General features: G+C 39.9%; 1 protein-coding gene across 3 annotated transcripts; it reads left to right on the top strand.

Moving 5' to 3' along the window:
• Positions 1 to 25,781: 25,781 nt before the first annotated feature.
• RNASEH2B (ribonuclease H2 subunit B) lies at positions 25,782 to 69,055 on the top strand. 3 transcript variants are annotated; one of them, XM_066571185.1, is made up of 11 exons: positions 25,782 to 25,888; positions 36,844 to 36,915; positions 39,837 to 39,944; positions 42,209 to 42,285; positions 44,847 to 44,964; positions 51,331 to 51,395; positions 52,619 to 52,724; positions 55,825 to 55,903; positions 56,698 to 56,740; positions 61,755 to 61,835; positions 63,770 to 64,513. In XM_066571185.1, the coding sequence occupies exons 1-11, from the start codon at positions 25,828 to 25,830 to the stop codon at positions 63,875 to 63,877; spliced, it is 918 nt and encodes a 305-aa protein (XP_066427282.1). In that variant the 5' UTR covers positions 25,782 to 25,827; the 3' UTR covers positions 63,878 to 64,513. The 3 variants fall into 3 exon arrangements, with proteins under 3 accessions (XP_066427282.1, XP_066427277.1, XP_066427290.1); XM_066571180.1 differs by having other exon boundaries at positions 44,844 to 44,964; XM_066571193.1 differs by lacking the exons at positions 61,755 to 61,835; positions 63,770 to 64,513 and adding an exon at positions 67,118 to 69,055 and having other exon boundaries at positions 44,844 to 44,964.
• The last annotated feature ends 3,034 nt before the right edge of the window (positions 69,056 to 72,089 follow it).

Genomic DNA, 72,089 nt, shown 5'->3' with positions numbered 1-72,089 from the left:
AATGGAGTCCTGTATATTTTCCCTTTTGTCAATGGAAAAAGAGGCAATCTCACATGGGGACATATTCTGTTGTCAAACTCTCACAGAACTACCTATAAAGGATGCATATATGTGGGTGGCTCAGAGTAGGTGCCTCTTTTCTAGATGGCTGAGTTAGGTAGATGAATCCCAACCACAGAAAGTGTTTTTCTTCAGAGTCATTGTGGAGTTTTCAAAATGTAAAATTAATGCTTGAGAAGCTGAATGTAGCTTGCAGTCACTAATATTGATCTGTAAGTACATTTCCATCTCCCCAAACTTATTTATTTCTGCATCTACCCATCTTCCATATTTATGATGGCAGCTCCCACTAGATTTGACCAAAGAGGTATTGCTTTGCTGTTGATGCTCCCACGATACATGAGTTCATCCGAGTCTCCTGTTTGAAACAAGCATGCAAGGGGCCAATTCATTGAGCACAATTTATTCCAGATCTTTGCAGAAATATACAATGCTCTTGAGCCTGTACAGATGTGTAGCCAATAGGGAGTTGTTTGGCTATGCAAGTTTTTTATATACTTTTCAACTAAATCAGAAATCCAAATGCAAAAGTCAGCACTCAGATGTCTACATGGATTTGTGACTCTCCTGCCTGAGTTGTAAGGTTATAAACCAACTGAGGGATTAAATTCATATGTACATTCTTTTTCTTTATCTGACAGACCTAAGAAGAATAATACTGCTCATTTACAGAATTACAGAACATTTAAATGAGAAAGGTTTCTTTAAGCCACTGAGGTAAAACCATGGATCTTTTGAAAGGGTTTTGAGAACCCTCAGTGTCACCATTTTCCACAGGAAGACATCGCTTCTGCTAACTCTGATGATTTCTCGTGTGTATTTTTCAGACCCTTGCCCACTCCAGCTTAAAAATACTCAGAAAGGGGACATATGCTGGCAATCCTACTAACATAAACCAAAGTAATTTAATAAAACTGTAAAACTGTAGTAGAAAAGAGATGCCATTGGCAGTGAATACACAAACACTCAGGTTGCTTCAAACCACAGAAATGGGTTCAAGGATTATCATAGCTCAGGATGTACACATCAAGTTCCTGAAATCCTGCCACACCCATCCCTCTGACCTTAGTGCTGTCCTCATCACAAGCCCACCAACAGCTGGTCAGGTGGCCAGCCAAGTACATAAGAGCTGTGTCACACTTGCTGCCAAGCCCTCATGCCAGAAAGGGGGGTCTGGACTCGCCACAGACAGCTCAGGGCATAAAACCTGACCTCACGGTCTTGCTTTAAAAACATCATTTGCAGGCTTGGGCTGTACTTTTTTGGAAAGGTTCAGCTGAAAATATTACACAGGATAATGCTGACACCTGAGGGCAAGATGTGTTATATGGGGCCTGCAGGAAATCCTGAGCCAAGGTGGCATGGATGCAGTTTGCCTGGGACAAGGCTTGTCCCTTGCAGTGTAGATTAAAGCCAGTTGGTGCCTGCTAGAAGGACACTCTTAATCCAGTTAGACCTTTTTTCAGGGTCCAGATTAACAGAAACCTGAGATTATATTTGTTCTAACTTTCAGATGATGCCCTGACTACCCTTCAGCTTAGGATGCTTTTAAAATGAGCCCCAGTTTCTCTCGGAATAGTGATTGATGTCACTGCCAGGAAGATATCACAGACCCTACAGCTGGGGCTGGGCTGGTACCTACATTTAGGGTATGGAGGTCAGCAGCCCATGTTGGTGAAGCTTCAGAAGAGACAGTCCCTAAACCCCCAGGCCTCACTATTGCTTAATCAGAGAAGAAGGAAGACTGTACCTTTTACTAAAGGCTGGAAGAATCCACGATGAAGTGGCAAGGCAAAAATAGGGTCAGTCTGGAAGAAAAGTCTTATACGTGCAGTTAGCTTTTCAGTACAGGAGAAGTGATGACAGCCTGTTTGCTTCCATCCAAATCCCTCTATCATCCAGTCTTGGAGAGGACCAGGGTCTCTACATGGGACACACTATATTTTTAATCCAATTATATTATGGCTCAGTCCCTCTCCTGTGGCTCAAGCTAAAGCACTAATACAATTAGACAGCAACTGGGTTTAACAGCCATAGCCATAAACTTGATGGTTTGCATAATTTAGCTGGGAGTTTCCTTAGAGATTTGCTGAAAATACTGAACTTTGGGGTTTGTTTTTGTTTTTCTTCCAAATGTAGAAATAGAGACTATTACAAAGGCTATAAATACAAACCTGATTTCTCTAGAAAGAGAGGCCTATGCAGTGTGTGTTCTTATTTTGCAAACATGGTCATGAACTGCTATTAAATTCAGTGTGGCTTTGCATCTTAGGGAAGAGCCTGCAGGATTGGGCTTCGATCTATGGAATTGCATGCCAGCCCTTCCACAAATACAGCATTATCAGTTTTCACATTGTATTTTTCAATCAGAGGTGTGGCAATCAAATGTGCAAATTCTATAGACAAATGGAAGAATGTGAATAGAAAAGAAAAAAAGAAAAGGGGAAAAAAGCCCCCCCAAACCACAACTGTCCAACTGATGTCAGAAGTCAGGGATGGTGAAAATGACATGGCTGTCCTGTTAACATTATCACCAGCCAGAGGAGCAGCATGACATGAAAGCATTTGAGTATCTCCTTTGCAGGCCCCCTCCTAGATCAGAGCTATATCTGGCCCTGAAAGTACCTCACAATATAGTCCTTGCAATAGGAAAAAATCCACCTCAATTAAAAACAACTTCGTGGTGTTTGCTGTAGGTGATTTGCTTTTTAATGTCATTATAAATTAACATCCCACTACTATAATATGAAAATTAACCCAGATTTAATTTCTTTTTTTTGCTGCTCTGTTAATTTAATGTAATCCCACTACTATAATACGAAAATTAACCCAGATTTAATTTCTTTTTTTTGCTGCTCTGTTAATTTAATGTAATATGGTTTGGACAGGTAAGCATTTAAAATCATAATTCAATTAAATTACCATACCTGCTAAGGTATGTCCCTGACCAAAGAGCACTGAGTTCCTTAGAGTAGAAATTTAGACAAAACACAATGTCTCATTTTTATTCTATGGTTCTATTAAGGCACTGTGCCTAAAAGGAATCAGATTATATCAGATGTGTTAACAGGATTGTAAACCACATATGCATGTTTTGGTCCTGTTAATATAAGGCAAGATGCTGTCATTTTCTTGAATAGTTGAAGAAGTGTTTAATTTTCTTGTGTAGATCTTCATTCATGCATGTTTGAAGTTCTAATGGGCTATTGGACATTTTACAATGAATCCTCTGTATCTTCACTCACCTGAATTGCCCACGGTCATACTGAAAGTTAATTGGGAGATGTGAAAAGTCCAGGGGTATAATTTTTTATTTTCCATTACAGGCCAACAAAAGGGAGGGGAGAAAAAAAAAAAAAGAAAAAGAAGGAAACTTTTGGTTCTAGAAGAATTCATTTGAACCATTTCTAATTTTACTTACCTATAGATTCATACCATGTGGTTGGTTATTTAGAGTTTATATTATGGATGGTTATAGTTACTCAATGAAGGAACATTTGTAAAGACGTGCACTGGATACAATGCATACTCTATCTCTTCACAAGTAGAAAAAACTTGCTGAAATCTTCTCCCTCACCCCCCCCCCCCCCAAAGACCTGGGACTCTCTCCAGGTTTCTGTCTGATTTTGCTCTGAATTTTCCACCCAGAGTTGGTGAAATATATGTAAAGATAATTCTGTAGGTCATGCTCATGACAGAGCTAGAACCAGTTAAACAGGGCTCCCAAACCAGACGTAGCAATGTGCTCAGCAGGTGAGTGGGGAGCCAGACAGAAGGGCCAGATGGATGTCAGATCTCTGTGACTTCATCGTTGGCCTCTGCAGAACATGCACTGGTGAATGAGTTTCAGTTTTGGGCCCGAGAAAAGGCGGCAAGGAAGAAATGGTCTGGGTCAGCTGCAGCCTCTGAGGAGAGTGGGGTGCTGTAAAGGATCCAAAGACATTCCCAGAGGGCTTAAAGATGAGACACAGGGCTGTAGCAGACCAGCACCTGTCTAGGGCAGCAGCTGGAACACAGGAGAGCTACAGCAACACATCACAGTCACCATTGCATGGTTTACATTTAAGCAAGAATGTGCATTCGTTAATGTTTTCTTACAGTGCCTTGCACTTCGATTTTTCAAGTGATTTTAAATAACTTTTAACTAGCTAAATAGATAACCTCAAATGAAATATTTAATTAGACTTTTCCAAACAAAGCCTTTTCTTCTTGTTGTTGTTGTTTGCTTTTTTGTTGTTTGGGTTTTTTCTCTTCAGCAAAAGCAGTGTTTTCCACTGCAGGTTTTTTCAGAGAGTACTGTTTCTTGTCTGGAAGGTCAGCCCAAGCAAAAAATTTCCAACAAGCTCTATGTTGAAAAAGTGGTGGGGTTTTTTCAACCTCTGAGACCCTGAAAAGTACAGTTAGGGCTGCTGTGGCTTTTCACAGCATTTCATACTGGCTTATTTGTCTCACTGTTTATGTAGATAGGGGGCTGCTAAGAAGTCTTTTCTGGACCTTCCCATCTCAGATGTCTAGGACACTTCTTACTCCTTCATTTTGAAATCAGAGTGAAAGGATCTTTTCTCCTCTCTTTTCACTTTCTTTTCATCATGCCAAAAGCTGTCTTGAATTATGCAGCTTTTGTAAAACTCCTTGAAATTTGTTTATATAAGAACAAACCGTAAAAATTGAAGTGAAAGGACCAAATCCAGTGCTGCACTTACTCTCCATTGATGAAGTACTCAGGGAAAGCCTGAATGGCAGCATGTGAATAAGAGCAGAAGTGAGATTAAATAATACTTTAGAGAGTTGAGGCACCATGGGCAGGCAGTGCAGATTCTGAACATACCCCCTATGGATCCCATATGTAAAGGTGGACAGTTCATTCACGACACTGGCACAAAATAAAGATTGAGTTTCTCACCCACTTTGCATGGCAAACTCATGGTGTAACTGGCAGCTGTTGCTATGACAACCATACTTGGGAAATTCATACAGTGCCAAAGAAAACAGTGCTCCTCCTCTCTTTATAACTGGTTTCCTCATGGCTGGTGCACTGGTGCTGCCCAGCCTGGCATGTGTGCTGGGCCATGGCTGGGGCAGGCACTGTGCCACAGAATGGGGCCCTGAGCTCTATGGCACCCAACATAGGAAGGACATGGACCTGTTGGAGTGGGTGAGAGGAGGGCCACAAAGACAATCAGAGAGCTGAAGCACCTCTCTGACAAGCACAGGCTGAGAGGGGTGGGAATGTTCAGCCGGAGAAATCTCTGGGAGACCTTATACCTGCCTTCCAATACCTAAAAGGGGGCCCAGGAGACCTGGAAAACAGGCATGTTGTGCTAGGACAAGGGAGAATGGCCTCAAATTGAAACAGGGTAGGTTTAGATTAGACATTAGGAAGAAACTCTGTACTGTGAGGGTGGTGTGGCCCTGGCACAGAGAAGCTGTGGATGCCTGTCACAATCCGTCCTAATGAACGGATGACGTGATGGTTCATAGGAGTGATCTCAGGGTGCAAAAAACTGACACGGTACAAGGGGGTTTGCAGAATAATCAAAACAAATATACCTTTATTAAATGACCACAGCAAAATGTGATAGAGATTAAGGGAGAGAAAAAGATAGAGAAAGAGAGAGAAAAGAGAGATAAAGAGGGGGGTATAGCTACCAAATGTTGAGACGAAGTCCTTTGGTCCAGGCCAGTTGAGGATCTGCCTGTTACGCTGGGGAGATCTCAAAATCTCTAGCTAACTCAGAGGTTTTATTATGATAATTCTATTGAAAATTATAAGGGGGGAGAACAGATACAATAAGGAATAGATGTAACAGGTAGTCCATATTCTCAGCAGTAAACAAGAGCCATTGTTTTCATGTTCCGGTGGTCACAACCTGCAGGCAAACATCTTGCTTTGGTCAGTTTGCCTTCCTCACACACCTCCCCCAGGTTGGGGGTTTCAGTACCAGTCCTTGGAAGAAGGAGAGGGGCCTTTTCACATAGGAGTTTCATGTCTCAGTCCTTGACAGAGAGGACTGAGACCTTCTTACATCTCAGTCTGTCTGTCACAGTGGTTGTAAAACAGGTGAGGGTCTTCTGTGGGAGACCACCTGAAACTCAGGAGAAGTCCAGCCAGGCCAAGAGGTGGGACAGTTTCCAAAAGCTATTATTGCAAAAAAGGGCATGGTGCCCCCTTCTTAGCATACAGCAAACAACACCTGTGAAAACAATAATTTAGCAATGCTCTCAGGTCTCAGGGCCTTTGGCGTGTGACTTTCTCCTTCAGAGTCAGAGATTTTCAGACAGGGGGGGGTCTTCTCTTCAGTGGTCCCCCAATGACAATCGTGAGGCAGATGAAGGAAAATTCAGACAGACTCTCACAATGCCCCATCCCAGGAAGTTTTCAAGGCCAGGCTTCATAGGGCTTTGAGCAACCTGACCCTAGTGGAAGGTGTCCTTGCCCATGGCACAGGAGCTGGAACTAGATGATAATTTCCAACCAAACCATTCTATGACTCTATGATTCTTTATCATCCTGGGAGAGAATCTTGTAGGCTTACAAATGCCCTCCACAACTATGCCTTGAAGGCCACCAGAGTCCTTTTCTTTAACGCCCTCCTTCACTGTCATTGCCAACCAAGTTATAATCATATTTTAATGGTTTTTTGTTTGTTTGTTTGTTTGTTTGTTTTTTTAACTAAGGTGAAATTACTGGAATTTACTTATTACAAACACTGCTTTCTGACCAGCCACTGAGCCCCCTCTTTTGCCAGTGTATGGATACAGAGTTTCTAGGCTTTGAAAACATGTAAACCCCAGAGACTTAGAGTGAAGCTGAAATAGCCCATCCTCTGATTGACAGCTCAGTCATACTATTTAACAGTATTCCCAGTGTCCAGGCATTTTAAAGCAAGACACAACTCTGTCTCTTACTCAAATTTACTGCCCAAAAGTAAATCCCATTGGCCAAATTCCCACCTTCCCACTCCACGAGGCAGCTGACCTGTTGGGGAGACCAAAGGACTAGCTGGCTCCAAGAGCCTTCCTTGTAGCAACCATGAAGAGTCCCTGGAAGATACCTGACTTGTCCGAATCACTCCCACCCCAAAACGATACTATGGGGACTGTAAGGGAGCTCAGCCTTCTTCTGGGGAGCAGACTGGAGCAGGAAAGGGTTTCATGACTTTCTTGCCCTCCCACGATCTGCTCACCCCCCCCTATGTCACCACAACACCTTAGCAGCACAGGAATGACTCTCCCTGGAACCTCCCCCCTCCTGCCAGGGCTGCTCTGTGCAGTGATAAGAAGCTTCCCTACTCTTTACTGACTTATAAACAGAGGATAATGCTTGGCTTTATGAATGCAATTTTGCCTGATTTTTGAGATACTGACACAATGCATATTTGCAAAGGCTGTTCCTTCCTCTGGCCATCTGAGTACAGTGTTTGAGAGAGTATTTATGTTTGGATATGTGAGATCAAAGACTTAGACAAACAAAGGCTTCAACAGAAAAATAACAAATAGAAGACACTTATAAGAGCTGAACACAGTTGAAAGCACAATGAATATGAGGATAAATACAGGTTCCTGTCAGCTGTATGCTTGAAGGAAGAGATCAGCCACAGACACAAGAGTCAGGCACAGAGTGCTACTGTGTTTACAGAATCATGTTTGCCAGGGAGTGCCTGAAGGATCTGAGCAAGGTACTGGGAAAATCTGTGCATAGACGCTCTCAGCCAGCACCAGAAAAGGCAATGAACATTCCTTCTGAGATCTGGAAGGACCTAGAACAAGCCCCAGAGATTGTGTTTTCCCAACCTGTCAGAGCACAGAGTTAGCAGCTGTGTTTTGCCAGTGTGCTGGCCAGCACAGCCTTTCCCCTCTGGTACCAGGGGACTGTTACTTTTCAACCTGTTTCTGGCTGACAGGCAAGAGATTTCAAAGGACCACTTTTCTGCAAGACAAAAGGGCACGTGGAGTTACTGAGGGATGATGTCAGTGGATTTGCAGCTAATATTTGCATGCTGTCTTTTCCCCATGGTAGCTTACCTCTATCCCAGCAGAGTCTAGTTGCAAGGCAAAGCTGCAATACAATTAAATCACTTAAGGGAGAAATCTCCCCCAGATCCCTACACAGGTTACACTGGCCCTCAGCTACCTTTCAACACAGACTCTATTGTTTCATTCTTTCTGAAAAAAAATAGCATCACAGTTTGATTCTTACCTTTTTTTTTCCTGCCAAACCTTCCAATTCATTTGCCCAGAAAGGAAAACAAACAAACAAACCCACAAACAAACAAACAAAAACCACTAAAAAAACTTCTTTCCTTTAGCTCTAAATAAATATTTTGGAAGTACATGCACCCTAAACCTGTTCTCTGAGAGCTCTGCTGGCATAATACTGGTAAGTTCTAGAGGATGGCATAATTTGGTAACAAATTAGAAAGACACGTAAATAAATGCCTGACTTAATGCACTTTTAAGGTCATAAAGATCAGAGATGGACAATACTACCAGAACTCATGTTGCAAACAGCAGTAACTGTCCACAGAACAAAATAGTGGAAATAAAGGGACAAGACACACACACACATGCTGAGAAATCATTGCTGAAATAAATGCCCAAACACAGCAAATTAGGCATCCTGAAGACACATAGAAAAGTTAAAATGAGCAGAAAACAGAGGAACTGATATATTGCAGGAATTGTATATTTTTCTCATGCAGGTCACATACCTAGGAGCTATGTGCTCTACAGGAATCTGTCAGTTTAGTGCCTTGATACTGATGGTTCTTATCTCCACGCTGCCTGAATGCCTGGTGGTTCTGGTTTGCAGTTCATAAAAGCAGTTATTCTGAGAGCAACAATTTATTTGTGACCCATTGTGGTTCCAATTTCTATTGTTTTTCCCACTGAAAACCTCTAAAAATACATGATGTCATTTTTTGAGGGTGAAACTGTAATAGCTCATCTTTTGTTATGCATGTTCACTATCTTTTCTTGTTGTTTTTCTCAGGGATCTTCTGTTAAATGAAAAATAACATAATACAATAGAACAGATACTATTACATGCTTATTACTAAATACTGAAATTTTAAAATGATTGTACAGTTAAGTGTTAGACAGCAGAGAAACCCTGTAGAATATATGAAGAAGTGAGGCTGGTTTAGTGCATACACTTATACAGCATGGCCTCCTCAATATTTCATTTGGAACAACAGGGACATGGGATATGCACCTCCACAATAAAGGTGGGTGATGAACATATTGTTCTTCAAAACAGGGTTCAAAACTCTTCTTCCAGAAACCTCCTCCTTTACCACTCCAGGTAGGATCTGGATCCTAAAGGTGTCTGTATGCAGGTATTTATCTGGGGGCATGTTGTGTAAGCTCTTGTTGCAGTCAGCTGAAATCTATTTACTCTCAATGGGGCTCCTAAAAATAGGTGTCTAGTTGAGACTCCCTGGCTCCATAAAGAGGCATCCATACAGGCTGGCAGGTGTGACAGAGAGTTAGAATAGGACTTATGGCAAACCAGAACCCTGCAGTAGCAGCAGGATGCTACACAGATGCCCTTTACTATATGACTCCTGTGTTCAACAACTCAGTGAAGCCCAGTGACTTCTGGGTTTGCCTTTATTGTGACCATAATAATTGCACTTTTTAAGATATTGTGCCTTTATTGAGCAATCTGGTCCTGATCCTGACATGCAGGATAATTCTGAAGAAGCTGTACATGACACTTTTAAAGGATAATTATAAACTGTGATGCACAGAAATGAAAAAAAAAAATCACAATGTTCTTTCAGACTAAGGGCTGCTCTAGCTATGGTGGCAATCCTGCTTTGGGAGGAAGGTTTCACTGCATGACCAGGAAATCTCTAGGCATCTCTTCCAACTGACATTTCTATGATGCTACAGGCCTGGCTTACTCATTCCTACATAACAGAACACTTTCATAATCTCTTCATGAGAACTCCATTCTTGACTGGAACCTGAAGTCAGTATTTACATTTTTTATGACTTTATTTTGAGTCTGAGTTGCTTCAACAATTCCCCTGGCCACGGCTGTGTCTCTACATTTGTAAAGGGTCCAGCACACCTTCTGTGCCACGCAAATAACAGTGTCTCAGCATACTGTAACTATTCTTCAACTGGATCTAATTATATGGAGGCCTTACGAGGAGAAATAGCTCATCAACTTTAAGAAAGGCTAATTATGAACTTAAAGCTGATTATTTATGTAAGTGGTTTTCAAAACACAGGTAATCAAGAAAATAGCAAATATTGATTTTAACCGGACCAAGACTCTTGTTCCATGAGCAGCAAATTCTTCCTGACTGTGACAATTCATTATATTTTTATAATCTCTCGACAAGTTTGAGCTGTTAGGAGGTGTGAAGGTATGCTGCTACAAATGGAAGGAGATAAGGCTGAACTTGAGCACAAAGTCTAGGTGTCCCCACTTCTTTACTGTTAGCTCCTTTTCTGCCTTAGCTCCAAATAGTTCTCCCCAAAGCAAACATGAGAGAGAGGAGCTGTAAGCAGGGTAAATGGGGGCACTGATTGCTTCTAATTCTCTTCTATTTTGTAGTAGAAACAACAGCACTGGTGAGACAAGCCTAGAGCAGCTTGGGCTCAGAGATTCCACAGATTTACCCAGAAACTGCAGGGGAAAGGGGGGAAAGAAGGGTGGATACTATCAGTGCAGTAGGTGTGTTAGTTAGAAAGCACCTCAGGGCTGTCCAGCTTTGGGGGGCTCTATTGCACGGTGTTATGGTGAGTACTTGTACAGTCAGAACAGCTGCATCAGCACTAATGCAACAAAAAGGCCCAGAATAGAACCTTTATATGTCATTTTTCCTTTTCACCTAAGAAATTAATTTCAGAACAGAACGAAATAACTGGATGTAATTGAACAGACATCCAGCTTAATACTTGTGTTTGTAACATTTGATAATTTTTTTTTTTTGAGAACATGGTGCTGGATTCTCAGTTGACTCATTCATTGTGTAAGTATCCACTAGATTTCCAACCACTGAGATTTATTTCTTTTCATTAAAAGACCACATTATTATTTATATGGTCAAGAACATAAGTAATGTTGGAAAAAAATAAGTATTAAAGTCTAAGAAAAAATATTCAAATCAATAAAAACAGAAGAAAAGAAAAATATGTAGTACATATTAAAAATGAAAACAATTGTTATAAATATAATGGCCTTAAATGTTTGCTTTTATGTGACAGATGTTTTTAACAAAATGTCTATGTTGGCAGTTTGAGCACACTTATGATTTTAATTTGTGTAATATTCCCTTTTAGTATTGATGTCTATTTACAACATCTGTGAAGGGTCTGTAACCTGAATGTGACAGGGAAAAACTAACAGACTGCTATTGGAATCTTTCCACTGGGCCCATGTAACAGACTATTAACAAAAATCTTAAATAGCTATTCTAATCATCAACAGCAATCTTACACAAATTATATCAGACCCAAAGGACCCGATTAACTTTAAAATGCCTTACAGACCTGAAACATAAATTTTGCTCCTCCTACCTTCCTCTGTAGAGTCAAAATCAGATCATATCACAGGCACTGGTTTTAGCTAGGCACACACAAAATCAGTATGCAGGGCAGGCTGCAGACACACAGGCAGGGTTCCACTTTCATGACAGGGAAAGCACATTTCTGAGTATTAAAATTAAATGTAATCCTCCTTTTTTTTTCCCTGTTGCTGTTCTATAAATCTCCAACTGGAATTCCCATTCTGTAACAACTCTTTCAAACAGCTGGAACTTGGACAACATCCTGGCATGGAGAGGCATTAATATGTCATTGAAGAGATACCACTGATAGAGGCAGATACAGGATTTCTGCTGGAGGAAAGCCAAGTCTTACCAGGATGGTTTCACATAATAGAAAAGTGTAAATGAGAGAACATGAGTTGGGGTTTTTTTGCTATTAATTTCTTAATATTTGCACCAAAATTTGAAATGCTAACTGTTATTGTTATGTCCCAGAGGTCTTTTCCACAGAGTTCTTGCTTCACGCCTTCTAAGTCAGGAGCCAAGATTCCCCCACCTTTTGCCACTTAGGCCCTCTCTTTCCCTCCCCTCCCACACATACCCTTTGTTTGACCCCATCTATACTACAATAACTATTTAATTAACAACAGTTGTTAAATTTGTTTATGGCCTGACCTTGTAAGTTTGGCTGGCCAGTTAAGATGGAGCCAAACTGTTTTATATCTCGGTTACAAAAAAAAGCCTAGGTAGAGACCTCAGCTAAAGAGCTTTTTTTAATGAAAACTGAAAACCAAAATGCAACAAAAAAAGGTCATTCCATTTGTATCCCCTGTTGGCCTCATCCACCATGGCTGCTCAAGATACATTATAACCAAGTCTGTGACAACAGAGCCCGACAGCCATTGACTACTAAAGTTTTCTATTTCTCATGCAGCAAAGAAGTAGGACAGTCCTTGGAAAGTTTTTTATTTAAGGCAGAGCTTTTCATTTAAGGTAAAAAGATTTCTTCATCTCTAACCCTGTTTTGCTTGGCATTTGGAAGCTGGGTCTTGTTTCTGTCAAGACAGCCCTAGGGTCTCTGACAATCTGGGTCTCTGCTGGGCACAGCTGCTTCTGTCTGAGCTGCTGATATTGTCCCATGGGTAGGAAATTTCTGGTGTTCCCTGCAGTTACTCCTTCTCTCTCTCCCACTAGATATATTTCACTTCTTTGTTTCTATCTTTTTATCCTCCTTTGCCAAAATCGTCCTTATTTCTTGTGAGTTTATTTACAGTTGCTCTTTCCTTTTTCTGCTTTTTGTCTGTCAGAATTTCCACATTAAATCACTTAAGAGTTGAGCACAGAAGTCTTAATTTAACAAAAAAAAAAAAAGGTGCTAGCTTTGGTTTATGTCTCTACTCCTAAGTGCATTAAATGTGGAAATCCTGCGAGGCTGAGCTAAGATAGCCTCCCCAAGGACTGATAGTGTCCTAGATGTGTTCTGTGTAATTCACAAATTCTATATTGCACAAATAAACCCAGCTGGTTTTTCCATATTTCTTAGGTTTTCTTCTTTTTTAGAAATATTCAGATAATAGTTTTAGCACTTTAGTATTTTTGATACCTCAGTGGAAGTACCTCTCCCTGAGTCCAGGATGGTTCCCCAAACATTCTGCTGCTTAAGCAAAACTGACTTGTAAAATTTTATTTCAACTCTGTGAAGAAAAACGTGATGGCAGATGGGCCTAGAGCCAGACCATAGAAGGCTTAGAGAGTATTTGCATGGTGGAAAAAAAAAGAAGCAAAGCCTGGCTGCAAGTGAAGGAACTCCCCCTTTTGCCCTCTGAAGGCAGGTTGGCTGTTGGTGGAAAGGAGAACTGCTCTTCCTTGTGTCAATGTCACTGCTCACAGAAGAGGACACAGCACTCCTGTGGGAGCTGTCTGTGAAACAAAGTCAGCCCAGGTGATCAGAGATTTATTTCATGAATGCATACCTTGGCCTAACTGGCATTTAAGTAAAAAAATAAAAAAAAAGAAGCATGGGTGGACAAATAGACAGGCATTCCATACTGTGAATGTCAAGGTCTTATAGGAAAGTCTTCAGACATTCACTGAAGAAAAATAGGTATTCTTACTCCTAAACAGCTTGATTCTTCTGTTGTGCAACTGAGCTGGAAACAGATTTCCTGTAAGTACTCATTGACTTCCTAGTCACACTTGTGGTTGAGCTAGCACAGTGGAACTGCCATCAGAGTATCTCCTCACTCTGATTTCAGCCCAAGAGGATGAGAAGGTGCAAATCTTCATTTTATAGCGTGTTCTTTGTTATCCAAATATGCAAAAATCAGTCAGATTTTTTGACTACAGGCTCTGCTGGTTTCTTCTTTTATTCAAACAGACTTATTCCAAATTCTGTTACTATCCCTTTGAACCAGCAGTTCTCCTGCTCTTTTTGTGTAATGAGCTGTACATGTTCCAAAACAGTTGAAGATAATTAAAATCATAAAGCAGTAGATCTCTTATCCACCTGAGTGTCAAGAAAAAATTAAAAACATATTTTGGAGAAAGATTAAGGAATCACATCAGCCACTAGTCTGGGTACTTTCAGAAGACACAGGTATATTAGAGAAGCTGAGTTCAATAGGAGAAGCACAGCATTTCTACAGAAGTTTGTGTTCAAGAAGTTTTTTTCTTCTGTTCAACTCACTACCAATGTACATAGCAGAATCAATTGCATTACCTGAAATGAAATTTTGGACTGAACCCTTCTATATTTTTGAATTAAATTGTTCCAGACAGACACAAGATTTGGACTTGTGTTCAACAATTCAAAAGAACTTTTAATGAAACTAACTGAAAATTTATTCCATTTTTGCAGTATTTTTCTGCAGTATCTAGAGCAATATTAAAGGACATAAACCACTATATCAAATACACTTGCCTCCTAATTGATATTACTTTTAGCATAGTTTCCCATAATTCCCACAATGGGAAAATCTGTCTGTCTTCCTCTCCTGACCTCCATGGCCAGTTTCAACCAAATTAGAAAGAACAAGACTCAAATTGGAGTCTTACTGTAGGCTTTCAACTTGACCAAACATTTCAGAAAACTGAAGAATAAACTCTCCTAAAGCAAAGTTTTTCTCTAAGGCCAGCGGAGACAGGTGAGTACCTCTGGATCTCTCTGAAGGCAGACCTTGTCTGCAAAAATTACATGCCCAGTCTCAGGAAGGCAGCAATGATCTATTGTTGCTTTGTAGGGCAGAAACACTGAAATAAGGCTGGCTCTCTGGCTTTCTTGAATTTAAGCTCAAGTTAGGTCCCTCAGGCAGGCTTGAACCCCTCTCAGGCATCTATGAAACAATGAACTTTTTCTGGAGGACAGAGGTGCTCAGACAACTTGCCCTCACTGAGACAGAGACATGGTGAGCTCAGCTATGGCAGGGCCTGGGGGCCAGCAGCACATCCCAGCTCTGAGTAAGCTGCAGCATATGATGAGTCTCAGCTGGCTCAAAAAGTGCAGAGGACCTGGGCAGGGGAGCTGGGGTTATGATGAGGGAGGCTGAAGAACAAAGACAGAATTCCATAAGGAACAATTTGTTCCTTTTAGAATTTGTTTGCATTCGTTAGTTCTGCTGCGCACAAAACAACTTATTCAAGTGTGTCAGTTGCTTTTGTTTACTCTTATAAATGCCAAATGCATTCCAAATTCAACTGTTGGAGTAATGGGTAAGCCTGTCCTTACCGTACCAATTTTCCAGGACCTCAAATGAAAATCCTCTGTTGTAGGAATATATCTTTTGTGGGTGGATTTGCTGATATTGCAGTCCAAATGCCTAACTCTTACAGGAACAACCATTGCACTGACTCTTGCTTACATTTTTAATCTTTCTTTGGCCCCTGGCCATATTCTAAATAAATGAAACATGCCTGTATTGTTCCATCCAGCAGACAGATGATAAAAGGTCTGTTTCAGACTATGGGCAAGTCAGTCTTCAGCCAGTCACTTCTAAAGATATGGAACAAGTACAGCAGTCTTAAAGTTTAATACAACCCTTTCACATTTTAAATCAATTTACAATCTTTCTTTGTAATCAGTTTGGTTACTTCCCAAATCCAGTACAGGGGATGTTTTTTTGCCAATTCTTTATTTCTGATATGATGTTCTTGATAAGGGTTATGTAAAAGACAACAATTCTTGATCTGTAGAGAATCTTTGAAACAGCATCGCACACAGGTCCTTTGTTTCAATAAAGCTATGGATGGTACATAAACCTCAACAAGTTGTTATTGTAATTATCTGCCTTGAAGGTCACAAAATACTATTAATGATGTTCCAACTAACAAGGACCCTTTTCCTCCTAGAATTTCCCTTGAGAACATACTTGGCTGAAACCAAATTTTATATACATTAACAATATAATCTTTTTGCAGTGCTCACAAAATAAGACTTAATTGCATTAGTGAAGATGCAACACTTCATAAGCCAATACATAATTCAACTGAGAATACTGATTTTCAGTCTGAATTAAAAGTAACCTGAGAGTATAGCTAGTTTCAATATGATTAACACATGCAGCAAGCTAAGAATTCACCAATATCTAATTTCCAGTAAGGTTTCTTTTGCCCATGAATTCAGGAGACTCTTAAAAGAGAAATGAAAAACTGTTGTGAAGTGAAAAGTTTTATATGGTAAAGGAGCTGAAACCATTAACTCAGAAACAACTGAAAATTCCAAATTCTTAAGTATATCTTCACATCCCACAGAAAAGACTTTTTTTTTTCCCTGAAAATTTCTACTGTCAGAAAAAAAACATGGTCAAGGATCCCCACATGACTGGCTGTCTGTTTGGAGCCATGGCAATCACTTTGCCTGGGCTGGTAGTTCTGGGTAAATGGACACGGTGCATGCACCAGTATCTGCACACATCTGCAGTTGTTACACAGTCTATTTCACAGAGATGCAGATCTACAGTAATATTTCTTCATGTGCAGTAAGTCTTACACTTCCAGAAATGTCAAGCTCACAGTGCATGAACTGGCCATGCCAACCAAATCTTCACCCACAAGTCCTAGAAATAGGTGAGCCTTGCAAGATTTATTAGACACAACAGACCTGTTGTGTCTGCTTGCAGTCGTCCTATTTGGCAAAAATTCTCACTGGACATGTTATGAGCCATAGTGAAGCATGGCTGCATCTAAACTAGCAAATAAGTCAACCCAGAGTGCCTTCCATGGGCCCAAGGGAAGAAGCATGATGCTGACACTGTACTCTTCCCCCAAGGGTGGCCCTGTGTGGTGGGTTGACCCTGAGTGCCAGATGTCCACCAAAGCCACTATGTCACTCTCCTCATCAGCTGGACATGGGAAAGAAAATATAAGGAAAGGCTTTTGGATACAGATATGGGCTGGGAAAAATCACTCAACAATTACTGTCATGGGCAAAACAGATTCAACTTGAGGAAATTAATTTATTGCAAATCAAAGCAGAGCAGGGTAATGAGAAATAAACCCAAATCTTAAAACACACTCTCCTCACCCTCACCTCCCTTCTTCCAGGCAGGGCTCAGCTTCACTCACAATTTCTCTACCTCTGCCCTGCCAGTGGTGCAGGGGGATGGTGAATGGGGGCGGCGGTCAGTTCATCACACACTGTCATCACACATCCTCAGCAGGATGACTCACTCTTTGCCTTCTCCAGCAGTGTCCCTCCCACAGGAAACAGTCCTTCACAAACTTCTCCTACATGAATCCTTTCCACAGGCTGCAGTTCTTCACAAATTGCTCCTGTGTGGGTACTTTCCATGGGGTGCAGTCCTTCACCCTGCTCCAGTGTGAGTCCCCACGGAGGCACAGGTCCTGCCAAGACCCTGCTCTGGCACAAGCTTCCCATGGGGTGACAGCTTCCTTTGGGGCATCCACTTGCTCTGGGTGAGGTCTTATGCTGCAGGTGGATCTCTGCTCCACTGTGCACATCCACAGGATGCAAGGGCAGAGCTGCCTCCCCATGGTCTGTACCAGGGGCTGCAGGGGAATCTCAGCACCTCCCACCCCTCCTTCTCCACTGACCTTTGTGTCTGCAGAACTGCTGCTCTCATGTAGTCTCACTCCTCCTTCTGTCTGCAACAGTGCAGGTTTTTTACCCCTTCCTAACTCTGCTATCCCAGAGGCACTATCACTGACACTGCTGGGCTCAGCCCTGGCCAGTGGAGAGTCTGTCCTACAGCCAGCTGGCATTGGATCTCAGACATGGGGAAAGCTTCTGACAGATCCTCACAAAAGTGGCCCCTGTAGCCCCTCCTACTACCAAAACCTTGCCATGCAAACCCAACTCACACTGCTCACACAACTTATTGGGCAAAGTCTTGTTGTCCCTGGCATTGTGCAATGTCTGGGAAGTTCACTACATGGCACAGGATTAAGCCTGGAGTTGCCACCAATTAGACAGGTTTCAGGACAGTGTTTGAGGCCATGTTCTAACCCTCTTTATTTCACTTCTCCTGATACAGTTACAGTCACAGTTAAAGTAAAGAAGCCACAACCAGGAATTATGCAAGAAGCAGGAGAAGACATCTGTGTTCTGTGGGAATTGGCCACTCCAACAGGGAAAGAACCAATAAGCTGTCTTACATAAATTTCTTCATCTGTGAGAACAGTGTTTGTATTCTGCGTCAAATGAGGCTTCTTGGACTTAAAACTCAGGTGTCTCAAACTGCTATAGACCTATTCCTTCTAAACCCACTCATACCTGTGCCTTACAGCTCACCCTGCTTTCACTTGTAGGCAAAGCTTGGTTCTCTCACAACCACTACACAGCCCACACTTCTGGCCCCATGGTGGGATTTCTGTGCATGACCACAGATGGGCATAGGCAGATAACCCCTTCTAATATATCTGGGGTTTAGAATAACAACAACAAAACAATGCTCCAAATTCACTAGTGAAGCTCATTTTCTAATGATTTTGAGTTCTGTAGGTGATTGAATTTTCCTTTGAACTATGGCAAAAGCTCAGGTTCTCGTTAGACATCACATAATCCATGCACATGTTAGCCATTTTACAAATGCTATTATTCAAAGCTGGAAGCCTTCAGGAATATTCACACCTACATGTGTTGTGGTTTAACCCCAGCTGGCAGCTGAGCACCATTGCAGCTGCTCACTCACTCCCACCCTTCCTGGTGAGGGGGAGAATCAGAAAATCATCAAAATCTTCAGCCCTCGTAGGCTGAGGTAGGAACAGTTTAACAATTCAAACAAAATAAAATATATTAATAATATGAAAAATATTAATTATAATATTAACAATATTCATAATGAAAATGACAGGGAGATAAATAAACCCCCCAAAACCAAGCAATGCTCAATACATTTGCTCACCACACACTGACTGATGCCCAGCTGGTCCCCAAGCAGTGATCTGCTTCTTCTGGCCAACTTCCCAGATAAATACGGGCCATGATGTTCTGTAGTATGGAATACTCCTTTGGCCAGTTTGGGTCAGCTGTCCTGACCATGTTTCCTCCCAGGTTCTTGGGCACCTGCTGGCTTGCAGAACAAGGGAAACTGCAAGCCCTTGATTCAGAGTAAGCACTACTTAGCAACAATGAAAACGTCAGTGTGTTGTCAACATTGAGATATATTCTCATACCAACTTCAAAAAACATCACTGTACCAGCTACTCAGAAGAAAATTAACTCTATCCCAGCTGAAAGCGTGACAAGAAGAAAGAATAATTAAGAGAGAGAAATCTTGGCTATGATGTTGATACTCCACTACCTTATGGCATTTGAACATCAGAAGACTCACGACTAAGGCATTTAGAATTTGTGTTTCTTTATCTCACAATCCTTCTCTTGCCTAGGAAGGTCACTAATGTCATCTGAGATACCCTAAGGTATCTGACACATGTACATTATGACAAAATACCTATGGGAGACAGTGCCCTACTACACCAGAATTGGATGGCCAGGTGTTCCCACTCTGCAACCAAGCTGAGCCCAAAGTCAACAAATGCCATGAATTTTAGGGAGCTGATGGGCTGTCCAGAGATGGGTATCTGTTTCAGGGGGAGCTGAATGTCACCTGAAAGATGTTTGTTCCCTAAGCCTGGGTGTACACTCTCATAAAATATGAACTTGCATCAAACGTGTGTGAAGTCAGTGACCACTTACTGAGGGAGGACTCAGACATGAATACAAATAAACAATATGCTCCCCTAAGCCTCACTTCCTTAGGAGACTGGGCTATAAACACCACTCAGAGTTTCCATAATCATTTTACCATTACTGTTGGTTCCCTGTCTTACTCTGTTGATGGTGGAGGACAGAGCAGCCCCAATAACAGAAATTCAGTGGGTCTGCAAGACTAAGTCTGTGTTTGAAGTGCACAAATGACCATCATTGGTGACAGCTGTGCTTCCCAGATGGGCACACAGTATTTGCTAGGAAAGAAATTAAGTCTGCTTGGAATTATCTCTCTGAAGATGGCATTATAAACAGTTCTGTTGTTTGAGATTCCACCTGGTAAGTTTTCTGCAAGAGCATAAGTGTGTTGGTTTAGACTTGTATGTCTGAAATCAGAAGTTAACTATTTTAAGTTTCTTAATTAACCATAAGGGACCATTGTAATGGCATCTTAGTTGTTGCTGGATAAAATAATTATGAATGTGTTCCTTTAATAATAGAATTGCTGTTAGTATACAGCAGGGAGGGAAAAAATAGCAGAAAAACATCCATTAATCACACCATGGTTGTTCAGAGAGGATTCCTCAGAGAAAAGAAATAGGAACACCACAGAGCAACAGAAATTCTAGATGTTTAAAGATGTTTGAGGAGAAGAATAAGTGGCATTTTTTGAACTACATGGATAGTATCCTAGGATTAATAGTACTTTGGGATACTCTAGGGTAAGTAGTATTCTCACAAATGTCTGAAAAATTTAGACTTAAATGGTTGTGTCAATATACATTGATACATGTACAGTGTATGTATACATGTACATAAACTGTGGTAGAAAGGTGTTGTTAATATTTTTTTTTTTATCCTACAGATATTACATTTTTAACCATTGATACTCTGGGAGGAAAATTGCAGCCTCAAGACTGTCAAAGTACTTTTGGCAAATAATAATAACAACAACTACAGTAACAGCAAAAATATCGATAATAATGCCATAACACAGCACTTACAAGGTTCACTGTAACATTCAATCTCAAGTGTTAATTTTTTTCTTACTAACCTGGATGTGCTGTTTCATAGCTTTTATTCATGCTCTGCTTTTCAAGTGAACATTTACTTTCTGAGAGCGTCCTATTGGCGCTGAGAAATATGTAGAAATACACAGTAAAGGAAGGCAGGGTTAATATAGATGCTATAATGCTTTTGATGCAACAACTTTTAATCTGAAAATATTAGTAAAGACTCATATGTTTGGCTTTAAAAAAAAAACAAATTTCAGGGCCTTTGTAGACTTTTCTTATTTGATTGGTTTTGGGGGGTTTTTTGGGTGTGTTTTTTTTATTTTTTGTTTTGTTTTGTTTTGCTGTCGGTTGCTTGGTTTGGGGGTGGGGGGGTTGGTTTGGGATTTTTTGTGTGTGTGTTTTGGTTTTTTTTACCAGTGTCTGAGTCATAATGAGGATATTTTGCAGTAACTTACTGCTGTGGATAAATGTATCAAGCACATTAAACAAGTGTTGCTACTGTTCATTTCAAGCCAGCTCACAATCTGTATACTCATTCAACTTTTTTCTCTAAACAGTATACATCATTCTGAGCAGCTTCTATAAACAGACCGAGGTCTGCTTGCTATAGCAACACACCTCCAATAAGTGAATTTTCTCGCTGATTAAACAGAGGAACAATAACACTTCTTAGATCTAGCATACTTGTGTCAATAAATATCTGCTTGTGCTAACCCCACAGTAAGGTCCTCATCCATTTTTAGGGTGTGATGGATGTACCAAAAACAGGGGGAAAGGGAGAATGATAACAATGATCACAACTGTATGTAAACAGGAGCCTCTCCCAGTACAGACAAAAAGAAGGAAAAAAAAACCCAAACACACCAAAAAGTAGTGGAGAAAATTCTTACACTTCATCTGGGGTATCTTCAATTTGGATATCTACCTCTAGATAGGTGGGCTAACTCTGACATAAACTTAGGAAGTAGTCCAGATGGATGCTACTCTGTTTCTCTCCATTTAGTAGAAAAAGACACTATATAATCAGATTGAAACTACACATTCACAGCATAAAATTAGGCAATATGAATCCCCTGGTTTCTGTGGGTGTGCCTATATTTTCCCTTCTAATTCTGCTTTCTTCCTTTTCACGCTCTTACTGGTATTTGACCCAACATACTGCCAAACTCTTGAACTCAGAAGGTTATTTCTATTAAGGCAAAAAATTATAATTGTTACCTATAGGTGCCCAAGGTGATGCAACTTTGTTTAGTGCAAAGGACAAAGTGATTTCTGCTCAGAGCTGGTTAGAATATTTATCACCATTGCTTGAGTGCTTTTAAATGAATACTGTTATTTTCCTTAAAATTGACTATTTTCAATAAGAGAAGCACTTGCTTAGACAAATGCTGTCATCAACAACAATTTAAAATAATTATTTTTCAGCTTGACTTGAAATTTAATTTAGAAATTCAAATGATTTTAAAGGTTTATAATGCCAGTATTTGTTGTTTCAGGTCAGTGCCATCTCTGTGTCTGGCCTCCATATTTCAATTTGTTTCAATGCCACATATGCTTTGTTTTGAATAAAACCAAACAAAGCAATAATGTGGCCTGTGATTAACTTAGATCAGTATTTTAAACTAGATAATTTAAAATGGATCATAATTATCGTGGTACATCAGCTAGTTACATGTATCACTAGGCCTTTTACTGGCATTGAATGTAACCCTTGCATCCCTACGTGCAGGTGACCCTTACATGTGCAGAGCAGTGGATTTAAAGCCATGCATGCAAATGCTTGAACCACTGAAGCATAAAGTAGATAAACTTGGCCCATATTTGTTGAAACAGTGTAAAATGAAACATAATTATGTGGAAATAATTTTCTCTTTTAAACAACCTCTACTTAAAAATGAACACACTTCTTTCTATACAGTCTTTTGTTTCTTGCTCTGAGCAAAGTTTAAAACTGCCTTCACTCAAAACTAGTGTAGGGTAGAAGGAAGGAGTAAATTCTGCAGCTGAAGGTGGACAAGAGGTAGCATTTCTTTGGCACCAAAAGTAAGTAATTTTTGTTTGGCAAAAATGGATGCTTGCATTTGCACAGATATTTGCATTATAAGAAGCAGGCCTAGCAGAAATGAATGAACAGACAGCACGTAGGTGAAGTCTGAATGCAAATCAAATGGCTCTGAAATGTGGAAAACAATTGTCCTCAGATTGGGTTAGGGTTATTCCCATATTGGATGCATTTAACTTTCTGGACTTAATGAGTCATATGGACCCAAATGAGAATGCCCATGTGCATGAAATTAAGATTTGAATATATAAAAAGGATATCACTGCAGCAGTTCAGATCAGTCTAGTGTTTTAAACATCAGCATTTTCTTTCAGGGAGACACCATTACAGCTTAAAAGTGTTGGCAAGCCTGAAGGTATTTAATTCTTAAGCAAATAAGATTTTAGTATCATCAGCTCTTGACAGAAATCCCTAATTAGTTTATCTTTTGCTTATAATGATACAGTATATCCTCTGTTTATAAAGGGGAACAGTATATATCAAGTGTGGATGAGTAACAGCAGAAAGTTTTAAATATTTAATACATATAAATTACTGCATAATTTCTATTCCAAAACTGATGTCATTCTAGAGCCTTGTCCAGGCCTATTTGAGAATTTCCGTTTGGGGCATTTCAAAGTATCTGAGAAAAACATTTCTATCTGAAAGTTCCTGGAAAAGGACATTATAGATCCCAGGGCCAATATACATCTAGAGATTGTGGGAGATGCTCATAAATCAAAAGAAACGAACAGCTGAAATGTCCATTCAGCTCAGTTGATGGTAGGAGTACTCAGCACCTCTGAAAATTAGCTTGCTTACCAGGTGCCTAAATAAGGATGGATTGGTGCTTTGAAAAATGTGAGCCTAATAAGTCAGTTTTGTAAACATACAGCAACACTTGCTACAACATTTCCATCACACACTACAGCCAAGGAGGAAGTAGGAGCGCTGGAACAACTGCAGCTTATGCTTCTAGACTTGATCCTGACACATGCTGCATCTGGAGGCTGGCAGACTTGGATTCCTGGCTTTTCTAGAGCTTTGTTAAGCTCAGTGGTGCACAACATGATAAGAGCCACCATTTTCAGGACTAGAAGCCAAATCTTATGGTGAACCCTTTTTTCCACACGGAAAGCTTTCCTTCTAGGAAGGTTTCAAACACAGCTATCAGCTCTGTTCTGCTCTTCCAGCAGTTTTGTACAGATTACAGTGGAACTGATGAGCTTCCTTCTCTCTTTGCTCCTAAGAAGTGAGGAGAATTTTACAAGACCCATCAGTGAGTGTTGCAATCCAGGCATACGCCACGGCAAATTGCAATCACTCTGAGAGCAAGTGATTTCTCTGGGGACTTCAAAACACATGGTGCACTGCGGTCTTTGGCACTTAAATCTTTCCTTACTTCAATCAGTGGAAAAAAAAGTCAGAAAAATTAAAATAAAACAAATTTAGATTAATGTAATCTCAGTGATGAAGGTATATGCTCAAACTTCAGGAAATTATTTTTTTCAGCCTTACATCAGCTCAGCTGTTTTGCATATGCTGGCCTTGGTTAGTTCTGCTCTGTTAGTATGTTTTTAATATTTGTTTCATATCTCTGAGATTTACAATTGATATGTATACCTTAATACTTTTGATAACATAATATTTATTCCTAAATCTCTGGGAAGGTGGCCATCCATCCAGTCTTGTGTGAGTAAAGCCAAGTTTATGTACATATAAGTACATGTGTATGAAAATATGCATTATGTGTTGTGGCTATGTCTTCTCAGTGAGATCTGGAGGTAAAGAACCTATTTACCAGGATCAGGTTGTACACATGACCCACACAGCAGGGCAGGATGACAGCTGTGAGAGAACTGTGGCTCTGCCTTGTAGGACTGAGGTTCCATTGCATGGCCAAGGCTGACAGGCACCTCTGGAGAGGGTCTAGTCCAGCTCCCTTTGCAGGGCTACAGCTACAGTGGCTGCTCAGAGCAACACCCAGCCTGGTTTTTGATACCTCCACTGATAGAGACACCACAGTCATTCAGGACAACCTGCTCCACTAAAGACACACTTCCTTACGTTTAAATGGAATTTCCTTCAGTCTGCACCGTTTGTGTGACGCCCTAGAAAGAACTAACTGCTACAGTAGTGACATGTCATGAGATAGAACAAGATGTGGCCGGAGAAGGGGGGCATGCAGAGGTGGGGCAGCACTTTTCCTGGACAAACACCCTTAATCCAGTTCCTGTAGATGAGCATAACACAGTACAGTTTAAGGACAAGCACGGGAATGATGAAGCCAGGAGGTGACTATGGACTGTAGAGAGGGATCAAGACCAACCAAGTTCCCCAAAGCCCTCCAACCCATTTCCAGAAAGATAAAAAAGATCGGACTGCACTTGGTAACTAACTTACATGGAAAGTGAGAAGCCTGTCTTTAGGGTGGAGAAAACTTGTCCATAAAAAGGTACCCTTCCCAAGCCCTTCCTGACCCCTAGGACCGTGAGCTGGATCAATGCTGGAATCAGGACTGGTGATCTCTTTTTCCCTCTCTTTTCTTCTCTCTCTCTCTTTCTGCCCCTCTTTAACTCATCTCTTCCTTTCTCTCTTTTCAACCTACCTCCATATCCAAAACCCACTGCCGCGTGCTTACACAGTAGGTCAGGGACTAACAAAACAATTTCCACGCCAAGTGCACCATTCACTAATAAAAATTTCTGAATGTTTGCGGACCTTGTGACTTCTGTCGCTACTTTGGACCACGAGCGTTTAGGAACCTCGGGCGCTACCTTCCCCTGGCGGGTGGGACATCCCGCCCGCCCGAGTCCCGCGGGGCGGTGGAGAGCCGAAGCTTTGCCGCCGGCGGTCCCCCACGGCCGCACCGCCCGCTCCCTGCGTGTGCCGGGAAGGGGAAGAGGTGGAGCGGCGGCGCATCCCGAGTCATGGCCGCGCCCCGCCGCCGCCCGGCCCCTTCCCTTCCCGGCCCGCCCCGCCCGCCATGTTGCGGCGGCAGCGGCGGGAACGGGAGCGGCGGGATCGCGGGGCGCTCGGAGCATGCGGGGCGCACGGAGCGGGCAGGGCGCGGCCCCCGCGCAGTGGGTGCTCATTGCCCCAGGTAACCCCGCGGGGCCGCTCCGCGGAGGGGCGGCTCTGCCGCAGCGCCCGGCTCTCCTGCCCCGCCGGCCGGCTCGGGCGGGAGGCGGGTGCTTGTCCCCGGGGCCCGGGGCAGGTGCCGGGCCCGCTGCGGGCGGCCGGGCCCCGCCCGGCTGTGCAAGGCCGCTTTGGGACACGGACTCTACACGAGGCCCCGCACGGTACCCGCCCTTCCCTCTCCAGGGACCCCGTTTCCCTCGCTGGATCAGTGCGTTTAATTTATGTCTGTCATTAGGGTTTTGCCGAGGGCTCTTGCCACCGATGTCCCTCATGGGGTCTGGCTGTCCCCTCGCCGGAGCTGGCGGCCTGCCTTGCCTCCATCCCCTGAGTTCCTTCCTGCAGATTTTGAAGGAAACGATTTAGTGCCCTAAGCCACAGCTGTCAAACAGACTCCAGTGCTAAGCCAGAGTGAGATCTCCTCACTCACTGATTGTGAAGCAGCAGAGCTCCCCACGGCAGCTCTGCTGGTGCAATATCCACTGCGTTGTGGAGGCTCACTCTATCACATGTCGCGCTGAATCAGTGGGAGGATGCCTTTGCTCCTTACATGTATTTCTGCCCGGTATCAGGTTTAAACAAACAGATCACAAAATGTTTTGCTGTTAAAGAGGATGAGTGAAACCGGATGTGTTCAAATGCCAAGATAATAAGAGGAAGGAGACATAACTGTCTTTTTCTAGCTTGGTTTTTAAGGAAGTGCAACTTCCATGATTATCTGTGGGCCAGCTTTGTACTGTGGCTATTTCCTAACTCACTCATAACTGGAGAGTGTTAATAACCACGCCTGGTAAAAAGGATGAGTTCTTTGGAGTAATTTTCTGAGCTTTGCCTGTGATGTTGTGAGAAATGCTGTAAATGGCACCACTGAAGGAAAGGTATAGCAAGAGCTTCCTTCAGCAAAGGTTGAAAATAAGACAGGAGCTCAATCTTGAGACATGTGCCCATAGGAGACCAGGCTTCTCTGGTTACATGAGAAGCAGAACCAATTACTATGATTTCACTGATTCCTCTCTTCCTCTAGTTTTAACTTTTTGGTTCCACCCTTTGGTATCTGACGTGTTTGATGCCTAAGAAAGGAATTTATAAAGTGAGGAATGCCTTTTTTTAATATTGACTCTATGCAGACTAGGATTTAAAGCTGAATCTCATATCAGATGACTGGCTATGCCAACAGATGTCCATACTGTGCAAATATTTACAAATATGCTTAGCTTATGCATGAGTAGTCAGTTCTGTGCAGTAAGTTAAATTCTTCAGTAAGTGTTTGCAGGATTGGAGCCAGAGCTTGTAACTTTCATGAAGCCAGACAGTTTGTATTACCAATTATGCCAGCACAGCTCTGACAAAATTTATATAGTACTCCAGACCTGTAAGAAAGTTTATTAAGCCTTAGTTGAACTTCAAAGCACATAGTGATTTAAAAAAAAAGTCTGTGGCTGATAAATTCAGAACTCCACAGCTGATGAGAGCCAGCCAAATGAAACATTTTTTGATTTTTTGTTTTAGCATTATTTTCAGAAAAACTTTTTTAAGTTAACATATTACCATTTTCAAAATTTTGCGCTTTGTTGAATGAATCTCAGAAATTTTTCATTGGCTGTTTAGCAGAATGTGTAGTAGGAAGACCTGATTACTTTCAGAAACGAAGATGGTTGCAGTTGGATTTAGAACAAAAATGTCCTTTGACGGTAAAATTCTATTCATATGACAATCTCTATCTTCATAATACCTGTATGGCATTATATTACATACACACCTAAAAACAACTGGTGCAGATAAGCACAGGATCTGTTTCTGGATGTGAGTTCAATGCCATTTGTTTCTGAGTCTACTAAAAAATGCTTGTCTGCTTTAATATGGAAGGTTATGAAATTACTACTGATTTCCTTGTTTAAGTACACGTTTATATGCTGTTACAGTGCACGGATAATGAATTGCTGCTCTGCCATTTCAGAGCATGTGTGATTACTGACGAGACAAATTTCAGTTTTATTTTTGATTTTGTAGTTTTTATATTGGTTTCAGTGTTCTGGAAACAGCTCAGAAACAAGCAATCTCTTCTGTCAGGTAGAACTGCACATGTTCTTAGTTGAAGTCATGATTCTGGCTAGAGGAATGCGGTCAGAGTGAGTTTTTTACCAGTGCTGTGAACTGTTTGTAGAGCGACAGACTGTCACTTTCTGTAGCAAGTGATGAATTCTGTCAAATTTCCAGGACTGTAAAAGTTTGGTAATCAGTGGTCCTCTCATGCCTGCACATCACAGGGCAGAGCTAGAACCATATGCTCAGCCAGTTACTTTGCATGGTTTGTAGAGGTGGGTGAAGGTGGGGAGGGGAAGCAGGGTTGACTGAGCCAGTCTTTGCCCTCACCAGCCCTTCTGCCACACCAAGACACTTGGACTGTTTGGCATGGGAGATTTACAGGAAGGGAAAAGGAGAGCTTCAGACAGTTATGTCTGAGCTGACTGCTAAGCAACTTCTGGGTGAGATTGCAAATTTTACCTTTAGAGATGGTAGCCTTTCCTTGGCCTGGTGAGAGGTGTTGTGATGGTGTTTCTGTGATACTTGCTTATTTTCCATGAAGACAGGACAATTTGACATGCAAATACAATCTTTTTTTTCATTTGTTTGTTTTTATAAGTGTAATGATTCCTTGGTTAGGGATTGAACCACCAGGGGCAGGACAAAGAGGGAAGCCAGAAGTGGTGGGAGAGGAGTTAGGAAATGCTGCTCAGGCAGGGTGAGAAGAGGGTGGTAACCATGTTCGTCACTCCAGAAAGGCTGGAATCCGCTGATGTACCTTGTGCAGCCTTATTGGGGATGTGTAGTGAAAGGTTGAGAAATGGATGGGAGTGGCCAGGAGAGAAAACAGTGAACAAACTGGAAGAGGGTAGATGGAGGGATTGGTTGTTGTGGAGGAGGGTGAAAGGACAGAAAACTTGGTCGTGTTGGTAGTGGTAGAGCTGTGCATGCTGGCCTTGAAACAGAGTCAGCTCTTAGGGCCGTTTCTGCAGTTGCAGATTAACTGTGCAGTGGATATACAGGCACCAGATTTAGCCTGGGGCAGGCTCGGCTCAGCACTAGCAGTTTATTAGTTCAAGTGCTGTGCCATGTTAACACATCTCTGCTGTTTCCAGAACCAGCTTTGCAGTGCAGCTGCTTTCAGACAGTGTCTGAACTAATAAGTCCTGATGGACCAAGCTGGCTCTGTGTAGACCCACTTGGGTGTTTCTGTGCTGTGCTCCATGTTCCAGGGGATTTTATTAGCTTGGCTGGAAATCTGGATCTGAGCTTGCTTTGTGCAGAGTAGTTGACGTCGTTGGTTAAGAAGACCTCCCAAATCTGGAGTTCTGGAGGAATGGTGGTACAGAGACACCGAAGTGCTAACGAGACCTGAAGGACCGCACGGGCTTCGATGGTGGATGGCTGAGTTTCCAGATAGTGCTTTCCTGCATTTTGAGTGGGAGTTGGGTAATCAAGGCTGTTACATTACCCTTGTATCCAAACTGTTTTTCCGTGAGAATGTAGAAATGGCTGGACTGGCTTTCTGTTGTTGGTCTAGCTACTGATCAGGTACAAGAGAAAAGTAGCAGCTCCTGGGGATTAAACCTTGGCTCTCTCACAGCTACAAAGTTACTAATGATGTGCTTTAATAGAGCAGATTCTGTCTGTATTTACTGAGTATCCGCGTACTTAAAAAAAAATACTGCTACTTTTTAACGTGAATATAGGACATTTCTACCTGCCTTTTCAGCTGGGCCCATGGAACTACCATTTTTTATGTGTTCTCTGAAAATCACAAGAGCTAGAAGTTATTTTCTAGACTGAGAAATATTGCTGAGACCCAGCAGTATTTTAGGGCTATCTAAAGATTTTTAATTTTAGGGCTATCTAAATCGGAAGGCGGAGCTTTGGAAAACTCTCAAATACTGCGGTAAAGTCACTGTGTCTGACATAGATGTGATCTGAGCTCTGTATAACAAATAAACATTCTTATGCAACGGCTTCAAACCAGTCTTACCAAAATCACACTAGCTGCTTAACAGGGTTGGTGTGAAGGACAGTCTCTTTTTCAGTATTCCTCAGGGATAGGTGTTATGTCAGAACTGAAACTATTTATATGCTTCACTGACTGGGTTTTAGCAAAGAGGTCAGGAATTGAAGGCAGTTGTCTAAGTGTGATGTTCCACTCTACACCTAAAGTTAAGACTGATGTGTTTAATATGTTCTGTCTTTGCCTGTATTAGGAAAATAAGTAGAGGTTAGCTGCATGCTGAAAATTATTCTCAACCTTTATTTTTCTGAGCTAGACAAGTTTAGCTGAGCACATTTTTTCAGTCTGCTGTTTTCTTAAACAGTAAATTGATTAGCTCTTACATTGTTTTATGGGAACTGCCATATGAATAGAACTGGAAGGGTTGCAATGGGGGAGGGAAATTTAACAATCCTATTATTTTTAGGAATTACTTATTCAAAAATAAAAGGAGCAGTTTCAAATTATACTTGGCAAATTGTTTGAACAAATCTAATATATGCCAAAAGTCAAATGGAGGCAGAAATAAATGGACTGTGATGCCAAACCATGGGGCATCAGCACACATTAAATTAATCCTCCATCCTTTCAGTTGAGACTAAGGAACTTTTGTCTCCATGCAGTAACTGAGGAAGTATTTGACTTGAAAATTTTAGGTCATAGTGAGAGAAGGTGTCATAGCAAAGTTGTGGAATACTTAATTTGTGAAAGTGGTTTGCTTTAAAAACAGAAGTAGACAGGTTTTGCATTAACTTTTTTTCCATCCTTGTACTTTGATACATGCTTTCACTTACTGTTTAAAAAAAAATCAGTTTATCTGCTATGAAGTACATCACACTGCTGGGCTGTTAGGGTGCTTGACTAAAAAATTGTAATGAGTGTCAAAATTGAGCAGAATAATTGAACATTAATACTTTCCCAGAATAATCTAGGTAAAGAACTTGGAAATAATGTTTGCAATAAACAAATATGTATTTTTTTTTAACAGCTGAGTCAAAACATCAAAAAACTGATATGAAATAATAGCACATGTTTATATACTTCTTAAATAAGGTGGATGTGAATATGCTTATTTTAAAAGTTAGCACTCTGTGGGCATATTTTACTAAACCTCCCCCTAAACCAGCATTTGCATCTCCTGAACAAAGCCCTTTGCCTGCAGGTAATTTGCACTCTTTCTGACATGTCATCTCCTGAAAGGCAGGAGCTCTGCTGTGAATAAAGCAGATATAACTGGCAAGCTAAGGAGCCAGAAGGAAGCATAGCAAATAAAATAACTGAAAAGAGATGTTGTAATGTGTAACACCATCTCCCACTTCTGCTTTCTGCCATCTGGCTTGGAAGAGACCAACTTATGCCAACTTAGGCCTCTCTGCATATGGGAATAGGGCTGATTCAGCCAGTAATACAGCTGCACCAGTGCTGACCCTATAAATATTGCGAAGGGAAGTCTGTAGCTTTTATCCTTTCAAGTGATAACCAGTTCTTGAACTTCTCAAGACTGACCTCCCCTTTATTCAGCTGAAACTCTGCATGTTCTGACAGGCATCTTGACTTCAGTAATGGATGAATTAGTACTGTGAACTCCATGAACATGGGGGTTTTTTGGCTAAGAAGTGAATTATGCCAGCATAAAGGGAAGCCAAAAGATGCTCTCAGGCTTAAGTCTTAAAATTTAGCTGTATTGCCTAGCTATGTCCTGGAGCAAAAGACCATTCAAACTGTCAAGTAGCATTTCTTTCTGAACTTGTGGTCAAGATAGAAACCAGTGCCTTTGTTCGATACTGTGTTTTATTGTGGAATGTTCTAAATTATGTCACATTGAACATTGTTTCCTTAGGGCACCAAATAATAAATGCCATGATTACCAAACTGATTATCATTCTGTCTTTTACAATGGGCACGGCAAAAGTCCCCTCACTGAAGCAAGTACTGTGTACAGTCATAGAAGGAGTAAGGTGGTGAGGTAACATCAAGTTTATATAACTGAGTAACAATTAAGATTATTTCCAAAAACCAAGTGTGGGCAAGTACAAACCCCTACCCTCTATGTAAGCACCTGTAAAATATTGGCTGTTTGCAGAGGTGAATGGAGCTGTGTTCTGTTCAATGCTCCCCTGAGTATTCTGAGCCAAGGAAGCAGCAATGTAGACCTGTGGCTCATCTCCTGCTTCCTCAACTCTGTCAATTCACACATGATCTGGTTTTATAATTCATGTGCATTGGTCAAAGACACCTGTGTCACATGTGGAGTAGGGAATATTCTATGTCATCTGCTCCTGCCATGGGTTCTGTCTCTTGTTCCAGTGAGCTTACTGATAGGATTGAAAGTTACTTACTTCTTCATTCTGGTTGTTTACTTCTCAGCTGGATGAGTGAACTGAGTTGACTTGCTGTAGAGCCATGAACTTGCTAGTTTTGGTGGTACAAAACAACAAGGGAGCAGAGCTGGAGACCCCAGGACTGCACTTTTCTGTGGACTGTGATCTTTGGTCATTTGAAACGATTTATGATACAGACTGTATTCTCAGTCTGTGCATACCGGAATTCATTTATTATACTTGCAGTTAATTACCTTGTAACTTAGAAAAATTATAAAAAATTTGGGTGATACAAAGTACTGGATTTATTAATTATTTTTCACTAGGCTTTTTTCAGGGCATGCTGAAAAAGGAAGGACATGCACAACGAAGGACATGGACAGGGAATTAAAGCCATTTTCTTGAGGGTTGAGATTCTAAAAATAACACAAATAAAATGTTTAATAGATCTAACCTATCTATACCCTTAGGCTACACAGTTTAAAGTCTTCCATAAAATGTCTATTTAATGGGTTCCATCATAATGTCTCCATCTGACACACCTTTCATGCACAGTTAGAAGCTAAGAAGGGAATGGAAAAGACTTGTGTAGGTGACGTATGGTTTAATATCTGTTTTTAAATGAAATCTTAACTTTATATTTCCAGACTTCAATAGTCCTTTTTCTTAGCAGGGTGGTGGTGGTTGGGAAATTTGTGCTCTCAGAGGGTTTTTTCCTCTTACGCATTTGACAGATATTTACAGCCTTTTTGCTTGCTTGGCTGGCAGGTTTCTGCATGGGAACTCCATATAACTTGATATTAGTCTGTTATATATAGTATTCTATAAGCATTTTTTTAAAAAAGGAGAATAGACTTTGCATCATCCATAACAGTTTCATTGCTCTTAGTGGGAGTTTTATGTTGTTTTTCAATTTATTTATGTTGCTGTACCAGGTAATGCTTTTTTTCTGGTTTTAACAACCAGATTCATTAGTGCCTCATATCTATCCATTGTGGAAGAAATTATTGCCAGAAATCCTTTGAAAGCTGGTTAGTTTTCACTTTGTTTTGTTTATGTATTTGATAGAATTTGCCTGGTTGTATGTCTGACCTCCATGAAACACAGTAATCTTTTCTCCTTTTCTTCAGCTGCCTCCTGGAAGTGTCTGCCTTCTGTCTTTGTTTAAAGAGTGACTTGCTGGCTGAGATGCCTCCTTGAGACAGGATTAATAGAGCCCCTCTGTACCCTTCTGTCAGTTTTTTTAAATCATTGTAATGTGTGTTTTCTTAGGAGAAAATCATGCAGTAATGACACATGCTAGTAAGCTGACCTGACTGTGGGCCATGGTTGGTAGAGGGTGTACTGTTCAAAAAGCTCTCACCTCTATCCCCCCAAGTATTCTTGTAGATGACCGAGTTTGTCAGGGCTGAGCTATGGGAACTGTTATAATAAGCATAGCAGCAATCATCTGATGTTTTCCTTTAGAATTTAACAAAACAGCTCTCCTGTAATGTTAATTTTTACTGTTTATTTTCTGTAGGGGATGTTTTCTTATCTGGAGGTGAACTTTAATATTGAAAAAAAGTTCCTAACTTAGTTTAACTCTCAGTTTTGCTAGAAAATGGCTACAGTACTGCTTTTTTAAGAAGTCTGTGTTTACTTAGCTATAAGAGATCCTTGCTGAAGTAGAAGGACTGATAAATGTAATGGCATTAAAGAAATCCAGTTACCTTTCCTGGCTACAGTCCAGAACACAAATAAGTTAGGTTTGGACACCTAACATCAAAAATCCCTTGCTCAGCATTTTCCTAGTCATGAGGTATTTAAACTCAGATAAATAGGGCCTTCTTTGCCCTTAAGGCCATATTAATACTGCATCCAGTTTTCCAAGCAGGCATTCTCCCAATTGCCTCTTTTTTTTGTCTGCCAGCTTGACACATAGTAAGCCAATCTATAACAAAAATATACTTCAGATGCCCCTGGAAGTGGAATGGAATACTGCCTACATTTTGAGGAAATTGAATGTTAAAGAAACTCAAAGAACCACTTTTGCCTTTGCCTGGTCCTTCCCTTCTCCTTGTGCATGTGCGTGTCCCTTCAGGCAAACCATTTTCCATGGCAGCTGTGTGGAGAATGTGAGGTACACTCTGATCTCATCATCATGAGATACTGGGACAGAAGGCTGCAGCTCGGGCTGTTGGTTGGGGTTTGATCCCTGCTGCCCTCTGTGCCATGCTGAGCCCCTTGGAGCCTGAGGAGCACCAAAGAACCCCATGGGCAGGGCTGTGCGGCTCTTCACCACCTGGGGAAGAGCTCCTGGCAGGGCCAGAGGGGCAGAGAGAGGGTGCTGAGCCTGGGATAGCATGGGGCAGGCCTGGATGAAGGAAGGTGGTTATCTGGTTGGGAAGGTAGAGGACTGATGAGGAAGAGAAGGGACACTGTATTTCTTGGGTTTGTTACACTTAGTGCTCCCTACCTATAGGGAAGTCCCCCAGGCTTAGCGGAGAAGGATAAATTCAGTGTGTTACTAGCAGGTTAGGAAGAGAACATCTCAACCCAGTAAAGATGCAAATGTCATTAAAACCAGCAAAAAATTAGGAGGGATTGTCGACTTAATTGCTGACAAGATGCAACTTTGGGCTCAGCTGGACTCATTCCCAGTGTTCATCAATCTATGCATGAAGAAAGCAGAGCAAACGAGCGCTGAAAGTTCCTTTGGGGTTTTTTTGTTTTGCTTTTTGTTTTAAATTTTGAAACTCACATTTACTGTGTATATTTTAATATGTTCATGTGAAACACATCAAAGTAAACACGTGCAGTGTGTTTCTTTCACTATCATTAATCACTTCAGTGTTTTAAAAAGTAACAAAAAATACACTAATGTTAAACTGTGGTCAAGAATTGAAATATACACAGCTCTAGAAATTGGAAAGTCGCCTTTGCCAGGGCAAATGTAGCTTGACAACCGTGTGTTTATGTATCAGCATATGAAGCAAGTCTGCTTAGCAAATACGGATTTTTTCCATTAAAAGCCCTCAACTTATATTGAAACTTTTTGAAGCACTTTTTCAAGCCACCTGAAGACTCAGTTGAGTATTGAAGAGAAGAAAATTACTTTAAATTGTCTGAACAGCTCTGAGAATTATTACTACCCTCCAACACTTTTATCACTAAACACAGTTGGTTTTTGTGTCCTGCTTATGTCTTTATCTGGGCAACTTCTGTTGGTGGCACAACTGAATAACAAGGGGTGGATATGAAGGTTGAGAGCTATTTGGGCATTTTTTTTTTTTTTGCCCATGAGGTGTTAGTGAAGAGCCAAGTGTGAGAAGTCCACTTGTCCTTTTCAGATACGGCTGGGGCTTTCAGCCAGGGTGAAGGACAGCTACTTTCACTTGTTCCTACTTCCCTGTTTGCCAAAGAATTGTGCCAGCTCCCTCTTCCCAAACCTGCTGGATGTTACTGAAAGGGGAAGGACAATGTGGCACCTTCTGTTCCTTTGAACAATCATGCAGTCTGCCTCTACTGCTCCTCTCTGCTTTCCTCAGCAGCGCTGTAACACAAACATCAGCCTGATCTCTGTCAGTTCCATTCTCTGGGGTCTGGATACTCATTATATATGTGAAATGTTTTAGTAATTTTCTTTGCTCTGATGAATGCCTGTATGAAAGGAATTGAGGCAGAACTGGCAGCGTGCAGGCTAAGAAAGATGATTCTGTCATGGTGCTCTTTACTGAGATGTGGGAAGTTGTTTTTGTAAATATAAGTTAGACTTTCCCTACAAAGAGAGCTTGGCTAGAATATAATTAACTGGGGATACTTATAGATGTGGTTTTTGTACTTGAGTCAGCGTCTTTGTGGTAGCTGTTTCCCTCTTTTTTCAGTTTCACAGAAAAAATTATACCTTTGTGGCTTTGCTTATCTTCTGTTTGTTCAAAGGTACAGGAAAGAAAATATCTGTAAGGGGCTTCAGCCAGAGGTGCTGCATTCTCTCAGCTTCTTTTTCTTGTGGGGGGAATTAAATGCAATCTTTATATTTCAAGTTTATACTTAACAGATAAATAAGCATGCATGTTTTTCACAGACATAGCAACTAGAATGGGCTAATTCCTGCATAATCTGACTTCGTGAAATCTTTAAAGGATAGTTTCTCCCCATGTGTATTTTACCTTTTGGACTTTCTTAATGTCCGCGTTGTGCTTGGCCTGACTAACCAAAGCATTCTCATTGTCTTTGTGACTAATCAGGGCAGCATATCAGTTCATCTTACTTAACTGGGATGTCAAATTTAGGAGCTCTCTTGCCTGAAGGCTCTCTAGGGGGAAGTGGTTTTCAAAATCTAAATCATCCCCAGGTGCATATCTTTCCTGTGACAGATAGAGAGTGCCAGGAAGTCTGGAATCATAATTTAAGTGCCTTGATCAGGTAGGATGAATTTGGGCTGAGGCATACAATTTTTAGGCAGATGTGTGTGTGTGTTTTCAAAAAGTGTCAATCCAATTAATTCTGAATGTCTTGGTGAAGCAGATGTGAAATACTTCACAATTTACAAGTTCCTAACTTTTTCCTCTCCCCTTACAGAGGCTGCAATTGACCCCCCAAAGACACCTGACAGCGAACCCTTGTTTACAAAACTGCGCAACCCAAGCACAGGCAAGTTCTGGAACTGTGACATGAGCTTGTTAAAATTCTGGTTGATTTTCTCCACCACCAAAAGATTCATGTTTCTCAAAGCTGAAATAATGATGATAGGTACAAATCTTACGTGCCAAAGATACTGCTGGTTATGCCAGATGGTTAATGCTGTGCAAACATTTAGGATTTCTTTTATAATTTTAATTGGTTGAACTGTTTATTCATTGGAAATATTGGCAGAACAAAAAAGGGGTGTAATTTAAGTTCTGTTTTTAAGTGCATTAGTTTTGGGGAGCTTACAGTGTTGGGTGTTGAGTCCAAGTCTTTTTTTTAAATCCGAATTTAGGCTTCTTAGCATTCATCTTATGCTATAAAATAAATAGAGTTAGAAGAAGTGATTCAATTGTACTTACCAAGCTTTTTGGGTCTTTTCATTTTTAAATCTAATTTTCTTCTCGTGGCCTGGGTCATGGTGTCTCTTTTCTCCTTAACAGAGGATGAGGCACTTTGAATTCAAAATACATTAGAAAGACCAGCAAATACAGGCAATTCAATGACACCACCATCCCACCATTACTTTCTTCTAGTCATATTGTTCTTTTGGTCAAGGATTTTTAATTATTCTATGATTAATTAATAATTGGAGTGCGTGATGCTGCAACAGAAACTTGCAGCAAGCCTTTGTTAGGGTTAACATTCTGTTTGAAAAACATTTTTCATGCTGGTTTTTTTTTCTTTGCCTGAGCTAGTTTCTTTTCCGTAGATTAAAGTTTTATGGTTTAGGTCTTTGAAATTGACTGCTTGTATTTATATGTATTTACATATATGTGTGTAACTGAATCTTCAGATGAATTTTATTGTCACAGTATAGGAACCATATTTGTTCTTGAAAGAGGAAAATTGTCAAAAATAATAATACAGAATGTAAAATCACTTACTCATCATGATGCCAGTTTCTTGATTGCTTAGATTTGCAATGGGAATATAAAGCCACATCTATTTTCCACCTGTGTTATTATTTCCTGCTGTAGCATACTGCCTTTGTAGTTTGTTATGTTTTTAAAAGCATAGATGTTAATTTGTTTTTCTCTGTGTAAAAAGAGATCTGTTTACCTTGTCAAATCAGAGATCTTGGGGAATTTTTCTGGGGAAAACCTGAAGTGCAATGATTGTCTGGGTGTGTTCCTTTAGAATTTACAGGACCTTATTTATAGGCCTGCATAGACTTTCAGTTATGTAGCCTGTTATAAATACAAAGTCTGAAAATGGAAGAACTGAGAACACACTATTAATGTATTTTCCTTACCTTTGTGTCTAACAGATGAATTGTTGATGCCAGATACTGTATAAGTAGGCACTGAAGGACTCAGCACACTATAGAATCAATGCTAACCACTTTATTAAATAAAAGCATGCTTCATCCTTTATATAGACAGGTAAAAAGAACATGATTTCTATCCCTTACAAAGACTATAAAGTAGGATCAGACTGCAATTCAGAAGTACCACAAGAACCATTAGTGAAGTTGTGAGCAAAGCTGTCCGGGTTCTCTCTCCATCCCCTGCAGTTCCTGTCTAACAGTACTGTAGGGAACCCGTGGTGACTGTCCTTTTAGCATAATGACATAAATTAAGGAGCTGTACTTAGGTAATAAAAAGGGTTCTTTTCCCAAGATTTCGTAGCTCACCACTGGATTTGGCTAGCACACTCCCTGGTAGGAGTCTTAAGTTGTTCAGTCAGCACTTCTGTGAGTAGTTTGATATGGGGCTGATCAAACTGTGGTGTAGACCCTTGTTGAGGGTGCACATGGTAATGATTGAAACTTCTGCTCCCCCCTTATGACTATTCATTGCTCCTCTCCTCTCCTACCCAAAAGAAAAATTATCAGAGTACTGAAATTATATCCTTAAGTGAGGTTAAACATCTGGTCAGCCTTTTGGATAAAGGGGAAAAAAATGCATTACCAGTCATTTTTGGGAATTCATGTGTCTGCCCATTTTTGCTGACCTCCCTCTGCACCTGGGGGTGTCCGCAGACTGAGAAGAGCAGTGCTGATGTCAGCTTTCAGGGCTTACACCGAGCCTTCTCTGAGCCAGCCCATCATCTGCAAGTCACTGCAGCTTTGCAATTTATGTGCTCTGAGCAGGACAGCCCTGCTGTAGTTGCTCTTGTTTCCTGAAGATGGATTGATAACCAAGATGGAAGCAGTCCAGCCAACAGACTCAGGTGACCACATTTCAGTGGCCCCTTCGGTAGTTGTGGCAACTTCCCATTTCTGATATGGAAAATGCCAGTCCTGTTTGCAATGTGTTTGTCACCCTTCCATTGTAAGCCAAAGCTAATGTCAAATGGTAGAGCTGTGATGACCTAAATAAAGCTATCCTTTTCCTTTCCCAACTATTAAGGTTCTGATGGGCACTTCAAACCAACTTCTTCTAGTTTCCTTGTTTGCTTTATATGTCTACCCATACAGAGTCATCACAATCCATTTTGGTGCACAAAAAAAAAAAAGAATATTTCAGATTGTCCATGAAAAGTTTGAGACTTTTGTTCCCCTAACCCAGAGTCTGGTATCCTCAAGACAAACATGATGGAAGGAGAGGGAATTCTCTTGTTTCCCACCTTCCCTCTTCACTGCAGAAAAAAGCTGATTTCTTGAGTAATTTTGATTTGGGTTTGGATCAAAGGCTTTGTGTTGTAAGATGAACTATTCACACATCTTATTTATTGATTCAAATTCAGTTTCGTTTATAGAGCTGGTAAATGAACATCTGTATATAATAGTGTTTTTTGTCTGAGCTCTCTTTGTAGTGAGTTTATGTAGACTGTGTGTATGTTTGTGCGTCTGTATGTATATAAGGCACATTCTTCAAACATATTGGGTATTCTTTTGATTTTTCTGAAAGCTTACAAACACAAACCAGATTTCTTTTCAACAGGGGAAGCAACCCTTTACTTATTCAATAGTGGTGCACAGCAGCTGTTTGAAGTAAAAGCTTTTCACGAGGAACGTCGTTCCTGGTTTATAGGTCAGACTGTTCAACAGGGTGAGTTGGATAATGTGTCTTTCCCCCATCTTTAACTAATGTTTGTACACAGACCTTCCCTCTTTCTTTCTAGTAAATTTACAGGTGTTTTTCCTTGTTTGAGACATGCTGCATCATATCCCCACCTTCTGATAGACTCATTTGCCATATGGATTTAACCAGGACTGGGGGCTTTGTCATTTCTCTTTAAAAGGTTGACTTTGGCAGCCTCAGTTAGACTGATGTTCATTTGTCATTTTTTGAAGGGGGAAGGAGGGGTAAGTAATTCAGTTGTGTTTAAACTGAAGTGCCATAAAATAGTTAGCTTTCCTTGTCAATCACACCAGCAAGTCTTCTGTGTAAGTTTATATGTATTGTCCTATGGGAAAGAAAAGAAAGGGCTGGAAGGCCTTAGCTAGCCAAGCAAAGTGGTGTGTTAGAGCTCCAAGCACTGGAATGTATGGTCTTGTGTTCTTTAAACTGCCTCTGTAGTCCCCAGCCTAAGTGCTGAGTTCTCAGGAGAGGTCTGAAACTGCTATTTCAGTGTTCTCTCTGAAGGGGGCTGGTCTGTAATATCCTGGACATTCTCTGATCCTGTTCACCTTTGTGAAAATGAGGAGGAAGCTTGTGTAACTTGCTTGGGATGGCTTTCACAATCCATTTTCAGTAAGGATGTTATTGTAGCAGTCTTTCTCTGCTAGCATGTCCACAGACCAGCATGTCCATACGTATTAATTCAGGAGATTAAGGTATATTTGTTTTATTCCTTTTCATTAGAGAAAAGTCCTTTTATAGTAATAAATAAAAGCAACCCTTCCAGACATATGCCTTCTTTAACAGTGATATCCCAAAGTGTGTGCTAACTTTTAAACATTCTCTGCAGGCACATAAAGCAGTGCAAGCAGTATGTCTCTGAGCTTTTCCTTGCTCTGTCTTGGGGGTGAGCCAACAGACTGGGTCTGCTCCCTGCTCCCAATTATGTCCACATTGTATTCTCTCTCCCTTTCTAACCTTTATTTTGGCCCTTGGGAAACAGTTGCCTTAAGAAATCATGCCCTCAGTTTTCTTTTAAAAATACAGTAGAAAAATTGTTCCTGAATGTTAGGGCTGCTGTATCTCTGAAAGGGTCAGGAGAAGAACAATAAAAAAAAAATCTGTGTGTTTGCAGTTAAAACAATTTATCTGGTTATCTGCAGAGAAGGGCAGAGGTCTTTATACACTTCTAGTGAGTCTGAATCTTTAGAACAAACAAAAATAACTCCTCCTGGAGGCTGGGTGGAAAGCATTTAAATGGAAGCTTTTAGAAAGTGGCTAGTGGGTCTTTTTCCTTCCAATTTCAATATCAACACTTTCGTGTTTGTAAGTAGCCCTGATGCTTGCCGTGCCTCACACTGAGCATCATGTTGGCAATACACATGGTAGGTTGGATATCAGCTTTGCCCAAAACACATTCTTCCCACATGATCTTTTGTTAGTTTTAGGGCCATCATAATAGGATTTCCTTTTCTTTAATTATCTTAATCATGTGATTTAAAACAAAAATAATTACATTTATTTGCTTTTGGTTTGCTAATTACTGTCAAATTGTCATCAATTATTTGGTCTCATTAGTGAATTTCCTTGATCTTACATTGTTTCAATTATCTGCAGTTGTACAAAAGGCCTGACTAAGCCATTGTCCTGCAATGAACTCCAGATGGGCAGAGGTGTCTGTTTCAATGGGAGACCAAGTTCTTCCTTTGTGTGTAACCTTGAATGCAGCACTCTGAGCCATGTATTCTGATCTAAGTTTATTTTGTTCCATTAGGAGACTGCATCAGATTCTCCCTTTGCAGATGAAGGCAGCTCTCACTTAACTAGCCCTTGAAATTCTTTCTTGTCCTGCCTGTCTCTTCTGCCAGTGCAGTGTTGCCTTGCCCAGTGTTAGAGGTGGAGTATTGCTGAATATCTCTGGTGTACCAATCCAATTTCTGTTGCCCCCAAATCTGCCAATAGAGGGCAGCTTCAATTTTGCTGGTTTTAATACAGGCCAGAAAAAAGGCAAAACTCAGAGTACACAAAGCAGAAGTCCTGAAGTGGAGTTTGTGTTTTGGTTTGGTGGGTAGAGAATAGAGTTATATCTGTATTTTTAATATGAAATTACAAATACTATTTTTCTGTTTGTTTTATTAAAATATTGGGATTCTTATTAAAAAAAAAAAGTTGTTCACACTCCTAAAAAACATCCTAAAGCCCCAAAAAGTCATTATATTGTGGAAACTTACTTTTGCATATCTGTCACCTAGATGGGCGCCTGCTGTTTGTTACACCAATGGACCCCCTATTTCTGATACTTTACTACCTCATAAAGGCAGACAAAGAGGTAAGCCTACTTTATTTTTTCTTCTGGAATTCTCAGGACAAAACATTATTTCTGACTTCAGTTCTGCAGAAGCTATGTTAATTTTACAAAGAGTGGCTTTCCATAATAATGGAAATTTAATTTGCTTTTAAAGCAGTATTATCTTAATACCTAGAAGTATTTTTGTTTCCATCAAGTTTTTTGGTTGGTAAATTATGCTACAAGAGTCAGCTTTCAATCTCAGCAAGCACTAATCACCTTCTTTTTTTTAGAGAAGAGAATCTCTTTTGTCTTTTTGTGGGAGCCTGTCCCAGAACTATTGAATTTAAAATGCTGACATGTCATCAGATCAAAACAAACTAGTGCCCTTTCTGAGGCATCAGTAAAATGGTTATTTTGGGAAAGAAGGGGAAAAGAAAGAATAATTTGGATGCTATGGAGGAGGAAGGAGGAACATTTCTGTGGCAGTTTGATCTTGAAAGGAAACAACAACATTTGTAGAGATGCCATATCATAGAACAGCAATGGGATGACTGAGTATCCAAAAGTTGGGTAATTAAAAAATGGGTTCATTGGTTTGTTGTGGGTGTAGCAAAACCTCACTTAAATTTCTGAAATATATCAAAAGTTGTAGGCAAATTTTCTGATTTTTTTTAATAAGCAGCCTGTGAAAAAAGGGGCACAAAATAATATTGAAATGTTGATTTTTTTTGTTGTTTTTTTGCTTGTTTGTTTTGTTTTGTGGAGACAATGCACTTTGTGCATCCTAAGACGTTTTGCTCTAAAGAATTTCTACGAGGTTGCTTGCTATTTTCTGCTTTAGATTGCAAGTGGAGAATGCGAGAGGAAAAAATTATTTATGGTGAAGATATAAAGTCACCTTATACTTTTGTAATAGTAACTTACTGTTCTGTTGTGATTTTTTAATTATTTAAGGTATAGGGTGTGCAGATATTCTGTATTTCAGTGGTCAGGCTGGTCAAACAGAAGAGGTCATTCCACAAGTAGTTCAGTTTGTTCCCTGGGCACTGCACTCTGAATTCATCACTCCTTTGAAAGCTTTATGTCAAGCTTAAATTAGGGAAGTAGTAAATCTCTCTTTATGTGGGGTGGTGTTGAGGTAGCCTGAGTAAAGGACAGCTACTGCTGCTGTTTCTGTGCATGGGAAGAGTCCTGTGCTGCCCTTCACTTTTTCAGTACATTGTTTTCTAGGTTTTCTGGTTTTCTAGGCCAGGCATGATGCCAGATAAATGCATAGAGCTGTTGTGGGTCCTAAAAAAGGGCAAATGCTTTTCTGCAGCACCTTGCCTAAGTTAGTGTATTCTGCAGTCTTGTGGCAAGGTTAGCCTGAATGCAGCGCAGTCACTTCCAGCTTGAGCTAATGGACATCACTGGATATCATAGAATCATCCTTTGCACTGTCCTTTGATTTTGATAGTGTGATGCAGGATTGCTTTGTGTGTCTCTGAGCAGAGCCATCTCCTATACAGCACCTTTCTTGGCGTAGGCTCTGTGCCCATGCATGAGGTGAGGTAAATGCAGCTGTCTTGCTTTGGGATACTAGCAGGTCAGTTATCTGTAAGAAAGAGCTTATTGCAGTTTTATTTTTGTGTCTCCTAAAGTCTTTTTGCCACAGTTATTGTGCCTTTTCCCTTTTAAGGAGAAGAAACCCTCTAAATACTTTCTCGGTTCTGCTTTTTTTGTGTTTGTTTGGGACTTTTTTTCTTGTTTTTATTGTGATTTAACAATAGATGGTTACTTTTATTAAGCCTCTGAGTGTCTAGCAAGAGAATTAATTAATAATGAAAGCACTGTACCCCAAGTGGGTTTTTTCATGCTGACCAGTATAATGAGTTCAGCCTTGTCTGCAGAGACCACGCACTCTCTAAGCATGAGAAGTTCTCAGACTCTTTGTACTGATGCACTAAAGGATCTTTCCAAAGGGAAGGTTGCCAGTTGTGCCAAACCATGCTGAATGATTATGCATTGTTTGGCAATGGCAAAATTTGTTTGATGGTTCTGTCATCTGTGGGGCTATTTAAGTTGTGCCAAAATCACTTTATATCCCTACTCCGGCCAAACTGGAATTGACTTTGCAGAGGTGAAAGGTTAATACTGTGTTCCAGAAGCTGCCCTGCTCCTTTGAGATTTATCTTTGTGGAAGGAAAAGCAAAATTTGAATGGAAGTTATGACACTGGGTTTAATCCAACAGGTTTTGGTCTAAAACACTATTGGCACACACTGACTACTATGTCTTATGTCATCTTCCAAAAAATCCTGCTGTACTTCACATTAGTTTCTCCCTATGTTGTTTTAAATTTGGCCTTTTAAGCGCAGTGTTTGAAGAGTTCAGCATTTTGCAGGTATTTACTGGTCTGAAATAAATATTTATAGCTTGCTTTGTAATCAGTTTCTGAATGTGTCATGTGTTACCATTCAAAATACGATCTTCTTTAAATCCTTTATTTTAAAGCTATGGCCATTGCATGCATATATATTTATATACATATGTGTAGTGTGTATATATGTGTCTTAACATTTTAGTAATGCTTTTGTAATCCCTTTGATGTATTTTCAGCAGCAAGGAAAGTTCCAGCCACTTGATCAAGTTGTGCTAGACTCAGAATACCCTAGCTGCCCACTGCTGCTGAAGTGTGCAGATGTTAAACAGTACATACAGCACGTAACAGAAGAAAAAGGTGAAAAAATGGGGTGGGAGGGGAGGGAGGACAAATAAAAAAAGACTCAATTTGTTAGTGTCACCTCATTACAAGATAGATTTAAATATTGTTTTTTGCTTTACCAAACAACTGAAGTGCTGGACACAGCTGTACTTTAAAAACAGAAGCTTAGGCTTAGAGCTTGTCATTGCAGTCTTGTGAATAGAAATATGTGGATCTCAGATTATCTGCTGCAAGTCTGAAAATCTCATGGAGTCTTGCTGCTAGGTGTCATACAAATGATAAACCAATCATAGCTGGCTTCTTGGCGTTATTGTATATGTTGTGAAGTCTCTTTGACTTGGATCAGAATCTTACATCTCTTTCAATTCTTTATTTAGTGTAGGATGGTCTGGCATGGAAAAGGTCCATTTTACTTTTTTTAATCCTTTGTCTCAAACCATTGAAACAAGTAGAAAAAAGCTGGAGAAGAAGAAATATGCTGTTGAGAAAGAAGAACACAAATTTTCTGGCGTTGCATAATTTAGTTTTGTGGGTTTAAGCTTAAAGACTTAATTGTTTTAAAATACAAAAATTGATTGGGATGCATATGTATATGAGTGAGAAAACTCAAATGGAAAAAGTTAGCAAGCTATCAATTCTGTACATAGTTTCCTCAGACTTTGCTCAGAATTCCCTTTGGTGTGGGGGCTTTCGTTTTATTTGAGGACAATATATGCTTTCTAGGGAAGGGACAGGAGCGTGACATTATTTTTGTAGGTTTGCAGATACGCAAAATGTGCAAGACCTCAGTTTTTATTTTCAGTCCTTTAAATAGCATTCTACTTAGGCTTGCTAACTCCCTGATGGGGAATGGAGATTTCCCTGCATGCACATGGAGACCTACAGGAGAACATACAGGAATCTTTTGCACCACCAAATGCAAAAGTAGTAAGCTGTCTGGTTCTTATGCACCAGAGCTGCTCCAAGGAGTTGAGATTTAAGTTAAAAGATAGATTGAAAGCTACAAACATTAAGAATTTGCTTTCACGAAGCAAGCTGACCCTTATCGTTCATATATATATATATAAGAAGAAATATTTTGATGATCTACAGATAATTGGGAAGTGGCTAAGGAAAGGTGATGAAAAAATAGCATCTGCTAAGTAAAAGACCAGACCTCCTTCTAGCTGTATAGAACATTAAGGTGTTTGTGAGGGGTGGAAGCTGTAAGTTAATTTAGGTGAACAAGTTTAAGTATTTTGGGCTTTTTATGGTGCATGTGCAGTAGGGTAGGGAAGTTGCACTTGAACTTCAGGGCAGGACATGTTTCTGTTGAAAGTGCTCACTTTCACAAGGGAGCAGAAAATCTAGGTAGCAAGGCTGTTGTCACATTCTGTTTGGGACTGGAGTAGTTGGAATTATGTGCTTCCATAAACACATAACTGTGGAGTAATATTACTATCCCTCCTGCAATTCCAAAAGAGCCTACAGAAACATTTAGTTACATTTTGTATAATTTTGGACCAAACAATCTTTTTCTTTGGGTGAGTTCTGACTTTTGAGAAGGCTTCTCTAGGATAGGGGCATCTGAAAAGCAAAACCCTTTTTGCCTTCTCATGAAGTGACAAGTATTTCCATTAAAAAGTATTTTTAAGCTTTCAGGCAATTGCTGTGCCCTACAGCTTGTGTAACATGGTAGCCAGGGTGAGAGAAGAGCTGTTAAACTTCTGTGTATACAATGATAACACCATCAAGGTTGGATGAAACCTTCAAGATTGTCAATCCAAGTGTCAACCTAGCGCTACCATAATCACTCCTAAACCGTATTTCCAAGTGCCACATCCAGACTTCTCTTGAACGCTTCCAGAGACTATGATTCCACCACTGACCTGGGCACTTTATTCCAAGGCCTGATCACCATTCCAGTGAACAAATTCTTCTAATATCTGATGCAAACATCTCCTGGTGCAACTTAAGGCCATTTCCCTTTGTCCTTTCACTTGAGACATGGCAGAAGAGACCAACCCCCACTTCAGTGCAACTCCTTTCTGTTTCTGTTAGGTGTAGAGAGCAACAAGGTCCCCCCTGAGCCTCATTGAAAGTAAACACCCCCAGCACCTTCAGCTGCTCCTCATCAGACAGTGCTCCAGACCCTTTACCAGCTATGTTGCCCTTCTCTGGACACACTCCAGCACCCCAATGTCCTTCTTCTAGTAAGGGGCCCAGAAATGGAGGTGTGGCCTCATCAGTGCTGATGGGAACAGTCACTGCCCTGGTCCTGCTGGCCACCCTATACCTGATACAGGCCAGGATGCATTGGCCTTCTTGGCCACCTGGGCACACTGCTGGATCATATTCAGCCCCTGTTGACCAGCACCTCCAGATCCCTTCCTGCTGAGCAGCTTTTCAGCCACTCTGCCCCCAGCCTGCAGTGCTGCAGAGGTTTGTTGTTTGTTGACCCAAGTGCAGGACCTGGCATTTGTCCATGTTGAGCCTCATGCTATTAGGTCTCAGCTCATCAATCCAACCTTTCCAGATTCCTCTGCAGAGCCTTCCTACCCTGCAGCAGATCAACACTCCTGCCCAGCTTGCTGTTGTCTGTGAACTGACTGAGGGTGCACTCAATCCCCCCATACAGATTATTGATAAAGATATTAGATAAAGAATTGGCCCTGGGGTCACTAGTGGCTGGCTCCCAGCTGGATGTAGCACAGTTCTCTGGGCCTGGCCATCCAGATTGGTTTTTACCCAGTGTAGAGTGTAGCTGTCCAAGCCATGAGCTGACAGTGTCAAATGCTTTCCAGAAGTGTAGATAGACAACATGCACAGCCTTTCCCTCATCCACTAAGGAGATCACATTATCATAATGGAGGTCAGGTTGGTTGCCCATCTCAGAAGGGGAAAAATGGAGCCACATCCTTTTGGCTGTCATACTTGAGTCTGCATAGGAACTTAGAACAAGGTCTGGATTATTTTTTTGAAGGGGCACTTCCTCTAAACAACAGTAAAGCCTTTGGGCAGTATTTATGTTCCCAAAACAAAAGTTTTTTTTTAAAGTGTTTGCTATAGACAAGATCTTGTGTCTTGGTCTAACTTCTGTATCCATTCTGATACTGTATTTGCAGTTATTATCCATCTGGGATCATCTTTCCATAAACTGTATTCTCTTAGTAGTGAAGATGCTTCACTGCTTGTTTTTTTCCATTTTAAGTAATCTATTATGTACACCCATAAGTTTGTGTCATTTTGCCAACAAATTGTATTAGCTGTTAAAGGTGTGTTCGCTTCCTGGGTTTTGTTTTAAAATGTGAGGTCAACAATGCTTTTGTCATAAAAGCTGTACACACACGCACGCATCATCTTTATGTGATGTTCTTGGATTTTCCCAGGCATGTACCTGCATGTACATGCTACTTCTTTTCTTGTTCAGGTTTGGATTGGGTTACAGTGGAGCTTGTTCTTAGGATTTCTTTCTTTTTATAGAACACCAAGAGTACTGTTATGCAACAAACCCCTTGGCACTTTCTTGCCTGTCATGCACACATCACCTTTCTGTTTAATCCACTTCTATGTGTTTCATATTCTCATGTCTTTTATTGCTTGTAAAAAATACCAGCATTATGACTTCAGGTACTCACTGTTTCTGGCTCTTAAGAGCTTTTGTCCACTTTGTAGCCTTTCTCATTTTAGGAGTAGAGCATTAGGGCAAGAAATACCAGTTGCGTTAAGGCTTCTGCAGCTCTGTTCTGCTTGACAGAACTTAACAACATAATTATTTCACTCTTCATTTAGTCTTAAGACTTTTAACATCTGTCTAAGAAATTCTTACCCCAGAGCACTCACAGTTTACACTTACTGAATTAGCAGAAAATCCAGCTTCCCTGGCCTCATTCTTGAAGGGCACTGAAAATTCATTTAGTTGAACTAAATTCTGAATTACCTGCTTTAGTAGTTGTGGAAAGGGTGTGTTACAGCTCACTAAGTCTGGGTGACGCAGGTTGTTTGCTAATAAATTTTGACATTGGATTGAATGTACAGTAGAGAGGGTTTAAGAAAGGGTTATGAATTCCAGTTCTAGAGTGTTACTCTTTGTTTCATTTTGCTAGGCAAAAGCTGCACTATGATCTTGTCTGATGTGATTAACATGAAGAGCCAAGAAAACTTACCTGATTAGAAGAACTAAATAATATTGCCAAGCTTGTATTCCCAGGAGGTAGGAAAAAAGGGGCCCTATAAGTTTCAGAGTTATGGAAAACACTGAGAAAATGGATTTTAAAATGTGCTTTAGGCAGTTTGCTCAACAATACATCAGGGAAACTTCCAAGTCTACATAGCGATTACCCGATCACTGAACATATTATTTAATTGTAGAACCACTTATATTCCATCTGTATTTCTCGAACCCAATCTTTCCAGATGTCTCAGACCAGTTTTATAGGCACCAGACACATTAGGGAACAAAAGGCTTTCCAATATATACTCATATTATCAAATGTAGTCACTAACTCTCACCAATATCAAATGTGCATCACATGTTAAATCCACGTTCCAATATTGAATCCTTTTGTCAGCAGTTTGTGACTTTCATAACTCACTTTAATTCTTCAGAGGTCTTGAATATTGTCAGTTTCTAGGGTTTAATAGTCAAAACTGTCAAGCACACAAAATATTTTCAAACAAAGTGATCTCTGAAGGGTTCAGTGTAATTATTTTTCACATGTTTTAATGAAAATGGCTTCACAGTTCTACATTTCCTTTCCCTGAGTCACTCTGAATCATGCTGTTATGGGGGAGTCTGCCTGGGAATCCAGACTAGAATTACTTTTCAGCATGGGTTGGGGGATGGTGCCCAGAGGATGTCCCTTCCTCAAACTTTCTTAGATAAGAGAGGAATCCATGAATTGTACTCACTGTGCTTGAACCCAAACCACGTTAGCCCTTTGAGAAGCAGGTTCAAGTATCCAGAGAGTTTCTCCATTTTCTGCTCCTTTTCTTTCAGAGCCATTTAGAAGCTTCTAAATCCTAAAGTCTGCAGCCAGCAATGTCACAGCTAATTGTTTTACCTGCAGCTCATCATTAAACAAAGTGTACATTAGTGTATTTTTTCATTTTTGCTCTGAAGAATTTTTGCATTTTGCTATTATACCAACTATTGAGAGAGATTTAAACTTTTATCTTGCAAGCAGCTTTCCTTGACCTCTCCATACCCCCTGCCATGCCTGCAGAAAGAGCACATAATAGTTCACTGTTTGTGTGCAATTTGGAAGAGCCAAGATAAACCTCAAAGAAGGAAATGCTGAAGGAATCATAAATAATATGTTGTTGTTTGCCAGGGGAGAAGGAAAATCCATGAAATGAGTGTTGGAATATGACACTGTATCAGTAAATGACATGAAACAGATGTAGGTATTTATGGGAATGGTATACAGGAGATCAAAACTTATTGAAATACCTGTTAAAGAAAAGGACTGAAGCAGCAGGCTCCAAAATCTCCTGTTATTAGGCATCTGATTCCATTTCCCAAATGTAGCTTTCTGTGAGTTAACATTGAATTTTTATACTGAAATTTCCCTGAGCCTTTGTAATTGTCTCTTTTGCCTGGATGTTTTGAACTGATGTATCTCCAGATCACATGTGAATAGCAAGTGCTCATGATGCCCTTGTTATCACAGGGGAAGCACTCTCCAGAATTCTTATATCGTCAAGTTAATTTGTGTTGCTCCATAAATCATGAGTGAGTCATGTACTTCCTCCCACAAGGAGTGAGTTTCACTATTTTGGATTCTGTATTTTCTTTTAACGTTTTATTGAATCATGTAAAAGGGGGATAGAAGTAAAAATCCTGTTTTAGTCACTCTGACATGAGAGAGGAGAACTGATAGGGAAAGGGTTTATAGAAGAGGTGGATGGTTTAGCTTCAGTAACCAACTCTCTGTCCTGGTCCCTTACTAGGTGCTGAAATCCAGTACATAAAAATTTAAGATAATCTGTTGTTTAAAAAAAAATAAAATTGTGGAACCATCATTTTGTGTTAGGAGATACGTAGTTAAAATCACCAGTCTGGTGACACAGGGCAGTGAAGGTGAAGTGAAGCTACAAGGGCTCAAGAAGAATCTTAGTGAACAAGAGAACTCAAGATTGCACATAAATAAATAAAATCTGTGCTTTGCTGGATTAGGTCCTAATTAAAGAACTGTCAGATTGTCCAGACTTGTTCATATCAGCTCAGTCTGTTTATTTTTTTTTTCTTGCTTCCAATATTTTTTAAACTTATTGCCCTGATATCAAACATGTGCAAGATGCAAATTAACTTTTATATTCTATCTACAAATTAAAAGATTTTAAAGGTATTGAAAATGCAATCCAAACCAGACATTTTTCCCCTTGCTTGTTTTTTCTCAGAGATTGGCAGTCAGAAATTCCACAAATACAGCCGAGAGAAGACACTGAAGTGGTTAAAGAAAAAGGTATTGTGTTTCGCTTTTGCTTTAAAAATTGCTATTTGTTTAAAATGGAAATACTTTTTAGCTTGTCCATATTTGCATTGGAGCCATGTGCTGTGCCTCAGTTCAAGGTACGTGTTCTGTCCAAGAAGGACAGACATCACAGTAAAGTTGCTCCACTTGGGAATGTGATCAGGTGTTAGAGATATTAACAAGCTTGTTGCATTTCTCTTTTTGACGGGATTGGCCATGAAAGGGGCTTATACGGGGTGTGGGTAGGAAGAAGATGTGTCAGCTTATTGCTGTGGGCTTTGCATAAGGTGAGGGGCTTGCTTTTGCTTTGTCCCTTTCATAGATGGGCTAGAGGAGGGTTTTAATTGTTACAGTTTCTAAATTCTGCTGTGCTTTGAAGCTGACAGAACTACCTTGGTTTTGTGCTACAAATGTGTTTCCTGAAGTTTTGGCAGAGTTCACTCAGAATGGTCCTGGTTTGGTTGCTATTATCCTGATCCAATCATGCTGTTCAAGAGGTCTGTAGAGTTTGCCAGAAATAAACTAGTGTTAAAGCTAAGCTTGATGGGGTCTTTGTTTCGGTATAAAGAAAGTCAATTTCATTTGACTCATGCACATGTGCCCTTAACATGATGCCGCTCTATAGAAAAAGAGGTTGTGCATCACATGATGAGGAGGCCTTGTCATTTAAATTAATCAATGCAAGCACAAAATCTGGTCCACTTTCTGCAGTGATGAGGCATGGGAATGAATACCTATTTTGCAATGATTACCTGAATATTTACATGTGAACAGGTACCTGTTTGTGTTGTTGAAAATACCTTTGTCTGACAGTTCTCTCTCTGTTGGATCCAGCACATCAGTGCCCTGTAAAGTCTTTAATCTTTGATTTCCACCAGGACTGCCTTTGCCATCCTGCTGAGCTCAGGATTGTTCTCTGAGCAGGTGTATTTCTCACCTGTATAATCATGGCTGTTGAGTCTGAGTAGCTCAGCTCATCTTAGGGTGCTGCAAAAGTGGTGCTGTGTTGCCAAGGCAACATGTTCAAAGACATGCTAGTTTCTTTGGGTTTTTTGAGCTCATCTGCTAGTCATTACAAATGTATATTAAATTTCACCACAGTCCATAACTTGAGTGTTTTATATGCTTGAAACAAAATTACAAGAGCTTTGTCACTGCATTAACATGTGCATAACAATATTGATACAGGCATTTCATTCTTTGGTTTTCTGTAGGTTAATCAAACAGTGAAAGCACTTAAAAGCAACAATATATCAGTAGGTGAAAGGGTGCTTGCAAGTACATTTATCAACAGTAAACAGATCACAGACGCTCAGGAAGGTAAGAATACTAAACATCATAATGAATTCCATTGTTGTGAAGTCACATAAGTAGAGATAAAACACATGATTAGAAACTAAAATATATTGAAATTGGCCTTTGCAGTAAATTTATACCCTGTACAGAAAATTCCATATAAGTTGCGACTCTGTGCCTTGGCTTTTCCAAGTTCTTTGCTATATTCATCAGATGACATTGTAATTAACAATTACAGTGGTCTCAGCTGGGGTTCTCTTAGCTTCTTCACAGTTCAAGGAGGAAACATTTTTCTCAGTGAAATATTTGCTGAAGTGCTTTGCTGAATTGAGACTGTGTTAAAGAATAGGACACATATTTATAATGTATATGAGTTCCCACCCAGTAAGTGTGTCTGTATTAGAACATGCTTCTTTTCATTATTATTTTTATTAGGATGCATGGAGTATTAGCATTCATAGAATTCTTCTAAATGGTGAAGGGATCGTAGGAAGTCATGGTCACAGAGAAAAGGCTTCTGGTCCAAACATTACTTTATGCAACAAATGTACAAGTTGGATGCTTTTTTGTGGGTGCACTGGCATTTTACCATCCTCAACCCACTACAAAATGCACAAATGTGTAATTATTAAGGGCAAAATTTTGATAATAGATGTATTAAATTATAACAGTCCTATTACCAAAAAGTCTCGTGGGATCCTGTTTGCTTCTATTCACCATTTTGCTGGGGAGGACAATGTTCTGAATGTTACTGACACAAAATTCTGTAGAGAAACCTGAAAATGGATTCGGAATAAAATCTTCAAATGTTAATGAAAATTAAGAACAGTTTAGAGCAAGATGAACCAAGGCAAATTGTTTCTTATTACAGAGACAGTCAGAAGTCTTCATGCTATTGAAAATTAAGAAGAAACAAAGCAGCTTGCTCACAAAGTGGAAAATGACCTACCAATTCATGATATCAAAAGAAACAACATAAATGAGATTTACAAGGCAAATAGACAATTTTATAGAACAGAGATTGTTATATATGGTTTTTAAAAAGAGATAAAATTGCAAAAGTTGTGGCTTTAACTTCACAGTAGCTTTTCACCTTTTTCCCAACCCCTACTTTTTTAAAGAAAGAGGAAAGTGTCCTGGCAACAACCATCTTGACTATGGTTAAATACTTTTTCTCTGAAATTTATAATTAAATATTTCATCTGCAGTGGTTTTTTTTTTCCACCCTGCTCTTTATTTGTAGTGACATGATTATAGTAGTCTTTTTAAAAACCTTGGGTTTTCATATTTGAGAGAGCATTGAAATTGGGAATACTGGGGTCTAAAGTAAGTGAGTTTTGGAGGCAGTCCCGCTGTACGTGGCAAGGTGTATGACAGGAAGTCAAATGGGCATTACTCAACACTTATTTCTAGTAAGACTCATTTTCTTGTCTGATTTTCACTGCTGTGACAGTGCAATTTATTTCTGTACAGAATTGTTTTCATTGGGGTATTATGAAATTTCAGCACCTTAAAAATAGATGGGTATATGTAGTTAGCATCTACAGAGTTGTAGGGCAAAAATAGGGGAGGATATAACGAGAGCAAATAGGGAAGTAGGGGAGGTTTATCATATGGGACCTGACTATTTCATTCAGAAGACAAAGAAGGGAAGTGGGCAATATTCCTAATGTTTGATGAAAGATTAATAACAAGATAGGCTGGTGTAAGAACACAGACTCCATAGGAGGCAAATAGTGGTATTTTTAAATTAGTAAAGGAAGATAGTGAAGATTGCTTCAAGTCAGAAATGCAAAGGGAATGTGTTTTGTATTTAGTATGAAATAATAGCAGTTGATTTGGACTCACCATTCAGTGTCATAATGCAAAGAGAGAAATGATTGGAATATTTTTCTTAAGCAGTAAATTGGACATATTAACTGCTGAAGTGAAATTGTCATGGGTTGGAATTATTTTGTGTTCTCTCCTGACCCCAAAGTAGGCTTAGAGAGTGAAAAATCTTTGATGAATCTAGGCAGTGAAGGAAGGAGAAGTGCAGATAGGTGATAGTAAGAATTTATTATCAGTTCAACTGAAATGCGTATGCTGCTGTCAGTTTGTTACTGCTTTCTCCTTCAATGCCAGTTTGCATTGGGCTTTTCAGGTTAAAAAAAGAGAAAATGGGGAAAAAAAGATAAATTTATCTCTGGCACTAAAGTAATAGCTCTTTGCCACCTTAAGGTTGGTATGCCATGTACTTCTGAACTCTTTAAGTGTGGAGGCATATGAGCAGATAAACTGGCCTGTTGGAGTTGGAATCAAGAGGGGAGATTTTAGCTTAATATCTGTCTGGCAAATGCTTCCTGTGCATGGGTGCAGTTACTCCCTAGCAGCCTCAACAACAGCAAGTTTAAAAAATCCAGCCCATGATCAGTAAATGCTTGTGAAGAACGTGACCGGAAAAGATCTGGTTTAGGACTTTGTGTTATAAAAGGGTCACTTTTTTTCCTCAGTCTCCAGAAGAACATTTATAGCAGGAGTGCCCTGTACTGAAAACAGCTTCTAGTAGTTCATATTTCCACAGATAATTATCCTGTCTTGCCAGTGATGTTTAGATAGGCCTTGGCATTTTCTATAAAGTACTGAAAATTAAGTACAAGACTTTGAAATAGACTCATTGTCTCATCTAATTGTTTTCAGTTGAAGCCAGAAAATGTTCTTTAGTACTGAAGCCCTTGCCAAATAATTGTAAGATCCAGATGCTTTAAAATTAATGATTGCATGTTCTGTTGAGTCAGCTTTTTACTTTTGCAGGTTTTTAAAATTTAATTTCTTCGGAAAAATACACGATATCTAGTACTCTCAGAAAGTGAACAGCTTTTGTAAAGTACATGCAGCAGATATTAATAACATGTGCTGACAAAGTGAGTGTAGTAAGTCTTTACTTTTTAAATAAACCTACAAGTGTCATATAACATAAACTAGTCGAGGCAGAGAAGCATCACAGTGTATCCATTAGGAGTCTGTTGTGAGTGATTCAACCTTGTGCCTCATGGTAGCTCATGCAACATGGCTAAAGCAACGTGACTTTGTAACGTGAATGTTCTTTTTCTCCTCCTCCCCACTCCCTGACCTCTTCCTGAAGACTATGTACGGTATGCCCATGGGTTAATATCAGAGTATATTCCTGAAGATCTGAGTAAGGAGTTGTTAAAATACTTGGGGTAAGTATTGTTCCAATTGGCTTATAGCTTTACATGGCATGGATTAATGTCCATTTGGTCATTTCTGTTGAATACTGAGATTTGTTCATCAAGGCAGTGCAGTGAATGACACAATGAGATTCTATTTGCCACACTTGAATCATGATTTTTCAAATGTGGATTATGGGTTATTTTTTGGCTTTCCTATGGTGTTAAGGACTGTGAGCTGGGGGAGATGTAATGTTAAAGTCGGATAGGTCTGTTACCACTGTTGCCTGATGAAACCCTGAGTAATGTGTCCTGTTTGAAAACAAGTGGGAGGAAAATCCAAAAGAACAGTTTGTCCAGAATTGTCAAGCACAAGCAGCAGAGCCAGAAATTGAGTCTTCATCCCCTGTCCTCTTTCCTTTTCCCTACTCACTCAATGCTCCTTGGGTTTGACTTATTTATCTCACCTGTGTTAGTTTGTATTTAAATCTGGAAGGTGAGCCAACATCCTCATCCTGGTGTTCCCTGCCAGCAGCAGACTTAGCTTGGATCATCACTGGGACTCTGCGCCTACTCATCAGTTCAGTTCTGCTCAAAGGCTTCTGTTATGGTGGCCTTTGGAAAAGTGTGCAATTTGTAGCCTGAAGCCCCATAGCTGAACAGTTTCCTAAGTCAGAAATACAGTCCATGAGCTGCTTTTTTTTGCAAGTGCTTGCCATGTGTGAGCAGCTGATAACCAAAGCAGCATTCATGAAGAAGGATTTCCAAACCCTAGGTTGTGCAATTCATCTCTCTTAATTTTTAATTTAAAAACTTTTGTTCTGCAGGCTCCCAGAACTTAGAAGCCCAGCACCAGAGCCACCAGTGAAGGTAGGAGAACATTAAGATATTGATAGATGTGTTGTAAGTTAATTTTTCTGAGTTATTATTGAAACTGGACCAGACCAAGCACTGGGTACAATACATTAAGTAAGGTGGCCTCCTTGTGAAAAGCCAGTCTGAAACAAGCTCAAGAAATCTACCAGGGAACTCATATTTTTAATAAGGAATATTTTGGTTGGTTTTCCTTCTTAAAAAGGGGAGGGAAAAAGAGAGGCATATTTTATGGTTTTGGTCAACAGTCTTTTTCATGCGTGTTCTGCTTATTTAGTTTTATTGAGGTTGATGGGACAATATGACCTCATAGGTTTTCTTTCATATATAATTTATGAGGACCCTGAAAGGGACCTCCTGGGTCATGGATTCCCAGACAACCATGTTGAATAATCTCTCATACACTGACCATTCTTCACTGTAAGTCTCATTAGGATTTTTTATTTCCATTACTTCTCTTGGAAGAGTGTTCTATAACCTCATTCCTCTGATGCTCAGAAACCTTTCTGTAAATTCCACCTTGAATTTATTCATGGCCAATTTATTCCCCTGCCCTTTTGTGCTAACTTTATCATTGTTTTTTGAAATTGAAATGGCTCCTTTCCCTCCCTAACATTAGTTCTTTCAATCTGTAAAGGGAAAACATATATACTTTGTGTTTTCATTTTGAGAAGCCAATTTGGTTGTGTGAGATGGATTGTCCATTCCCTCATTGTGGAAACATTTCTTTACACCTATTCCAAGATGAATTCAATTGTTTCAAAGCAGATGACCAGAAAAATGTGTAATTATTTCTGATAAAACCTTTACTCATACAATATGATGGCATTCTTCCCTTCTTGTCTTAACTAGAAATACTTTGTCCCATCACAGACTAGAATCCCATTTGCCTCTATTGGTGTGTGATCAGATAGCTCTCTGTTGTGCTGTGAATAGTTAAGACACACAGTTGGTTTGGTTTTTTCCACTGCAGTTTCTACTTGATCAGTTCTCAGATTTACAAGAAATTCATGCAGTTAGTTTCTGTGTACATGACCTTTTGCTTCTTCTGTACATTTAATCTGGTTTTAATGTTTCCAGTCTTGAAGGTTCCCCAACTTTTTTACACAGTGTTAAAAGCTCTTTAGGTGTTCATAATGCTACTCAGTGGTGTACATTCAGCAAATGATAGCATTCTATTATTATCTTTAATAGTAATTAACTAGTAATCTCCATCTGATCCAATGGCATCCCTTTCTGCATTATTTGCCTTTGTTTCCCCTTTTCCCCAGTTTCTCACCTACCTTAAACTTCTTATGCAGTATTTGTTTTCTGTAATTTCAGCTGCTTAAGTGGCACCATGTCAAGTCCTCTGGCAATCCTTCACATTCCGTTGCCAGAAAATGTGTTATATTTGAGAAAATAAAGGCAACTTAGTAGGCATTACCTTGTTTTGATTTTAGGCTGAGACATACTGAGAGAGTTGAAGTTGTTCAGCCTGGAGAAGAGAAGGCTCCAGGGAGATCTTACAGCACCTTCCAGTACCTTAAGGGGGCTACAGGAGAGCTGGCAAGAAACTTTTTACAAGGGCACGTGGTGACAGGACAAGGGGCAATGACCTTAAGCTGAGAGAGAGTGTAGGTTTAAATTAGATGTGAAGGTGGTGAGGCAGTGGAACAGGCTGCCCAGAGATGTGAATTCCCATCCCTGGCAGTGTTCAAGGCCAGGCTGGATGGGGCTCTGAGCCACCTGGTCTAGTGGAAGGTGTTGCTGCCCATGGCAGGAGGATTGGAATTAGATGATCTTTAAGGTCCCTTCAAACCCAAACCACTCTATGATTCTGTGTTTCATTTACTCTTTAATTATTCTTCCTTGTTTCACTTTTTTCCCCACTCTCTTCTCCTGAGTCCTACTATCACTTTTTCTCCCTTCTTATATTAAAGATGGGTCTGTGGCTATTCTGTGCTATGGTCCCTTCCTGACAGAATATACACCAGGTTCTGGCTCTCATCTTGTAGCTTCTGATGCGGTCTTCCAACCGGATCAGCATACTGAGTTTTACTTCTGTCCTGAATAGAGTGATTTCTATTCTCTCTTCTGTCCCTGTGCTTAACCTCTTCATTTTTATTGAAAATGATTTACTGAGGCAAAAGAGTTCTTCCATTTTGGGTCCACACATAGGTTAACTTTAATATCTATCAGATCCCTACAGTACAGCAGCTTCACTTTCTCTTTTTTAATTCCCTTTTTGCTTCTGTAGCTAATCAACCTTGTACTGTTTGTTTTAATTTCCTTTCCAAGGTCTAACTCAGCTTGACTTTTTGGCAGTTCTCACTTAGTCCCAGGATTACCTGACCCCTAAACCGATCTTTTTTTTTTTTTATTTCCTTTCCCCTAGTCTTTTTTCCCCCCATTCATTAGAGATTTCTGCTTACACCTAGTGTCAGTTGGATTTTTTGGGGGATGAATGGGGGGTGGTGGAATGTGTGTGCATCTGTGTGAGCAAGGAGCCACATTTATAGTGTTTAGTCTGAAAAGCTTTTTCCTCCAAGATTTTCACCTTGTTTGAAGTCAAAGATCCAAAATCACTTCTTCAGTCTTTTACCTTCCAAATGTCTTCTTCACACATCAAGTCCCTTTGCTTTGCCTCAGACAAGTAAGGCATATGGTTTGCAAAGTTTGCCCCCTAGAACCAATAACTCCACTTTGGATAATCCTTTCCATTTACTTTAAACTGGGCAGCCCATGTCTGCTGAAATGAGATTACGTATCATGCTGGCCTTTCCTGCAATGTCCCTGCTACTTACTGAAACAAAGTCTAAAAAAACCCTCAGTTCTGGCTCATTCAGTGACTGTTCTGTTTAGCAGCATGTCAGCTAGCACATAGAGGAATAATTGAGCCCTACTGTTATTAATAGCATTTGTTCTCCAATGGATATCCAGAGATATGTTATTTCCATGTGGCTGGACAGTTGTTCTGGCTGCACAGTTACTTGGCCCTTTGATTCAGTTAAGAATTATCTTTATGTGTTGTAAGAAATATTAAGCACACATCAGGAGCCAATTGATAGTCATTAGCTATATAAGCATGTTAAAACAACTGTATTAAACTGCATGTGATGTACATTCCATATTGTGTACTAATAGCTCTTATACCGTTGGGATATTTCTGAGAATCTATTTTTAAAAACAGTTTTATTTCAGCAGTTTGGTTGCAGAGGAAATGAGGCTTAGAACTGTTCAGTTGTTGGGTAGTGAGACCTTGCTAAGGATCTGATTAATTTCCAAAACACTGACCAGGATGTGTATGATGTTTCTGTGTTTAAGTCCTTGCAACTTCAGAGATTAAAACACTCCTTTATTTCACAATCTCAGAGGAGCAAGGTAGGCTTATACATGGAAACTTCGTCTCCTTCAGACTGTTTTCAATCACTTGTATTGACATTTCTCTTCATGAGGGCAAGGTGTATTATCAGACATAATATATGATTATTCCAAAATAAGGTTCTAACATGCATTTCCTGTTTTGGAAAAATAATTGCATGTTTGTACATTACATTAAACTCTGAAGGGAGGAAAGATGTAGAAACTTCAGTGATCAGCCAAAAGGCAACAACACATTCTCTTTCTTGAACAAGAACAAGCTGGGTGCAGCCTGGTCTTTGTGATTTAATAATTAAATCAAAATTGCATGTTCCTTGTATTAATTGTAAGCCGTTGATCTTGTGTTGTAATCATCACACTGTCCAGTTTGTCAGCACAGGGAGTCTGGCTATTGGCAGATGATGAAAGACATTTACAAAGAATATGTAGGCTTTGCTACAACTAAACAGCAAATGTTTTGCTGAAATGCAAGCATTTTTGTTGTAAGTTTTAAAAACTTGTTTATCATATTCCGAAAAGAGGAGAAAAGTAATTCTTCATTAGATTGTCATTTGAAAATGTAATCACAGCACAGTAAACAGCCTCCTAAAGAGGCTGATCCAGATTCCATTGAAATCAGAAGAAAAGGCTTCAGTTGGATCTGGTTCTAAGAGCTGAGAAATCTAGGCTGCAGACCTGACTTCTGTGCCAAACAGAGAGAGGGAGGGGGAGAGAGAGAGAGAGAGATATCAGAAGCACCATAAACAAAATGAATAAAACAGGATCTTAAAATGTATGGTACCATCCAAGTTGCTTGCAAAATCACTCTCTTTGGCACAAAAGCTGGGAAGGCCACGGTCTAGATTTCACAGGATATTAAGGACAGGGTAGTAATATCAGATATATAATAATAATAAAAACACAGTGTTGTAAAATACTACATACTTTTTTTTCCCCTTTTGGAAACATACCAGAAAGTTTTCACCTTTAAACTAAACACATGCTCACAGTTTACGGAAAGAAATATTCATTTTTACAGCGTGATCATGTGGAGTGCTTAGAATCGTTCATGTGCATTATTTCTGAAGTTAGAAGGCACACAGCACATGCAGAGTCAAACTTCCATAATATACTGTTGGATTCAAGTGATGAATGAGCTATGGCAGTGTTTCACTCTTGCCAGCCTGTAGAAACTAATTAATTCTAAAGGTTGTGAACAAACAGACAACAGACTAAATGATGATCCACATGTGTTGGCAGATAGCTACAGCAATGGAGGTGCTTCACAGGTCCATGAGATCATAAGCACCACAGTTCCTTGACTGTCAGGCACTGACTTCCAACAGCTGCTCCAGAGGGTTCTCTAAATAGACTGACACCAAAGTCACAATCATGGCTGATTTCTAGCAGTCATTCTTCAGAAGGCTAGGAAGAAAATGCTTCCCCTGACAATGAATGCTGTCTTCTGAATGCTGTAAGGATGGTTTGCATTCACATGTAGAGAAGATGATTGCAGACAGAAATCTTCCACTCTTGCTGCAGATTCTTCAGTTGATTGCCAGTCCTGTTTTGGTGCTATGGTTATGTTTTAAAGCCAAAGCTTTGAACTTCCCTGTGTGTACATCATAAAAGTGGTTGACAGAGCAACTTCCTCACTCTAACATTTCAGAAAAGGAAATTGTCAGATGTCCCTGTGGAACCACAAGAAGACTATACTAAATTTAACAGCGACAGTCTGAAAACCAAGAAGGTAAGCAAGCCTTGCATTCATACTTGTTTTGCTGAAGTGCAGATGAATAGCAAATACTAGCACAGAGTGCATAACTTTCTCCTTCAAAACACATCACAAATACAAAACAAATACAAAATTGTCTGACATCTGTAATTATATCTCTTTGAACTTTTCTTTCAGGTTTAATGTGACAGTTTTAACTTCGTATTCTGAACTGTTTTGTACTATTCCTGCCAGGCTGTATTTCACCAGTGAACATTCCAGTGAGCCTCACAGACTCAGACATGTGTTAAGGTGTTTGGCTAATGTTTGCAGAGCTCTTTGAGACCTTTAGATGAGAAATCCTATGGCTTAGTGATAGCAACTTGTAAATTTCAGTAACTCAAAAAAGAAATGAAGATGGCAGCATTTACTTAAATTCCAAGGGATGCTAGGACAGGCTTTATTTTTACCTAGAAATATTGCTTGTGCACTTACTTATGTCAACTTAATGAAGTTAAGTCAACACAGAACTTACTGATTGCCAGCTCCAACGCATGTTTGGAGGCCAGTCCAAATCTGAATCCAGCGGTGCCTGCCACTGTACTATTCCTAGGAGAGAAACAGAGATGTGAAAAGAAATAGATCCTGTCTGTGTCTGCCAAAGCTGTGAGGCTTGTACTGGCTTATTTCTCTGAACATTGAAAGAAAATGAATCTTCCTCCAATCCGTGGGGAACCGAGAAGGCCCGCTGTGCTGGTCTTGTGACCTTCAGTCTAATGCTGACTACTTGTTATCCCTTTGCAAAGAGAAGCAGCTGGTGACAGATGCATTCCTTCCTCTCCCCAAAACCCCATATTTTTTTTTTTTGTACTCATTGCACATTCTAGTTTGGAAGTAAGAGGATTGCCCCCTAAGTGAAGTGAAGTGTAGATGTTTAAATATGCATGCTCCCCCTCCCCACATTATATGCTTTTGAACTTAGCATAAAGATAGAAATAAACTGAGGAGAGATAATTCATTTTAACATTAAATAAGATTTACTTCTGAAGTAATAATGCACATTGATGAGAGAATCTGGGAAAGAAAAGATAGCCCTTGGACTCTGTACAGTATACTACTCTTTTTAAAATACTTTGGCAGTGGTTTTGTTTGTAGAGTAACACAGACAATCATACAGTTGTTGCCTATCTCCATTGTATCCATAACCATCTAGCTGATCCCAAGTACTATAATTGGGAAGTCGTGCAGACTGAGGAGTATCATAAAGAAAGGTCAATGCAAATTTTTCTTAATAGGGAAAGCAGCTAGAGATTTAAAATGTAACACTTTAAAATACAAGAAAGAAAAGAGGTCGGCTCTATAAAATGTGGTTCATAAAATGAAGAAGAAGTCTGGGAAGTTGTCCCAGTGGCCTCAAAAGTGCTTTGGAAACGTTAGTTACCTTCTTCATTCCTAGTTCTTAATCTCTTTTCCCTTTATTTCACTGTGCATAGTCTTTGGTAGTAAATCAGTGTGAATTATTCATCATCTGTAATGCAGGTCTGTAATTCAGCCTGCTGACAGCATAATCATGAGATTGAGTCTGAGGGTAGAGAATGCATCTGTTCTATTGCATGCATTATTCCTATTAATGTACACTCAGGGATTTTCCCAAAGTAAACGTTTGATTTGGGATATCTCATCCTCCAGAAAGGAGAGATGTTGCACCTCCTTCTCCTTGTAGTTGGTTTTCTGTCTTTGTTTGAGGTTAAGTAATTCATGACAAGTATTCTTCAGTTTGAACAATGTCAAATTTGGTTTTTAATATTTTTCTCCTACTATTCAAAGCCTGCATCACATTATCTTTACGGCTGTATACTAAAAAAGCAATTCAACTTATTGTTTGACTTCTGTATTTAGGAGTTTGTAGCATCTGTTTCCCCCCTATGGAGTTGCTGTTTAACTGCTTCTGTTTATCATTTCACTCACAGGCAAACACCAAGATGTCTGCAGCACAGAAGGCTCTGGCCAAAGTTGATAAGAGTGGAATGAAATCCATTTCTGCTTTCTTCAGCTCCAAACCTAAAACATCAAAATGAAGACCTATTCTTTAAAGAATTTCATACAGTGGTTATTTTTATGTTAAGCTAAAGAAGTCTCCTGGAGTTTTTTGTTAGTATAGTGTATGCAGGGCATGTCTGGATATGAGTGTGATGGAGAGGTCTGTCAGCTGGCAGGGCACAGAGCTGTTGGTCCTTAGTGAGGCAAGACAATACCATGATATCTGATTTTCCAGCCTGGATTGGGAAGATGGCTCAGCTGCATTAACATGGTGCTGTGAGCTAGAAGCAAGGCTTAGCAGGGTACTATACTGTGCTGCTGCTCCTTCTAGAGCAAGCCCAGTAAAGCCCACCTCGGAGTTTTCTCCATTACACTTCATTCTAGGTCAAAAACTTGCCCACCTTTGATGATTTTTTTTTCTTAAATTCATAAGGAGCATTATTTTTTTAAAACTTTCTGAAGTTTTTTACCCAGTGTTACATCAGAGTAGGATGGCATCATTGTATTTTTATTTTGACCCAAATGTAAGCGTTGATGTAAGCCTTGTCACTGGTGGTATTTTATTGAGGCAAGGATACTCTCTGTATTGGGATTTGGGGTGTTTTCAAATGCTGGAAACAAAGGCAATGAATGTCAGTGTACATGTAATGCAATAAAGTGCTTTGTGTAACAAACTTGTGTTTGCTGTATTTGCTGTATGCTTCAAAAGCTAGGTTGGGTTTCAGCACATTTTTAAAGTGCTTTTGGTATTTTCCTGTATATAAATTTTAATCCTTAAAGAGTTCTGGCATCTCTTTGGCTTTACGTGATAAATCTCTTAGCGCATAGCAATATAGGGATATTTTTATGTTTAATTCCAAGGTCAAGAGGTCCTTACAAAAATAATCAGGGAAAAATTGATTTAAAGGCAAGAATGGGTGGGGGTTTTTTTAAGAAGCCTGTTTGGCATTGGATTCAAAAGCTTAAGTATGAGTGTCTTAGATAAGGTTTAGTTTTACAAAGTTTTGCGCAAGATAGGACTGTTACTTAAAATGCACTACCCACTCTTTTCTATGTTCTTTCATCATTACAGACTATTCCTGTGTATTTAGAGAGATAGCTGATGATGTGGCTTCCCTCAATCTCAGAATTGAAAAAGAGATGGAGTCACTGGGATCATTTGTACCGATCTAGCCAATTCTGCACAATAATCAATGTCATCCATCAGTTGTTGCACTGAGTCGTGACTGTAGATCAACTACAATGTGTGTTTTTGAATGACACTCTTAAAACACATGAAGTCTGCTACTTCAGCTCAGTAAAGAATCTGCTTGTATCCCTTGATCATGCAAGTTTTAGAGAAATTAGGATTTTCCCCTTTTTGAGTAACTATGCCATTTTTCCACTTCAAACTTACTTGCTGTCATTTACAACCCTTGGATTACGATGGTGTCTGTTAGGTTGAAAAGCTCTGTGGCACTCTCTTCCAGCCAGAAATGAAAGAGAAGTCTTGCCATGTGTTCTGTGCAGTTTTGTAGTTCTTGTTGGGTTTTGTGTGCCTTTCAAACTGATGTTTTTTACAAAGTGTCAGATGTAGTTTGCAAATGTGCAGAGGGTCAGCATGGCTGGAATTCCAGATAGAGGAAAATACTTGGAAATCTACAGAATTATTATCTCTGATAATAAATAGCATTTGATGACCCCAGAACAAGCAATTGTGGTTGTGAACTGGAAGGGTTAAATTCCAGAAAACATTCAACCTCCCAAATTCATGTGAGTTGAATCATGGGATGCCGAAGTGATGGCAATTTTGAAAAACACCCATCAAAAATGCAGGATGATGCTATGGGAAAAAAGGAAAGAAAAAGAGCAGGCACATTCTGTTAGGTTAATGGAGAAGTTCTGTGCAGTAAGCAACTAGTTAGGGAGTGTTTTGGTAGAAAAAAGGAGTTTTGTATCTATTAATGAAAAGCCAGTTCTAGAAAATGCTGAGAAAGCAGACAAGCATGGGATGGGTGCTTGTTGGAAAACCAGGAATGGGAGAGGATTATGTTAGAAATGGGAACTATGGGGCAGAACAGATACATGGTAGAAGCTCTTCTGGATATTTAAATATGCTAGTTTTAGGAATTTGGATTTTAACAGTTCAAAAGTTTTGTGAAATAAACTTTCCAAGCACGCCTTTTCATTGACTGAGCTGTTCAAGAACCTTCTATGAAAAAGTCCCAGTTTCTCTGGTCGGAATTTGGGACAGAGAGAGAACAAATCTGATACAGATGAGAGGCCTTTGTGCTGACCTTCTGGTACTTCTCGGGTACCAGATTTTATTTTTTCTTGCTCTATGCATGCCTTTCACATCTGCTGCTGTGCTCAAGGACTAAGTCTAGAGTTCTTTCTCTGTGCAGGGATGCATTTTGCTTTAGTGCCACATCTCGACTTCAGCTGTCAGCTATGCTGTAACTTACCACAATAGTAATTTTATTAGCGACTGTACTTTTGGTTAAGCAAGAATTTGTGCATGACAAGAAAAATAAGCCATTTCCAAAAACCATTAGAGCTTTCACATGAAAACAAAAACTCTTTTCCCTTTAGGAAAGCAAGAAATACATTTAGTAAGTTTGAAACTTCCTCAACATGTATCTGTAAGAAGTTATGAAGAGCATAAGGTGCCAAGTGCATAAAACAATATTTCCTACCACAATAAGGATTTAAATATAGTTACCCTGCCTGGCCAGCAGTAGCAGTAGATCATTATGAAGTGTTGCTTTGCTATTTCTTCCTTGGTTAGCATAGTATAGAGCAATATGCCAGGGCGATTATAGAAATGTGGTTTTACTTTATTTCTTTTTCTGGGTTAACATGACATCTCTACATGTTCATGTAAATATCTGATGAGCTGTGATGATTTTATAGTTGTTTATCTGGGATTAAACAGCCCTCACATTTTCACTTTTTTGGACTTTGCATAGCAAATGGGTTGACATCAGTGGGCATGGAAAACATGGAAATACAAGCACTGACTTAGGGATATTTAAGGGTCAAACTGGCACATCATTTTCAGTCAAGTAATAAACGTAGTTCTATTTGTAGAAGTGATTGGTGATTTGAATATTTTCAGTGGAAGAGGTGGCATAGTTGGCAGAGCTTGCATTCAGATCTGAAATCTGGAAGGGTTCAGTGTGCTTGTCTTCAGGTGTTCAATTGCATCTGACGTGATGTTTATTGGGGCAAAATTAAATACGTGGATGTTATTTGAATAAAGCAATGTTTTTGATTAGGGTTTTCTCTTTCCTTTGTAGATGCCTGAGAAAAGACGTGCAAAGAAGAAATGAAAGGAGCTTAAGGAGACTCACTTGTAACCATAATCACAAAGCTGCTTTTGACGGCTTTTTTTACGCACTTTCTGAAAAATAAATGTTTGACATCGGACATGCCCCGTTCCAAGAAAGAGCAAATCTCAGCAGATTAGCATTGTTAAATATGCAGTGTGTTAAACATACTCTGCTTCAAATTTTATAGCTCACACACGATTGGTCTATCGGGGCCCTTCCAGGAAAGCACTTACGAGCATGCCTAATGTTAAGCACATGAGCAGTGATCCTCAAGTCAGCCGTGTTGTTCGTGTGGGTAAGTGCTTTGCTGGATCAGTGCCTGCAGCCCTGTTAGGTGCTGAGCATCCTGATCCATATCCAGCAAAGCACTTACGTCCATGCTTATCTTGAAGTGGAAGAGCCAGTCTAATATTTGTGCATTAGTGTTCGCCATAAAATCTCTCTTGGCACAATGACTCGTATGCTTAATATTAAGCACCTGCCCAAGTATTTTGCAACATCAGACCAACTGCATCCTTGAGCAAGTCTTAAATACTTGATCTTCTATGTTTTGTACTCATGCTTTTAATAGAATGTATGCTTTTAGTGACTGTAGTTACACGTTTTAGAAGCTGTGTAGCAAAATATGTTTGTATCGCATGTTTTATGCAATTTCTTCCTTCTTTTTCAAAAGTCCAATGTTCAGTCAAAAAATCAACCAAAATGGGAAAAAACCCAATATTGACTCTTTATAGGACATTTACATTTTTAAGAGTAGTTTCACTGAGTTTGATTTACATGATTTTGTCCAACGCTGACCTGTTTTACAGCAGGTGTCACCTAGCTCAGGTTGTGTGGACAGTGTGACTCTAAAAGTACTAATGCTCTAGGTAGGTTGTGTGTTCAGAAGGGCAGATGGAGAAACTGTATTTTTTATTTTACTTCTTTTATTCTAAGGGACTGAATCCTTACAAACATATATAAAACTAAAATCCTTACAAACATATATAAAATTAACATGTGTTAAAAACTAAATCAAAACCTATGTAATTTTTCAGGTTAAAAAAAAAGACCTAATTATCCTTTATTTATTAAAGTAAGTGGCACTTTCTGTGGAGTGAGCTTCAACCAAAATGTCAGCCTGAGTCTACATAAAACATGCAGAAAGGGGATGCTAATGAGATCCTGAAGTGATTTGTGTCATATGCAGTCTGATGTTCTTAACTTAAATGCCTGTATATCAAACTACTATTAATATATAACTCCTTGCTGGAGAACTTTTTAAAGTTAATAATTGGCAGGATTTTGAACAGAATGAATTTTACTTCTGTAAATTCCAACTGTGACCCCAATGCACAGATGCCTACAGCAAATAACCAAAATGCTTGGTAAAGCTTGAATATATTTTAAGTGTTCTAGGTAAAATGTAAAGAAATATTTTACATCAACTCTAGCAAATTTTGACTAACTTTGAGTAAAGAAGAGCTCCAATAAGAGTTTATTATGACCTTGCTGGAAACTAAATTCCAGGACAGAGGCAATAGCTTATACAACTTTCTTTTCAACTGATTCTGCTCATCTCTGTTTCAGAATATGAAAAACCTGAACTATTAACTGTTTAGAAATCATATATGAAAGGAAATGTAATCTGAATGCCTGTTTTAGGAATTTGCACTGAATTATTTTTGTTAGTCTGGTGAAGCAATGTGCGCTTTCTCTTTTTAAGGAAAAATATTTTTTAACATCATTTTTAGGAATACAGCAAGATTATTATATGGGTCCAAAATGAAATTTCTATTTTTCTAGCTTACATTAAAAGATATTTGATGTATGAATTAAGATGATATATTTCAGTATATGGTTCCATATTTTGTAAGATTTTATTTTTAATATATGTGCAAGAAATAAATAAATGCCTTTGGAATATTTTGCTGATTATTTCTTCACTAGTATCACAGAGGAATGCAAAAAAAAAATGCAGTGCAGTCAGGCTGCTGATGCTGTTACCCTCCAGAGGGTAGTCAGTAATTCTTGGACTGAGTTGGAGGAAATAATGAGTCCTGATATAAATACAAATCTACAAGTTCATTTAGACAGATTCAGTGATGCAATTAGGCTAATCCCTGAGGACGTTACTGTACAGGTGTTCTAAAGAGAACCCATCTCATCTAAAGAGAACCATCTCTGTCTACATACAGTTGCTGGCCTGCACACTGTGGACATTTTCATTTTCAGGAAGATGGTGGTGGATCTTTGAGTATTGGTGGGATGAAGAGAGTGGAGGTGAAGAGAATGATGTGGTTATTTGTGTGACTTTTTATGTATTTTGCATTCTTCACCATCACATATGTGATACATCAGTGCTCCATCACAGACTGACACAGAACTGATAAACAATTATTTTCCGTGGTTTTTAAGAGCAGACAGGTAATAAAGCACAGAGGAAAAGCTGTTCCTCTGCCAAAACATTATCCTGGTATCACCCTGATATTGTAAGTGCTGACATGAGGCTTCAAGCCTGTTAGGATAGTTACAGTCATTGCATTTATAAAATCCAGACAACAAGGGGCAAAGCAAAGGTGATGGGTATTTTATTTGACTGCCAAGTTTGTTTATTGATATTAATGAAACAAAAAAAGAAAATAAGTAATGCTTGTACCATTTCATATACCCATCACTCACCAAGACTTATCTGAAGAAAGCTAACAACAAAGCAATGGCACGGCATCTATTTAAATATGGAGTAGCATTTACATTTCTTAGTTCAATGAAGTCATCTTGCAAGGCATTGCTAAGACTAAGGAAAACAGTACATTGCTTTATATTCTTGAAGAGCTTCAATAGCTCAAGTGTCCAAGCTGAACTTTCTAGTATCCTCTCTGTGAACAACTGTTGTCTTTTAGGGTCTGTCACATTGCAAATTGCGCTAATTTTTCCAAAGCTCCCTTTTAAAATGCATTGCATACCCTGAGACAGTTGCAAAGCAAGCAATGGTGTGTCAGATAAAACAACGCCCCTGTGAGGCTCATCAGTTTTTAAAAGGGGAAGCTAATAGGAAGATGAAAAGTTCTGCTTTAAAATTCAGCTTCTGATTTGGGATTATGGTCATTGTTTTGGTCGTCCTTTCTCTTTTCAATCTGAGGACCTGATTCTTTTTCAGAAGGTGCTAATTTGTTATACTCCCATCTCCCCTTGCCTTCAGGCCAACTGAGCAAACTGTTTCAGAACAGGAATCCACATTCATGAGGACAGCCAAAATCAAAACTCTCTGCAGCCCTAGTCATGCATAGACTCATCACAACTTCCTCTTGAATTCCTTGTGTGAGCTGGCATTGCTACAGGTTCTTCCAAAACAGTTCAGAGTTGATTCAATAGGGGTGAAAGTGAAAAATCCCCAACCTGACAACCTGACGTACTTTCTTCTCTTGTAGTTAATCCTACGCTGGAGAAACTGAGCAGAAAGGTTAGAGAGACAACAGTGAGGATGGAAATTAAGAAGGCAGCAAAGCTGGCTCAGATACAAAAGGCAGTGTTGAAAATGAAGGAAAAGTAGGCAGGGAGGAAGGAAATAGTGGAAAACGAATTGTTGAATTGAATGTGGAAAAAGACCACAATAAGTCTGAACATGAAGAAAGCAACAGCAATGCTGATACAAATGAAAAAGACTACATTTAATTTCTGCTGAATTTCTCTACCTTTATTGGCATCAGTCATGGTATGGTCTCGCCAGGAATCTGGTACCACTTGAGTGGGCACACTGGGTACAGAGATCGGGCTGCTGTTATCAGCAGTGGGATTTGCTGCTGCACCTCTTCTCTAGATGCAGATGGAGCAGCAGTGAGCTCAGTCATGCTGTTCCTTCCATATGAGGTAGACCCCCAGGTGTCATGCCCTTTGCAGAGCTCACATCATCTCCAGACAGCAGTAGATGGCACTGGGTGGCTTGTGTGGTGTCTGCAACTCCTTACATGTGTTTCACCCTTCTTCTGACTTCAATTTCTTCCCCCAATGTCATGTCCTGTCACATCATCTCTTGATGGTGCAGTCACTGGACTATGCCCTTTCTTGTATTTCAGAATATTTTGGTGCCACCAGTGCCTGAAGGCTCCTAATGAGTGAGTACCACTTGCATCAGCAACTGGTGCTGCAGAGCCACATTGCCAAAAGAGAATGTCTCTGTCTTCCTGTAGAGTCGCATGGAAAAGTGTCCTGGTTTAGGGCAAATTTTGGGAGGAAACCTCCAAATGGGGTCCCTCTAGAAAAGAAAATTCAAGCAGCCCCTCCCCCAACTGAGGGGTTCAGGAAAAGATTTCCTTGGAGAAAAATGGAAAAAACTGTTTATTTAACAAGCAAAGTATTCACAGGCATAAAAAATGAATAATATTAAGCAGTATGACTTCTTGCTGTTTTGAAGGGATGGCAAATTCCGAAAGTTCTTTTTGTGGCTTGTAGCTTGGCTCACTCAGTCTCCTGTCAGTCCCTCTGGCACTGGAAAGCAGCATCACAGGCCCTGGTGGGTCACAGGTGTGAGCTCCAAGTGTTTTTCTGAGTTTTCTACCCAGAACAGTTCCAAGAAAAAGAAAAAAGCACAGTCTGGGGAACTTCTCTGCCTCAATTTACTGAAAAAAAAACCAAACAAAAAAGCAAAGGAGAGCTCTCTCCCGCTGTCTGTCCATGCTGCAGACAACACAGTCCAGGAGAAGGAGCAAGTGCAGTCTCTGATAACAAACTCTGCGCTTCTTCTCTCCCCACTTCACTCTCAGAACCAGTCTTAAAGGTGCAGAACTTAATATCCAGTATAAACAGAACAAACAACTGGGGATACAAGCACCATAAAGTCATCCCAGGTCATTAAGACAAGGGGTAACAAGTATAAGTTGTGCTGGGAGAGCTTTTGTCTTGACATAAAAGAAATTGTTCATGTTAGGAACAATCATTCACTGGAGCAACCTTTCATGAG

Source organism: Molothrus aeneus, chromosome 2 (genome assembly GCF_037042795.1).
Source record: "Molothrus aeneus isolate 106 chromosome 2, BPBGC_Maene_1.0, whole genome shotgun sequence".
Taxonomy (NCBI): Eukaryota; Metazoa; Chordata; class Aves; order Passeriformes; family Icteridae; genus Molothrus; species Molothrus aeneus.
Note: the sequence above shows the minus strand (reverse complement) of the source record. Positions and strands in the feature narration are given on the sequence as shown.

What these genes read in the sequence shown, in the direction of transcription:
- RNASEH2B (XM_066571180.1), top strand. Translation starts at nt 25,828, where the DNA reads ATGCGGGGCGCACGGAGCGGGCAGGGCGCGGCCCCCGCGCAGTGGGTG. An exon ending in ACTGCGCAACCCAAGCACAG is followed by an intron (nt 36,916 to 39,836) that starts GCAAGTTCTGGA and finishes TCTTTTCAACAG; the next exon opens with GGGAAGCAACCCTTTACTTA. An exon ending in AGGTCAGACTGTTCAACAGG is followed by an intron (nt 39,945 to 42,208) that starts GTGAGTTGGATA and finishes TCTGTCACCTAG; the next exon opens with ATGGGCGCCTGCTGTTTGTT.